Here is a 58,944-nt window from a genome sequence, read left to right on the forward strand (position 1 = left end):
CCGCCCGCAGACCCCACCCGGCCCCTCAACGCCCCGCCCGCCGGCCCCGCACCGCCCAGGGTCACGCGGATGCGGGGCGGGGCCGGGCTGCCTAAGGCGGAAGCGCCTGCGGCGACCACTGGTGCCCGCTGCCCCCGGTCTCCGCCCGGCCACTCCCTGGCTCCGGACTGCCCTCGTCTCGCCGCGCCAGAGGCCGCGGGTCCGGCAGTGTCATGTGACTCCTGCCTGGACCCCATACTGGGCCGGGACCTCTAGACGAGCAGAGCCAGATCCCGAAGCGCGAATCTGAAGGCATCCCAGTCCTTGAGGGTCTCCCGGGAGTTATACCTCAAGCCGTCTTTCTGGGTTGTCAAGTTCCCTGGACCCAGGAACTGGGTGGGAGAAGTATTGGGACTCACACGAGAAGTATTGGGGTCTCAGGAGAGGGTAGCACCTGGGCCTGGGATCTTAGGGGAGGGCAGCCTCTGGATATGGGTCTGGGGTCTCAGGGGAGGGTAGCTCCTGGGTCTGAGCCTGGATTACAGGGAAGGATAGCCTCTGGGTTTGGGCCTGGGGTCTTAGGAGAGGGTGCCCTCTGCGTCTGGGCCTGGATCTCAGGGGAGGGTAGCCTTGGGTTTGGGCCTGGGGGAAGAGCCGGCTGAAGCCAGTATTTCTTCTTTCCCAAGGGTCTCTGTGCCCCTGCCATGGAGGCACTCTGGGCCCTCCTTCTGGCCTTGGCTGTAGGCTTGGCTGCTGCTGGCCCACCTAACGTTGTTCTGATCTTTGCTGATGACCTGGGCTATGGGGACCTGGGATCCTACGGACACCCCAGCTCCACCACTCCCAATCTGGACCAGCTAGCTGCAGGGGGGCTGCGGTTCACAGACTTCTATGTCCCGGTGTCTCTGTGCACACCCTCCCGGTAATCAAGAGGCCCTGACCACTGAGTTGGCCAAATTCCCTTTGGGTTGCAGTGGGGAGGAAGGTCAGTCTCTCCCTGTAGGAAGTGTTTCTCCCTCCCCTCTCTCACTCCCCTCCTGTGTTCATCTCCATCAGGGCTGCCCTCCTCACTGGCCGATTCCCTGTTCGGATGGGCATGTACCCTGGGGTCCTGGAGCCCAGCTCCCGTGGTGGCCTGCCCCTGGAGGAAGTGACCCTGGCTGAGGTCCTGGCTGCCCAAGGCTACCTTACAGGCATGGTCGGCAAGTGGCACCTTGGGGTGGGGCCAAAAGGGGCCTTTCTGCCCCCTCATCAGGGCTTCCATCGGTTCCTGGGCATCCCATACTCCCATGACCAGGTAGGAAGCCCAGGGCCCTCAGCCACTCCCCACTTCCCCCAACCCCCTCACCTCTGACCTTCCCCAGTGGCCTAGACCTCTCACTAGAGCTGTCCCCCAGGGCCCCTGCCAGAACCTGACCTGCTTCCCGCCGTCTACCCCCTGCTATGGCGAGTGTGACCAGGGCCTGGTTCCCATTCCACTGTTGGCCAACCTGTCTGTGGAGGCGCAGCCCCCCTGGCTACCTGGACTGGAGGCCCGCTACGTGGCTTTCTCCCGAGACCTCATGGCTGATGCTCAGCGCCAAGGCCGGCCATTCTTCCTCTACTACGCCTCCCACGTGAGTGACCCTGGCCACACCCTCTGGGCTGCCCACGGCCTTCCCCAGTGCTGACTCTGGTCTCCACCCCCAGCACACCCACTACCCTCAGTTCAGTGGGCACAGCTTCACAGGGCGCTCAGGCCGTGGGACGTTTGGGGATTCCCTGATGGAGCTGGATGCAGCTGTGGGGGCCCTGATGACGGCTGTGGGAGACCTGGGGCTGCTCGGAGAGACGCTGGTCATCTTCACTGCAGACAATGGGTATGCCGGCCGGGCAGGGTGCTCCGCTGCAGGCCGGGCCTCGGGCCCCTTCTACCTCGCTGCTGGCTGAAGGCATCGGGGGATGAGGGGGTCTCAGAGGATGCTAGCCATGTGACAGTGACCCGGGTCTCAGGCTGGGGGCCATGGATGCACAGAGGTGCTGGCCTCAGAAGGCAGGGAGGGGACAAGCACATACTGGCCGTTACTGGACTTGTAACTTAGAAGTGTGGGCTGGTGGTCACCAACAGAAGACCAGAGCCCATGGGCCCCTTGTCACTGCCAACCTTGTGTGTCCCAGGCCTGAGACTATGCGCATGTCCCGTGGCGGCTGCTCCGGCCTCCTGAAATGTGGAAAGGGGACAACTTTCGAAGGTGGTGTCCGAGAGCCTGCATTGGCCTTCTGGCCAGGCCACATCGCTCCTGGTCAGTCCTCAGTCGTCTTCTTGGAGGCCTCTGGCCCCTTCTGCACACCTGTGATGGTGAGCTGAGTAACCAAGCAGCTCTCTGTCCCCAGGTGTGACCCACCAGCTCGCCAGCTCCCTAGACCTGCTGCCCACCCTGGCAGCCCTGACCGGGGCCCCGCTGCCCAACACAACCTTGGATGGTGTTGACCTCAGCCCCCTACTGCTGGGCACAGGCCAGGTAGAGTGAGTGGGCCCCATGCCCACTGGCGTCCTCCCTGACTGTGAGAGCAGTGTCCCTGTGCCGCCTGCCCCTTAGGGAGTGGCACCCAGTGCTGCCGCCTCTCAGCTTCCTGGGTGGTGGGCCAGAAGGGGGTGTCCACCCAGGTTCTACTGAAGGGCTGGCAGCTTTTCGGAGCGCCCTTCCGTGCCATGACCCTGACTCTGCACCTAGAGCCCTCGGCAGTCTGTCTTCTTCTACCCGGCCTACCCCGATGAGGTCCATGGCGTCTTTGCTGTGCGGAGTGGGAAATACAAGGCTCACTTCTTCACCCAGGGTAACTCCCTCTCCTCCTCCCATCCCTGCTGAGCACCCAGTGGCCCCCAGCCTAGCCTCTCTCACTCACCCTGCCCACAGAGCTGACTCCTCCTTCTGTCCTTCCTCCCTCTATTCCTTCCTTCCCCAGGCTCAGCCCACAGCGACACCACAGCAGACCCTGCCTGCCATGCCACCAGCCCCCTGACTGCCCATGAGCCCCCACTGCTTTACGACTTGTCTGAAGACCCTGGTGAGAACTACAACCTCCTGGGGGGTGTGGCCAAGGTCACCCCAGAGGTACTCCTGGCATTGAAGCACCTCCAGCTGCTCAAGGCCCAGTTTGATGAGGCCATGACCTTTGGCCCCAGCCAGATAGCCCAGGGTGAGGACCCTGCCCTGCAGATATGCTGCCGGCCAGGCTGCACCCCTCACCCAGCCTGCTGCCACTGTCCAGAGCCCCAGCCCTGAGAACACAGGCCAGGACAGAGCTGGGGGTGGGGGCCCCGAGGCCAGTCCTGGGCCCCTCACCCTTTCCTGTGTATGTGGAGTTTGTACTTAATGATGTAATAACATCAGCTGAGACTCACAGGTGTGATAATTCGGCTAATAAGTGTGATAACTATGAAGTTGGTGTTATTCTCATTACAGATGAAGAAACGGGCATAGGGAAGGTCAGGGACTGGCCCAGCATCCCTCAGAAGGAGCTTAGGCTGGGAACCCAGGCATCCTGGCTCCAAAGGCTGCCGTATCAGTGCCTGCCTGCAAAGCCCCAAGCACTGGTGCATCCATTCACAGGATCAGTATATGTCAGGAACCAGGAAGTGGGGCGCCATGAGGACATAGTGGCCAGAAGACCCCAAAGGTGAAAGCATCTAGATAAAGTAATTTTCCCCCAAAAGAAGCTTTCTTAGAGGGTTAGGAACTGGTTCCTAGGTTCTCAGCAGAAGTCTGTCAGGAGTCAGGTGGAGATAAGGGGCTGGATGCCCTGCCACCTCCCAGGAAGGCACACCACAGCTCCTGAGTCATCCCAGGGTCCCTCCACCTCTGCAGCTTTGCATCCCATCTGAGTAGGTTTGCCCTCTCCTGGCTCCATTTATCACGAAGCAGACAGAGTAACTTTTTATTTATTTATTTATTTATTTATTTGTGGTACGGAGATTGAACCCACAGGCATTTACTTCCAAGCTACACTCCTAGCTCTGTTATCTTTTTATTTTGAAATATGATCTCTCTAGGTTAATTTAAAGTCTATGGGCTGAGGCTATCCTCGAACCTAGGATCCTCCTGTCAGCCTCCCAAGTACTGGGATTACAGCCTTTTGCCACCATGCCCTACTCCAAAGTGACCTCTTAAAATCAGCCGTCAGAACTGGGCATGGTGGCATATGCTTGTAATATTAGTACTTGGAAGGCTGAGACAGGAGGATCACAGGTTCACAGCCAGCCTTAGCAATGTATTGCGGCTCTCCACAACTTAGTAGACCCTGTTTCAAAATAAATAAAAGAGAGCTGGGGGTGTAGCTCAGAGCTCAGAGATCGAACAGTCCTGGGTTCAATAACCAGTACAAAAAAAAAAAAAAAAAGCCAGCCATTAGGTTGTGTTCCATCATGCTCAGAGTAAAAGCCGCGCTCCTTTCCGTGGTCGCCTTGCCCTCCCGGCCCCTGCATTCCCTGGGCTGGTCTTGGTAGGCTGGCCCAGCTCTTCCCACCTGTTGGAATCCTCTGTGGAGAGGTGTCTTCTGACTGCCGGCCTGCGCTTGTGTACCACAGCATGCTGACATCAGGCCTACATGCATGCCCAGATATGCTTCCTGGTGTTGGCCATGTGTGAGCACTGGTGTGCCAGTACTCCACATGCCAGTGCTGTCTGTTGCTTTCCTTGGTAACACATCCTGCTTCTTTTAGTGGTGGGCAAAGGCCCCTTGGCCTCAAGGGTATAGCCTCTATCTGATCCAAGAGGATAGTGACCAGTCTGAGCCAGTCCAAACCCAGGGATTGTTCCAAAAGTGCCAGTGACCATGAGTGCTGGTAGGGAAGGGTTGAGCAGCTCTCCTGTTAAATTCCTGGCCCTGGATGGATACCATACAATTCCAGGATCTCCAGCTGCCTGCCTACGGAGCACCAGGTGTAAGGAAATGAGCCCTAACAAAGCCGCCACCAGGGGCGGTACTGCAGCTGTAGTGGCTCTGCTGGAATGCGATCTGAAGGGCTCCTGGTGAGCATGTGTGCCTGTGTGATCTTGTGGTGTCAGATGTATGTTGGGGTCCTCCACGTTTCCATACAACTCTCCTATCTCTTCCAGTTGGTTGAGGGGCTACACTGACCATATCCCAATTCCTACTGTCTTGAGTGGCCCTATGGTGCCTTCCCCCCACAGCCACTGATTATTTATATATATATATATATATATATATATATATATTTTGTGTGTGTGTGTGTGTGTGTGTGTGTGTGTGTGTGTGTGTGTGATACTGGGGATGGAACACAGGGGCATTCTACCTCTAAGCTATACCCCCAGCCCTATTTTTTATTATTTATTTTGAAACAGGGTCTCACTGAGTTGCAAAGAGCCTAAGTAGCTGAGGCTGTCTATGAACTGCAATCCTCCTGTCTCAGCCTCCCAAATACCGGGATTACAAGCATGAGCCACCACGCCCAGAAAATATTAATTCCAGGCTTTTTGTGTGTGTGTGTGTGTGGTGCTGGGGATGGAACCCAGGGGCTTTTTACCTCCAGGTTATACTCCCAGACCTATTTTATATTTTATTTGGAAACAGGGTCTCACTAAGTTGCTGAGAGCTTCACTAAGTAGCTGAAGCTGGCTTCAAACCTACGCAATCCTCCTGTCTCAACCTCCCAAGCGTAGGGATTGCAAGCTTGCACCACCATGCCCAGCTCCTAATTTTCATTCCTTATTTTGAAGCAGAGTGTCACTAAATTGTGAAGGCCTCACTAAGTAGCTGAGGCTGGTTGCAAACCTGAGATCCTGCTGTCTCAGCCTCACAAGTACAGGGATTATAAATGTGTGTGCCACCATGCCCAGCTCACTGATGTTATCTTTGTTTATCTTTTTTTTCCCCCCAATACTGTGGCTGGGACTCAGGAGCATTCTATCTCTGAGCTACACTCCCAGCCCTGTTTGTTATTCTTTATTTGGAAATAAGTTGCAGAGGGCCTCAACAAGTAGCAGAGGCTAGCTACAAACCTGCAATCCTCCCATATCAGCCTCCCAAGAGGTTACCCTCCTTGTAACCCCTTGGGGTTACAAGCGTGCACCACCACACCCAGATTGCTGCTGCTGCTGCTGTTGTTGATGATGATGATGTGTGTGTGTATATATATATATATATATTTTTTTTTTTTTTTTGGTGGTACTGGAGATAGAACCCAGGGGCCTTCTACCTCTGGGTTATACTCCCACACCTATGTTATATTTTTATTTGGAAACAGGGTCTCACTAAGTTGCTGAGAGCCTCACTAAGTAGCTGAGGCTGGCTTCACAACTGTGCGATTTTCCTGTCTCAGCCTCCCAGGTACTGGGATTATAAGCATGCGCCACCATGCCCATCCTTCACTGATGTTATTTTAAAGCAGACCTACATGAACTTGTCTGAGTAGAGGGACTGGCCTCAGAAGGTGATGCTTCCGCTCTGGGTGAGGACAGGGAGGAGCCAAATCCTCCAGCAGAACCAAATGAATACCAAAATGTAGGCACAGCCTGCAGCTCCAGCTCCTTCTTCTGGGCTGTCATCAAGGTGTGGTATTTGCCATCCATGTAGTGCTAGGCGAAGTATGGTCAGAGGAGGCCGGCCTTGATCCCACAATGTGGCAGTCCAGCAAAGGAGCGGAACTTGACCCAGGATGTCAGAAATGCAGGATTTCAGTGTGTAGAAATCACTGCCTCTTGTTGGCAGGGATGCCAGGGAGCCTGGGGCACTGAGGTGTTCTCCATACTGGGAGTGGTGCTGTGAATACCGCTGTGGGTAGAGCAATCATACTCCAGGGGTAGGGTGTGCACACCTTACGATGTCACTGTTTTTATACTTTAGTAAAAATAAAAGTCGGATAATTCTCCAAAGAAAGCATAATGGTAAAGTAGGAGTGGTGGGCAGTTGAGGTAGTTGGAGGTACTTCCCTGCCAACGGGTGTCTAGGGTGTTGCGCCCCTCTCCCAGATCCACGGGAGCAGCAGGTCCTCCCTCCCGCTCTGCCTTCTGCTTTGCTGATGGCTTGTTTTTCGTCACTTCAGTTGCTTTAGCACAATGCACCCTGCTGTACAATCACACACATCTGTACAGTCATGCATGCATGCACACATGCACACTCACAGACTTGCTGTGGCCCCCACACTGACCACAACCTCCCCACAGTTCCCTTCTTTTCAAGTGTTGATTTAAGAGCAGCACCCTAATGAGGATTGAGGGAGAGACAGCTCAAATAAGGTTATATTCATCCAAGGGGTGCGAAGGGACAATATAGTGAGGGAAGGGAAGCAGTGTGTGCTTGGGTGTTGGTATCACTATGACTCCCACTGTAATTACATTGCACCAATAAAAGTACAAAAAGGGGGAAAGTAAAGCAGCACCTTTCTCTGGGAGCCAAGATAATCCACTCACCTGGCTGGCAGAGGCCATTCCTAAAAGCCAGAGCCCAGTGCCCTGGGCTAGGAGTTTGGGAATGCACAGAGCAAAACCACATTGGCTCTGTGGTTGCCCTCAGGTGCACTAGAAAGGAAAGAGAGATATCCTATCCAAACAACTGAGGCGGCCCCCCTGCCCTGCAGTTTGCCCTTCTTGTCACACAGTGACCTGTCCCCCAAGTGGCCTGAGGGGGAGTAAAAGGGAATGTTTCAAGGAGTTTTGTTTTTGTTTTGTTTTTTTCCAGTACTGGGGATTGAACCCAGAAACCTTCGAGCTACACCCCCAGCCCAATTTTTTATTTTCGGTGCTGGGGATGGAACCCAGGGGCATTCTACCTCCAAGACACACCCCCACAGCCCAATATTTTTATTCTTTTTTTTTTTTTTTTTTTTTTGTGTGTGTGTGGTATTGGGGTTCCTGGAAGCCCTTCAACCTCTGGGCTACACTCCCAGACCTATTTTATGTTTTTATTTGGAAACAAGGTCTCTTAAGCCAGCGCGCATGGCTGGCTTCGAACCTGTGCGATCCTCCTGTCTCCGCCTCCCAAGCGCAGGGATTACAAGCGTGTGCCACCACGCCCGGCTCATTCTGTATTCTTTATTCACTTTTCCCATTTATCTCTTTTGTTGCATAAACTGATTGTTAACTATTCATGGAACAGTAAACAAATGCCTGTTTAATAAAGAACTTTGACCAAGGCTATAAATGCCAGTTATGTTATTTTCAGTATTGTTGGTTATATTTAAATTTTCCTTATAATAAAGCATACTTTTATAATAAAAAAATAAAAATATGATTAATAAGCTGGGCATGGTGGTACATGCTTGTAATCCCAGCCCTTTGGAGGCTGAGACAGGAGGATCGCGGTTTGTGACCAACCTCAGCTACTTAGTGAGACCCTGTTTCAAAATAAAGAATAGCAGGTCTGGGAGTGTAGCCCGGAAGTAGAAGGGCTTCCAGGAACCCCAGTACCACCAAAAAATAATAATAATAAAATAAAAAGAATACAGAATGATGAACCAGGAATTTTTTTATTTTTTTCTTTATTTAACAGACATAGCTTTTAAAATAAAATCTGAAATAGAAAAGTCTTCAGATAGAGAGTTCCTTTACCTAAAAGAAGGTTTTGCTAAAAAGTTAAACATCATTCTAAAATGTGGCTAAAGTTATAGTTTATATACTTTAACTTTTCATATATACATTACCCAATTATCATTCTAACCATGTTTTCAAATATAAGCAGGAGGAGGACCATAACATGAGGCTCTAATAACATGAGAGCCACAATAATTTTACCCATGTATGTATGTATTCTTTTGATATGTTTCTCAAAATGAAATTGCTTGTGTAAATTGAATAACTTTTTAGAATTAATTCTTCTAAATGTTGATTCCTCTAAATGTTGATTTTATCTAAAAATCACATAAGTATATATTCGTTTGTTGAATGTAATTAACTCCACCTTATGTGGTAGAACAATAACTGTGCTGGTGGTCAATGGAAACCTAGCAAGTTTTCTTCTTCTGTACTTTTAAGCTACTGAGTCAATATTAAAGAAAATGGCAAAACCTAATGATATGCCTTTTATCATTAATATGCCTTTTATCATTATATATGCTTTTTCTTATATAAATGTATTTCTAGCCAGGCGAGGAGGCACACGTTTGTAATCCCCGCAATTGAGAGGCTGAGACAGGAAGATCACACAGGTTCGAAGCCAGCCTCAGCTACTTAGTGAGGCTCTCAGCAACTTAGTGAGACCCTGTCTCCAAATAAAGTACAAAATAGATCTGGAAGGATAGCCCGGAGGTAGAAAGCCTCTGGGTTCCACCCCCAGTAACACACACACACACACACACACACACACACACACACACACACAAATTATTTCTATCACCTTAGAGAAATTTTTAAGGGAAAAAAGAAACCTCATGGGCTGCTGTTCAGTGAGACTAAAGGCTGGCAACCATTATAAGAACAGAAACCTATGGTAACATTGTGTGCAGAGGACCATGTTATGTAGGCCTAATGAAGAACAAACAAGTATCTTGTGAACATGTAAGATAAGAATTCCCAAATATTTTTGGTATAGAGTAGGATTTTTCTTTTTATAAGAAATTAGGCTCTTAGAAGACAAAAAAGAATCAGATTTCCTAAGTTTAAATAGCTTTTCTTAAAAAAACACAAATTTTGTGACATCAAATGTCAAAATCAAGCCAGGTGTGGTGGTAGATGCCTGTAATCCCAGTACTTGAGAGGCTGAGACAGGAAGATCAGGTTCGCAGCCAGCCTCAGCAACATAGTGCGATCCTGTTTCCCAGTGAAAGATAAAATAGGGTTGGGGGTACAACCCAGAGGTAGAAGGTCCCTGGGTTCTACCCCCGTTACTACAAAAAAAAAAAAAAGAGAGGCAAAATCAAAATCAAATTCTTAAAGATAAATATAGGGAGTTGCAAAATGAAAAAAAAAAGCAGATACACGCTTGATGAAAAAATATTTAAAAAGACTCTTTTCCTTATTATCATGACTAAATAGCTGGTCCTGAAAGCCACTGGAATATGTAGTTTACTGACATTATGCCAAAGAAGTGAAAATGTATTTTATTGCAAAAATATAAAAAGTTTTAAAATTGCATATGATGTTTTCTACCATTTCACCAATAGGCCAAGGCCAACATAACTTTCAAGCCAGAAAAACATTAAAATGAAAATGATTAAAACTTTACTATAATGGGTTATAAAAAGGATGTGATGCCATGCTGTGTTGCATGATTCTTTGTCAAGTTCCCTCTTACATGGGTATAGACACTAACTTGATTTCAATCTCCGTAAGTCAAACACATTACCTATGATACATCTCTTAATTATCTTCTTAAACATGGATACTTTCAATATATTACAGTCATCTGAATAAAACTTTCAGTTAGATAATTTGTGGAATAGAAAGTCACTTTATCAATATGTTGATTTTTTAATGAAGTACTCATTAGAAAGTGATGTTAAAGCCTACTGGCTATTAAATCACTACTCTTTACCAATACACTGTAAATGTGAAAAAAGGAAAACCTGAAATCACAGACAATGCCTGGCATGTACACACACATTCTCAGTGGACTACCCAGCACTGTGCAATTTTGTCGCCGCAGGTCTTCATGCTCCATGCTTACGCTTCACGCAGTGGGTTCAACAATATCCATATTTGTTCCAAACAGGGCAACTGGCTGCTCTTCATAGGTGGCGATGTTCCTTTTCATAATTTCCATGCAAGGTCCCAGAAGCCTTTCAAATGCTTGGCATCCATGGCTAAGCACTTGACGTCCCGATGGTGTGCGCAGAAGCTGCTCGAGGCTTGTTGGTTACCAGGGCGAGCTCTCCAAAGTACTGTCCAGGAGATCATCGAGCGATTCCCACTGCACCATTCTCTTCCACTTCTGATTTACCCTTTCTTTTCGTAGTAATTTTCACTTCTCCAGATTCTGCAATGAAAAGAGAACGGGCCAGATCTCCCTGAGCAGTGATCTGTTCCCCATCATTGTGTGCTGTGGTGCCTATCACGTCTACCACTCTGAGGCGTTCAGAAACCTCCAGAGATTTAAGGGATGGCAGTGACTCGATAAGGCTTTCATACACGTTTCTCCTTTTGGCATTGTTTCTCACCATTCTCCTGAATGTCACCCTGTCCAGACCCCACAGAGCACCAGGAGAGGTAGCAGTGGTGGCAGCTGCTCTGGGCGTATTGTACATTATAAGGCCAGTTCACCAACACTCCCACGATTATCATGGTTGCCAACACCTCTTCCAACACCATCACATTTTACATAAATATCAAATATTCCTCTATCAATTACATAAAAGTCACCATCATCACCTTGATGAATTACATGTTCTTCTTTGACCAATTTCTCAAACATAGCATCTAATACTTGAGACATCTGCTCCGGATCCAGGTTCTTAAACAGCAGGATGTCTTTGCAAGCTTCTCGCAATCTATTTCTTTGACCATCAGTTTGGGGATGTATCATCCTGGACCCTGCATCATCTTCTTCTTCATCGGGATTGTAAGCTTCTGCACACACTGAGGCACGCCTTGTGAATCGCTTTATTACTGGAGAGTTGAAGGCCCCGGCGTCCGCGGCCTCCTCCTCCTCCTCGCCGTTCTCGGAGTCGGAGCGCGTGGGGCTCCTCGGAAGTGGACCCCTTGCTGGGGGCGCGGCCCCCCAGTGCTGCCCTCGTGGCCGCAGCCGCCGCCCTCCTGCGGCAGGCACGCGAAGGCAGTCCGCCTCGGGCCGCACGGTGAAGCCCTGCAGCAGCTCATCCTGCCCCGGGCGGCGGCGGCTGAGCGAGCGCGGCCCCGCGAGGGCTGGCAGCATCTCACTAATCATATGTTTAGAGCTACATTTTCTTTTGGTGGTACTGGGGTTCCTGGAAGCCCTTCTACCTCCGGGCTACACTCCCAGACCTATTTTATATTTTTGAAACAGGGTCTCCTAAGCCAGCGAGGCTGGCTCTGAACCTGAGCGACCCTCCTGTCTCTGCCTCCCAAGCGCGGGGATTACAAGCCTGCGCCACCACGCCCGGCATAGAGCTACATTTTTCTTGCAAACTGACAAATGAAAGTTAAAATTCATTCCTGTGATTTTTTTTCTGATTTTTCTGGCCACTCAAATTTTGGTTTTGTTTGTTTATTTTAGTACTGGGGAGTGAATCTAGAGTCATTCTACCTCCAAGCTACACCCAAGCTTATTTGTTCCTTATTTTGAAACAGGGTCTCACTAGATTTCGGAGGGCCTCACTAAGTTGCTAAGGCTGGCAGCGAACCTGTGATCCTTCTGTCTCAACCTCCCAAGTACTGGGATTACAAGCGTGCACTATCACACCCAGCTTATTTATTTTATTTATTTATTTATTTATTTATTTATTTATTTATTTACTTATTTGCAGGTCTGGGGATAGAACCCAGGGGCATTCTACCTCTGAACTACACCCTGCCTTATTTTTTATTCTTTATTTTGAAACAGGGTCTCACTGAGTTGCAGAGGGCCTCACTAAGTACTTGAGGCTGTCCATGAACCACGATCCTCTGGTCTCAGCCTCCTGAATGCTGGGATTACAAGCGTGTTCCACCACTCAAGGCTGATTTTTTTTTTTGTACTGGGGATGAAAGCCTTCTCCGGGCTACACTCCCAGACCTATTTTATATTTTTATTTGGAAACAGGGTCTCTTAAACCAGAGTGGCTGGCTCGAACCTGCGCGATCCTCCTGTCTCCGCCTCCCAAGCGCGGGGATTACAAGCGTGCGCCACCACGCCCGGCTTGATTTTTGTATTGAAACAGGGTCTCACTAGGTTCCTGAGAGTCTCACTAAATTGCGGAAGCTACTCTCGAATTGTGTTCCTCCTGTCTCAGCCTCCAAAGTACTGAGATTCTAGGCATGTGCTACCACATCCAGCTCCCTAGCTTCTATTTTCTACAGCCTTCAAAATTTCTATAATAGGCCAGGCATGTTGGTACACACTTGTAACCCCCGCACTTGGGAGGCTGAGACAGGAGGATTGAGCAGGTTTGAAGCCAGCCTCAGCTACTTAGTGAGGCCCTTTGCAACTCAGTGAGACCCTGTTTCCAAATAAAGAATAATAATAAAAAAAAAGGCTGGGGGTGTTACTCAGAGGTAGAATGCCCCTGGGTTCCATTCCCAATACCGCAAAAAAAAAAAAAAAAAAAAAAAAAAATCTATAATAACCATGTGTTACTCTAGAATTTTAGAAATTCCCTATTCTAGTTTATATGGTGTTTATAAAAATAAAAACTTGCCGGGCGTGGTGGCACACGCTTGTAATCCCTGCACTTGGGAGGCAGAGACAGGAGGATCGCACTGGTTCGGACCCAGCCTCGCTGGCTTAAGAGACCCTGTTTCCAAATAAAAAAATATAAAATAGGTCTGGGAGTGTAACCCGGAGGGAGAAGGGCTTCCAGGAACCCCAGTACCACCAAAAAATAAAAAATAAATAAATAAAAATAAAAACTTGTCAGACATGGTTATGCATGCCTATAATTCCAGATCTTGGGTGTCTGAAACAGGTTTGAGGTTACAGGTTTGACGCCAGCTTCAGCAACTTAGTGAGACCCTGTTTCAAAAAGGGGGGAAGGGGCTGGGGTTGTGGCTCAAAGGCAGAATGTCCTATGTTCAATCCTAGAATCTCACACACAAAAAAATAAACACTCACCAGAGCACTGCCCATGCCATGGCTGATAAACTGATTTAATCCTATGATAATCCTACAAGGTAATTTTATTGCGGTAAAAATAACTTTCTGAGTTTAATATATCTCACTTCTTTATTTTTAGTTTTTCTGTGCATGTTTCTATTTGCACTTGGAGGTCTCTAATATTCAGGATATAATACTAAAAATAATTAAGACAACTTCAGGTTCAAAGCCAGCCTCAGCTACTTAATGAGGTTCTCAGCAACCTAGTAAAATCCTGTTTCCAAATAAAATATAGGTCTGGGAGTGTAGACCAGAGGTAGAAAGCCTCTGGGTTCCATCCCCAATATCACAAAAAAAAATCTTTAAAAATAAAGGAAGCCGGGTGTGGTGGCGCACGCTTGTAATCCCTATGCTTGGGAGGCGGAGACAGGAGGATTGTGCAGGTTCGAAGCCAGCCTTGCTGGCTCAAGAGATCCTGTTTCCAAATAAAATATAAAAAAAAGTTCTGAGAGTGTAGCCCAGAGGTAGAAGGGTTCCATCCCCAGTACCACCAAATTATTATTATTACTATTATAAAAATAAAGGAAAATGCACCAGCCCCAGCTCTAGCCAGGACTGGGCAACTGAATGAGACCAGCTTTGCCTACTACATAGGACACCAACCACTGAAGCCTAAGTTTTGCAGAAAAAGAAGAGTTTACTCACAAGGTGCCAAGGATGAGGGGAGTACCTCCAATCTGCCCCGAGGATAGGACTCAGGGGTATTGCTCATTTTTTTTTTTTTTTTAGTGGTACTGGGGTCCCTGGAAGCCCTTCTACCTTCAGGCTACACTCCCAGACCTATTTAATACTTTTTTATTTGGAAACAGGGTCTCTTAAGCCAGCGCGGCTGGCTTCGAACCTGCGCGATCCTCCTGTCTCCGCCTCCCAAGGGATTCCAAGCGTGCGCCACCACGCCCAGCCTGGTATTGCTCTTCATGCTCTGGCATGAAGGTGAAGGTGTGGGGCTGACTGAGGCATGGGGAAGGGGCTGGAGATGGTGAAGAGGGGCAGTGGGTGCTGAGTGTAGTCGGCTCCTCCCAGGACACAGGTTCGGACCCAGGGTGTCTCGGCCTCTGAAGCCCAGAGGCCCCCTGTGGATCATTGGCACAAGCCCAAGTGAAGGGCCGGGGTGTCACATGGCATGAGCTACCTCCTAGGCCCTGAAAGACAACTTGGGCAACCTTTGGCCACTGTGTGGGAGAAGACTATGTAGCTAAGCGGCCTTAAAGTTGGTGGTAAACACAATAACTAAAAGCATGTGAGTTAAACTGGGTGTGGTGGCGCAGGCTTGTAATCCCCGTGCTTGGGAAGTGGAGACAGGAGGATCGCGCAGGTTCGAAGCCAGCCTTAGCTGGTTTAAGAGACCCTGTTTCCAAATAAAATATAAAATAGGTCTGGGAGTGTAGCCCAGAGATAGAAGGCCCCTGGGTTCCATCCCCAGTACCAAAAAAAAAAAAAAAAAAAAAAAAAAAAAGCATGTGAGTTAAAGGGCTTGCTCGGTTTCCCCTTAGTTTCAACTGTTAACATTTTTCAAGTTTCTTTGCAGTTGGTTTCAGCAGTCTCTAGCATACTGTTTATGATTCTTTGTGTTGTTTTTCTCTTAATAGTGTCAACAAATATTTTCTATATTATTACAAAATGCTAATAAGAGCACTTTTTCACATCTCAATATTTAAGTAAATATAATTTAGTGAACTCTATTGGTCAGTATTTAGATTACTTTTCGGCTTTCATTAGTCTATTTTACCTTTCGCCATGCCAAGGATTGCCTGCCGCATGCAATGAGTGAAGAATGCAGTGAACGTTTTTGTGTATAAAGTTTTGTAGGGTGCTTTACTTGGCTAGACTTCCAAAAGTCAGAAAACTGGAGTTGGAGGTCTTACACAGAGCTCTAGGGCACCGTTACCCAGCAGAGGGAGCAAGAGGCGGGCCCGCTACCTCATTCCAGCCCAGGAATCCTAGCGCCCTCTAGTGACCAGGAGGACACCTCCTCACCACAAGCATGGTAGGCGGCAGGTCCTCTGGCAGAGAGCTCAGGAAACTGGGGAGCAACGGGGTGGAGGGAAGACGGGGCTGGAGCAGAGCTGGTGGGTCAGGCTGAGGTTCAGCAGGGAGCACCTGCAGAGTTCAGGATGCAGTGTTTGCTCGGTGGGCATAGATTAGAGGTGCAGGCTGTAAGGCAGGGGCCGGAGGAGGCTGGGTTTTGCCCAGTTTTTAGGAGAAAACTCAAGGTAGTTTGACCCAGGAGCAAAGGGGTAGGGTCTGGGGTGAGGGGTATACTTTAGGGGGACAGAGAGGGGGTGAAGATGACAGTAGGAAGCAGTCTGGGTGGCCCCAGGCCTTCAGCTCGGGCGACTGGGAGACAGCGTGAAACAACAGAGATGAAGAGGGCGGAGGAAAGCTCTGTGGGTTCAAGGTGGCCCAACACCCTTCACAGGTAGTTCTGCGGAGCATTAGCCAGTGCCAAGTGTGGGAGGGACCTGGAGGTGAGCCAGAGTTGGGAACACACACAGAGCTGCACACTAAGTCTGCAGGAGGTCAGAGCCGTGAGGGAGCCAGGGCCAGACCTAAGACCCTGGCAGGGAGCTGGAGAGGTGGCAGGTGGCAGACGCAGGGGCCCAGCAGGGAAAGGGAACTGCTGGAAGGGCAGGCGAGTCTGCAGAGGGAGGCTGGGCCAGGGAAGCAGGGTTGGAGGGAGGGCAGCTGAGGCCTCACCCCCACACACCCCTGCAGGTTCTAAGTGCACACACAGGGTGCTGTCTGCCTTTTTACAGTGCTACGTAGCTTTTCAGTTTTCTCAGTTTTTCTTCCTTTCCTTGGACACATGGACTGTTCCGGCCTGAGGGGTGAGAATGTGAGGTTCTGGTTCCATGGAGAACCCGGCCTCAGGCATCCACTGCATCACTTTGTGACGTCACGTGACTTTTTCTGTGTTGGCCCACCAAGCGGCAGGAGTAGACGTGTCATGATTTTCACACTTCCCTTTGCCCAACCTTTCAACTAAGCCTTGTCACCCTTCAACTGCTGCCTCTACCCAGCCCCACCCTCCATGCCAACCACCATGTCCCAACCTCCCAGAGCTAGGGGTCACCCAGGAGGCCTGAGGGGACACAGTGGGACCTAGTCATCAGGGGTAGTGAAAGAGTCCTATTCTGGCTTTTTTTTTTTTTTTTTTTTGTACTGGGGACTGAAGCGAGGGGCAGTCTACCTCCAAGCTACATCCCAGCCCCTAGCCATTTTTCATTTTTTTATTTGAAGCAAGGTCTTGCTAAATTGCTGAGGCTGGCCTTGAACCTGCCGCCACCACATCCAGTTTGTGGAAAACTTTTTTTTTTTTTGGGGGGGGTCTGGGGATGGAACCCAGGGGTATTTGACCTCTGAGCTACACCCCCTGCCCTATTTTTTTTTTATCCTTTATTTTGAAACAGGGTCTCACTAAGTTGCAGAAGGCCTCACTAAGTAGCTGAGGCTGTCAGCAATCCTCCGGTCCCAGCCTCCTGAATGCTGGGATTACATACGTGCACCACCAATGCCTGGCTACGGAGAACTCTTTAAGTACCTTCCCCCCCCCCCCCCAGTACTGGGGATGGAACCCAGGGCATTCTATCTCCAAGCTACACTCCCAGCCCTACTTTTTTATTCTTTATTTGGAAACAAGGTCTCACTAAGTTGTGGAGGGCCTCACTAAGTAGTTGAGGCTGGCCATGAACCTGTGATCCTCCTTTCTCAGCCTCCCAAGTACTGGGATTACAAGCGTGTGCCACCATACCCAGCTTTTAAATACTATTTTAAAGATCTAAGTAAGCTGGGCATGGTGGCACACGCTTGTAATCCCAACATTTAGGAGGATCACTGTTCAAGAACAGCCTCAGCTAGTGAGGGCCTTTGCAACTCAGTGAGACCCTGTTTCAAAATAAAGAATAAGCCGGGCATGGTGGCGCACACTTTTAATCCCCGCGCTTGGGAGGCTGAGACAGGAGGATCGCACAGGTTTGAAGCCTCAGCTACTTAGTGAGGCTCTCGGCAACTTAGTGAGACCCTGTCTCCAAATAAAATATAAAAATAGGCCTGGGAGCATAGCCTGGAGGTAGAAAGCCTCTGGGTTCCACCCCCAGTACTACAAAAAATAAAGAATAAAAAAATAGGGCTGGGGTATAGCATGGAGATAGAATGCCCCTGGGTTCCAATCCCAGTACCACAAGATAAATAGTTAAATAAATTAGTTAATGTAATTAAGATCTAAGCAGATTATTTTTCAAGGAGTCTGCACCACTTCCCAGGCCTCACATGGGAGCGGCCACCAGTGCCTTCTCTGGTGACTCAAGTGTATCTGGAAAGTATCTTCATGGGGGCCTGGGATACAATGAGGAGGCCTTGGGGCAACGAAGCAGCCATCTGAGCCTGCACGACTTCGGAAAGTACTAGAGAGTTCTCTGGATTCCCATAACCCCATGTCCCGAGTTGCTACCACCTTAGGTAGCATCTGGGCACTGCTCAGTCTCAGCACCCCCTTAGAAACAGCCAGGATCACACCAAGCAGAGTTTATTGAGGCCATGGGCAAGGCCCACATACACAGCGTGCAACGCACGCAGGGCAGATACACGCTGGGCTGCGGGGGTGTAGCGGCAAAGCAGATGTTGCGAGGGCGACAGGCACCCCCTTCCTAGTGGCACAGGGCTTCAGGGAGCATCTATCCACTCCTAGGCGCCCAGGGCTCTCGGGAGCCCTCCCCACTTCCCCCCAGCTCCCTGGGGGAGGGGGCGTCCCTCTGTCTCTGTGGTCAAGGATGGGATGATCCCTTGAGATTCACTATATAAAAATTAAAATTCCTTTATAAATCACAGGGGAGGTGCAGGAGGGGACCACTGGGGGGCTGACATCACCAGTCTCTAGCCTCGCCTTCAGCACCCCCAAGCTCTGACCCAGAGTAGAGGGCAAAGGGCAAGGTCTGCAGGCACAGAAAGGGGCAGGAGACAGAGGAGGGCAAAGAAGGGAGGCTGAGGGACAGACAGAAGAGGGCATCATAAGGGGTGCATCAGAGGAAAGGTGGGGGCACCAGGGCTCCACTCTCTCCAGCCCCCACAGCCCTGTCCTGGGGATTGAGGATAAGAATTCCCAGCCCAGAGACTCCCACAAATTTAAGGTCCCACATGCCCCCAATCCAGTCCTTGCCAAAGCCTTGGTGACCTTGAGACGCCCCAGCCGTGGCTGCCCTGGGCGGCAGGCAGCAGGAGCCAAGGGCGGTGGCGGCTACTCCAGGTAGATGTCCTCTGTGGGGCAGGCGTATGCCAGGTGCTCCTGGTAGTACTCCAGGAAGGCGCGGCTGGGGAGAGGCACCATCCTCAGCCCCAGCCTCCCCGCTGCCCCAGCATTTAGGTCCATGCCACTGTGCCTTTTCCTGACTCTCCCACCATGCTGCCCTGCCCCCACCCTGGGGCAATGCACCTGTCTCTCCTTCCCACCTGCCTCTCCACCCAGCTGGGACCCCACTCACCCCACGCTCTGCGCCACTGGCCTCATGGACTCCTGGGACACAAAGACATGGCAGGCGAAGCGGCTCAGCAGGGGATGTTTGGTGATGAAGCCAAAATAGCTGCAGGAAGCAGAGTGAAGAGGCCATCAGAGCTCTGACCCAGCTTCCAGCATGCCCTAAAGGTCTGAGAGAAGGGGCAGGAACAGCTTGGGGGAGGCAGGGGACAGGACTGTGGGAGGCACAAGATGTCCAGCTCTGAGGGTGCTTCTTGGGGTCCCTGTTCAAGTACAGTAGTGTGCACCCAAAGGAGCTAGTGTTAATTCCTGATGGCTGGGCAGAGCCTGGCAGCCTCCCAGGCCCAGAGATGGCCCAGGATAAAGGAGCAGGTCCCGCCTAGATCAGGCCTCCAGAATTGGATACCACCCTATCTTTAAAACCCACTTGGGGCCGGGCGTGGTGGCGCACGCTTGTAATCCCTGCGCTTGGGAGGTGGAGACAGGAGGATCACGCTGGTTCGGAGCCAGCCCCGCTGGTTTACTGGTTTAAGAGACCCTGTTTCAAAAAAAAAAAAAAAAAAAAAAGTACAAAATAGGTCTGGGAGTGTAGCCTGGAGGTAGAAGGGCTTCTAGGAACCCCAGTAACACCCCCCCACCCAAAAAAAAAAAAAAAACCCACTTGGGCCAGGCACAGTGGCGCATGCCCGTAATCCCAGTACTTGTGAGGCTGAGACAGGAGAATCACAGGTTTGAAGCCAGTCTCAGCACCTTAGTGAGGCTCTCAGCAACCTAGTGAGACCTAGGTTCCAAATAAGAAATAAAATTGGGCTGGAGGTGTAGCTTGGAGGTAAAATACCTGTGTTCAATCTCCAGTACCACAAAAAATAAAAATAAAAATAAATTAAAAAATAGAACTCACTCATATGCCACCTTTCACTACAACTAGAGAAGCAGCTCCGCCCTTCTGGGCAGGACACTCAGACTTAACTGGTCCCTTTCGCCTCTTCATCCAAGACATTAGTATTGATCCTCTTCAGAAGGTAGGGTTGTCACTCTGACACCCTGACACTCCAGACCCCACCCCACCCAGACACTGGGCCAATATGATCCACTGCCCCGCAGCTTCTGGCTTGTGGTTCCACAGATGCAAACCCATACAATCGCTCCACTGACAGGACAATACAGCCTATTGTCCACGAATATATTACAAGATCCGTCTCAAGTCATTAAAATAATGGCTAATGCTTAAATGATGCTTACTAAGTTTACTAAGAGCTTTATATTATTAAATCAAATAAGCCTTACAAAAGCCCTCTCACAAGAGAGGCTCGTCATCTTGCTCAAGGCACAGAGCCAGTCTGTGTTGGTGCTGGACTGCCACGGTACAGGAGCAGCCTGCGCTCTTCGCCCTACACTTCCCTACCTCATTGGAACAGCACACTCAGTACATTTCTCATCTTCCACATGCTTCCCAATGAGCCAAATTAACCGCTGCCTAAAACAATTTCCCTAGTGCCTCTCGTGTGTGGGACCTGGTCTGGGGTCTGAAGCAACCAGTACCGGATGGTCTAGGCCTGGAAACGGCTCCTCATTTTGACACCAAAGCTCACCTGACATTCTTTCCTCCATAGAATCACTGTAGGTCAGCATCCACCCCAGAATCCTAGGATTGTGGCACCCAGTTTCCCCAGATGAGAAATAAGGTGGTTCTTTTGGTCTCCTAACAGTGCCACCCCAGCCAGCTGTTCTTGAGGCTCCGGGGCTTCTGACAGTTTGGCCTGGGCCCTGGTGCTCTCTTCTGGCTCCCACCCCTCTAAGTAGCATCTCAACCATCTTTCCTCATTGGAGAGGAGAAACTGCACTCATCCTTTTTGCACACAAGTCCCCATGACATTCCTGACACCCATCACCAGCCTCAGCTCTGGCAGTAACACATCTACGCTGCACTCCACCTGCCCTGAGCACCCCTCTTCCTGCTCCTCCAGTCCTTTGAGCCTCTTCTCTCCTTCACCAGGATGCTAGGGCCCCATGGGCAGAGGTCTGTGGCTGGGGAGGAAGCCATCAGCCCCCATGGCCCACTGCTCCCCCACGGCAGTTCTTTTTCCCTTCCCTTCCTCCCCTCACTCTGCCTGGCCATTCTGTCTGCCTTGTGGTCTGTGAGTAGTTGCTCCAAGCCTTCCTCCTGAACTGACGCACTGCGTCTGTGATTGGTTCCTGTGTCTCCTCTGTGTGGGCCCTGTCTGGCCCACACAGTATCCAGTTCCCACCTGGCCAGCTCATTTATTTATTTATTTATTTATTTATTTATTTATTTATTTATTTATTTTTCATATAGTTTTTTTTTTTTTGCAGTACCGGGGGTGGAACCCAGAGGCTTTCTCCCTCTGAGCAACATGCCCAGCCCTATTTTTATTTTATTTATTTATTTTTTTGCGGGTCTTGGGATGGAACCCAGGGGCATTTGACCTCCGAGCTACACCTCCTGACCTATTTTTATTCTTTATTTTGAAACCGGGTCTCACTGAGTTGCAGAGGGCCTCACTAAGTAGCTGAGGCTGTCCGCGAACCGCGATCCTCTGGTCTCAGCCTCCTGAATGCTGGGATTACAAGCGTGCACCACCACACCCGGCTCCTATTTTTTATTTTTTATTTTGAAATAGGGTCTCACTGAGTTGCAGAGGGCCTCACTAAGTAGCTGAGGCTGTCTGCAAACTGCGATCTTCCTGTCTCAGCCTCCCGAATGCTGGGATTACAAGTGTGCTCCATCATGCCCGGCTACCTGCTTGACTTTTAAGCTTTGCCCTCATGAGTCTTGGAAGGACAAAGCTAACCTCACAGTTTTGCCCATGGTGCCCATTCAGACATCTGCCAGACCACCCGCAGCACCCCAGCATCTGTCTCTCCCTATCCAGACCAGCTGGGAGCCTGCTTGATCCACGTCTCCAGAAGTCAGCTCACAATGAAGCATCACATGGTGCAGGTGTGGGGAGTAGAATACGGCAGCCCTCCCCGCAGGACCCTGGGGAGAGGCTAAGACTCTCACCAGCTGTTGCGAGGGTGACAGCCACAGAATGAGATGTTCTTCATCTGGAAGAAATGGCTGCAGCGCTGGAACTAGAGCAGAGATGGGCAGAGGCACCCTAAGTTGGACAGAGGAGGCCTATGGCCACTCCTGCCCCCCGCCTGCTGGACATCCCTCAGGTGGTAGCTTGCCCCCAGGCCAGACCCTCTCACCCTCTGTACCCCAGTCTCCCTCTGGTCCCCAGGGTCCCACACCCCCACCTCAGGCCCTCCTCCACTCAGACTCAGCTTGACCCCCCGCAGAGAGATCTCAAGGTCACAGGAGGCAGGAGGGCGCAGGTGGACAGTCAGTTTCCGGGCAGTGGCAATCTGAGGGAAAGGTTGGAGAAAAAAAGTCTTGAGTGACCTACAAGGGCTTCTCTCTCTTACCCTTGGCAGAGCTATGCTCCTGGGGTTTTTAGATTATCTGAAGAGTCTTGGCACTGAAGACCCCAAAAACAGGATTCTGGAGATAAGAGGGTGGCCTTGGTCTCAGGACAAGCCAGTTGCTGCTCTGTGCCCAGCCTACCTCATCTCCCTGTCCCTCCAGCCAGCTTCTCCTCTTGGCTCAGGCACCGGGAGCCCCCACCCCGGGTTCCTCACAGGTCTGGGTGAACTGACAGGAGCTCCCCAATGCAGGGTGGTCTGTCCTGCTCCCTGCTGCCTTCCCACCTCAGTCTCAAGACTGGCAAGTGGGCAGGCATGCACTAAATGTCCACTCAGGGAATAGGTAAGGAGCAAATGACCCTTGAGGAGGACGGAGCGGTGAGAAGTGGTCTCAGTGTTCAGACAGGGAGAGGAGGAGGACAAAGGTAAAGACCCAGTGAACTGACCGAGACCCAGGGCTATGGGGACAGCTGCCAACTCTGCCTGAGGTCTGTCTGCTAGGCCTCTGAATCAGGGTCAGGAGTGCCCGCACTGAGCTGCCCTGCCCCTTCCTGGAGGAGGCTGGATAGGAGCCCCAAGGGCCCGCGGGCCTTGCCCACACCTGCCGCCACACTCACCTTCTGCATGGCTGCACACAGGATGCCATTGCCCTGGTGACACGGCACCTCCACAGAGCCCAGGAACTGCACATCAAAGCGCTCTACCCAGCAGGGGCTCCGCTTGCTCCCTGGATGTCACACGGGTCAGGTCAGCAGAGACAGTGGGAGAGTCTGGGAATACAAGCCACCGCTCCGGGACCAGGCCTCACCCAGCAGGTCCTTGGCAGGGCCGGGCACTGCGTGGGCATAGAAGGCAGGGAACACTCCACGTTCCCCTGTGCGCATATTGAAGCCCCGGAACCAGAAGTCATCTTCCTCGGCCTCCACCAAAACTGGGTCATCCACATCCAGCTCCAGCTCATCAGGATGGCGAGGGATGAACCTGAGGGCAAGTGAAAGGCCACTGAGGCAGGGCAGGCAGGCCAGGTCTTGCCCAGCGGTGCCTTTGACGTCTGTGGGCTGAAGCCGGGGAGTACCAATGGCCAGCGGAAGCTGTACCTGAAGACAGCCCGGTGAGTCTGCTCTCTCTCTTCCCCATTGACCAGACAGGAAAAAAGGCCAAAGGATTCCGTGCCTGAGACAGACAGAGAAGGCAGAAATGGGGCGAGGCGGACTCGGGGAAGGGGAATACTTGAAGGTCTGGTCTTGAGCAGCAGCCAAGTTCCCTCCCCCAGCAAGCTGTCGTGGGGCGTCCTATCAAGGAGGGAGGAAGAGCCAGCCCGTCAGGGGTTGGGGCAGAACCCCGTCCCTGCTTGAAGGCAGGTCTGAGAAGGACCGATGTCCCAGTTCTGGGATGGAGGACAGTGTCCAGCCTTGACTCCAAGAGCTTCAAGACCCCCAGGCACTCTGGGGGTCCGGATGGGGCCTGGGGCCTAAGAGCCCTACTTCCCCTCTCCCCACCTTCCACTCACTGGAGGACCGAGATGTGCTGTTGACAAAGACGTTGAGGAACTTCTTGGAGAAGGTGAGGTCAGGGCTGTCAGGAGAGGCGTCGCCAGGGACCTGATCGCCTAGCAGTGCAGCCCCCACCTCCTCCTCGCTGGCCTCGCCGCCGCTGTCCTCCTCGCTGACGTTGCCCAGGCCTGCACAGCGCCGTAGGCTCACCAGCTCTAGCTGCGTGTGCTCATCTACCACCAGCGTGTACTTGACCGCGTCGTACACCAGCGAAGCGTCCAGCGGCGCTGCGGAGCCAGGGCCCCTGCCCCCTGGAGGTCCCACGCTGTCCTCGGCATCCTCCTCGTCCTCCTCATCCTCCTCATCCTCTTCCTCAGAGCAGGTGGCTGAGCAGGCGCGGCCTGGGCGGGGGGCGCGGCCAGATGCCGCCCACAGTGGTGTGATGGTGTCGCGGGTTGGGTTGCTGAGGAATAGACAGGGCCCTGGCTGCGCAGGCCCAGGCTGAGGTGCTGTGGGGGCCGGTGGAGGCGGCCCACACAATGTCTCCATGTCCACCAGCTCCACGCCGGGCCCCCCGGCCGCCTCGGGGTAATGGGAGTCCTCGGTGGTCCCGCCGGCCGGTGAGCCGGGCTCCCCAGGCAGGCGCTGTGCAGGAGACAGGCACTGGCCCGGGCAGCGGATGGGCGAGGAGCCCTCCGAGATCATGCGGCTCACCAGGTTGCTGAGCAGCCAGGGCGAGTCCGCGTCCTCACTGAGGTCTGGCTCTGACTCGGAGCCAGACTCATACTCGCTGTTGGTTTCGTCAGGACCCACAGGCAGGAAGGCCGGACGGCGCAGGGGCTCGCACAGGGCCTCTGGCTCTGGCTCTGGCTCCGGCTCCGAAGCGGGTGAGGAAGCCTCCTCTATGGAGTTGGTGAGATGCGAGGAGCGGCCGCTGCTGCTGCCGCCGCCATCGCTGCTCAGCTCCAGCTCTGTCTCAGAGATGGAAGAAATCATGCGCCCCAGGTGGGCGCCACCAGCTTCCTCCAAGTCAGATCCTGGCGAGGAGAGCTCCTGGCTGCTGCGCCGTCCCCCTTGGTCCCCACTTGAGCGGCTTCTCAGGTCTGCCTCGATGCCAGGATCCGAGGATGGAGAAGCCCCGCCGGGTGCAGGGGGATCCGGGGGCCGGTTCCCTTCACAGTCACAACCTGGGCACACTAGAGACTGCGCCTCGCAGAGCCCCTCTCCCACGGGTGGGAGGGGGCCAGGGAGCTCTGCAAGGCAGGGCATGGGGCGTCATCATCACGGGCCAGGCCTCCTTCCAGCCGTCAGCAGCTTTCTCCTCCCCTCCCCCCACCCTGGCAACCCCCCTCACCTCTGAAGGGCTCCTGGGCCTGCACTGTCTCCATCCAGGAGACTGGAGGTGCTGGGGCAAAGCCTCCATTGTTATTCAAGGAGTCCTGGGCAGAGGGACAAGAAAGGGGCACTGAGGAAGGGGTCTACCAGGTGGCAGGGTCCCAGGTGCTGTGAACTAAGGTCCAGCTCTAGGTACTGAGTCAGGACCCTCACCTGGGCTCCCAGTGTAGTCAGGTGGAGTGTGGTAGGCCGGTGCTTGTGGGGCTCCTCCAGGGAAGGGGAGGGGATGAGGGGCTCCCGGGCAGGAGCCTCTGATCCAGGTCCTCCTCCCTCCTTGCCCTTCTCATCTCCTTCCTCCTCTTCATCCTCCTCCTCCTCCTCCTCTTCGTTGTCATCGATCATCTCAAACTCCTGAAAATCATCCTGGAAGGAGCAGATGGGGTGTGGCTGCTCCGAGCGTCCCAGGGAGAGGCTGTCCTGCAGGAAGGAGACAAGGGCTAAGCCAAAGTGCGGAAGGAGGAGGGAAGGCAGGGAGAAGAAGTCATGGAGCTCCCTTCCAGTTCACGAAACCCCCATCCCACCTCCACCAACAGAGCAGTGCTTTTAAGAATCTGCTTAAGATCCACAGAGATTGCTCTATTTCTTGAGAAGGGCCTAAACTTCGGAGACTGAGTGACATGTTCTCAGAGTGGTCCCAACCCACCTTCTAGCCACTTATCAGCCTAAAACCCCATCATATTTAACACTGGACTCTGTTTTCTTCATAGCCTTGTGTATATGTGCTGGGGTAATAAGGATTGAACCCAGGGGCATTCTACCTCCAAGCTATACCCCCAGCCTGATTTTGTCTTTTGTTTTGAAGCAGGATCTTGCTAAATTGCTGAGAATCTCATTGTATTGCTGAGGCTGTCTTCCAATTTGCAACCCTCCTGTCTCAGTCTCCCAAGTACCAGGATGATAGTCATGCAACACCACGCCCAGCTCCTTCAAAGCATTTTAACACACAATTCATAACAGTTTTGGTTTTGTCTCCCCCCTTGGATGGCAAGCCCCACCAGGGCAAGGTCACGTCCACATTGTGCACTGGTACACCCACCCGAGGGAACAGCACCTAGGCCTCAGTGGATATTTAGCAAGAGCAAACAAATGTATAAATGAAGAGATTAAGCCAGGTGTGATGGCGCATGCTTGTAATCCAGCATTTGGGAGGCTGAAACAGGAGGATAGCGGTTGGAGGACGGCCTCAGCTACTACTTAGCAGGCCCTTTGTAACTCTGTGATACTCTGTTTCAAAATAAAGAATAAAAGTAGGGCTGGTGGTGTAGCTCAAAGGCAGAATGCCCTGGCTTCCATCCTTAGTACCACAAAATAAAAAAAATAAAAGGAAGGGATTAAGCCTGGTGGCACATGATTGTAAGCTCAGTACTTGCGAGGCTGAGACAGGAGGATCACATATTCACAGCCAGCCTCAACAACTTAGCAAGGCCTTCTGAAACTTAGTGAAACCCTGTTTCAAAATAAAAAAATAAAATAGGGCTGGAGGTATAGCTCAGAGGTAGAATGCCCCTAGGTTCAATCCCCAGGACCACGGGGGGGGAAAAAAAGGAAAATGGAGGGACAGTCTGCAGTCCAAGGACTCACTAAAACTGAACCAACCCCAGGGCCTCTGGCACTCCTGATCCTCTCCTCCTTCTTACATTCTGCCTGGCTGCTGCTGACCTCAGGGTATGGCTGACATTTCCTCTAGGAGTTCTCTTTTTTGTTTGTTTGTTTGTTTGTTTGTTTGTTTGTTTTTCCAGGTCTGGGGATAGAACCCAGGGGCATCTGACATCCGAGCTACACTCCCTGCCCAGTTTTTTATTCTTTATTTTGAAACCGGGTCTCAGTGAGTTGCGGAGGGTCTCACTAAGTAGCTGAGGCTGTCCATGAACCGTGATCCTCCAGTCTCAGCCTCCCAAATGCTGGGATTACAAGCGTGCGCCACCACGCCCGGCATGGGAGGTCTTTTTGATTCAACCACCTAAATCACCCTTCCCCCTCATTCACCTTGTGTCCAGTGGGAAGCTGGCCTCTACCACTTGGGTGGCCACTGTCTCCTACAGATCCTCCTCCCCAGCCAGGCTGCAAGCCCCCCAAGGGGGGCAGCCTGCTCCACTCCCGGCACCTGGAAGCCCCCCGCTCTTCCCACAGGACATCTGCTTGAGGGAGGCAGATGGAGCCTGTAGCAGTGAAGACAGGGCTAGGAGGGGATAAGGTTGAGATAGCAGCTGGAGGGTTAGAAATTCATAGGAAGGGGTCTGAGGACAGAAGGCATCTGAAGCAAAGACAATCTCCTCTCCCTCCCCAGGGTCGTGCTGGGCCTACAGTGTGTCAGGATTGGTGCCAAAGAAGCCCAAGGCACAGGATACCCCAAAGCCCTAAGGGAACAGGGCGAGATATCATGCTTCTTGCCCTCCCCACCTTCTCGCAGTGGTCCGAGTCGTAGCTCAGGCCCAGGCCACAGTCATCAGTGATCTCAGAAAGGTCTTCATCATCGAATTCTTCCAGGCTTATGTCCTGGGGAGGCCTGGAGAGAAGGCCTAGGTCAGAGAGCCGCCAACCCTGCTGGGAGCTGGTCCTGAGGAAGGCTGAGGGAGCCGCCTAGGCCCCGACTCCCAGGGCCACACCCTGCTGCCACCTAGACCCCAAGTCCTGCTCACCAGTGGACCCCTCCCCCTTTGAGGCCAAGCCACCCCAGGAGCCGCCTAGGCCCCGACTCCCAGGGCCACATCCTGCTGCCACCTAGACCCCAAGTCCTGCTCACCAGTGGACCCCTCCCCCTTTGAGGCCAAGCCACCCCAGGGGCCACCTAGGCCCCGACTCCCAGGGCCACATCCTGCTGCCACCTAGACCCCAAGTCCTGCTCACCAGTGGACCCCTCCCCCTTGGAGGCCAAGCCACCCCAGGGGCCGCCCTTCCCCCGCCCTGCTCTAGGTCCCAGTGGGTCAGTGCCTCGGCCTCCAGAGACAGCCTGAGCCGGTAGGGGGAGGGGAGCTGGAGCTGCTGCAGAGGGAGGGGGTCGAGCCTGCTCTGCGCCTGTGCCTGCCTCTCTGTCTTCCAGGCAGGCCTAGACCTAAAGGTCCAACCACTTCCCACCGCAGGCCCTACCCTCGGGCACCCCCCTTGATTTCAACTCTTTCCAGGCCCCGGCCTCACTGAAGGAGGTCCAGTGTGGCCAAAGGACACGGCTAAGCACCAGCCGCACCAGCCGTACGCCCGACATCCTGCCTACTGGCTGCCCGCAGAGGGTCAGTCCAGGGAGCCGCCCTTGACAGGTCAGCCGCCAGGGCGGGTGCGGCAGCATCCCCTCGGGAGCGGGGCGTGTCGCCGGGTCTGGAGGTAGGGGTCAGAGCCGAGGACCCTAGGCCCACGAGTGGGGGGTGGGCAGCAGCGGTCAGTGGTCTGGCGGCCTGGGTCCCCAGTGGCCGAGGGGGCCTGGGTCCGCGGGGACGTGGGGGAGGGGTGGCGGGGCCGGGCAGGCGGCCTGGGGGCTTCCGAGGGGCTCGCCGCGGGCAGACGAGGGCCCGCGAGGCGCGCAGTGCGTACCTGCAGCCCGGCGGCGACAGCGAGTGGAAGGTGGAGAGAGAAAACATCTCTGCTCGATCCGCCATCTTCCCGGGAAGGCCGGCCGGCTGCGGGGGGGAGGGGTGAGGACCACAGCCCGCGCCCTGGGCCGCTGCGGCCCTCGGCCCGCTCCCACCGCTCACCTCGTGACCCCCCGGCGACGCCGCCCGCCCGCCGCCCGCGCGCACCTGACGCCCTGCAGGACACCGCGGCAGCCGCAGGGCGGAGGGGCGGGCGGGGCCTGCGGGGCGGGCGGGGCCTGCGGGCCGAGGGATGGAGGGAGGGACCGGTGGGGAGGTCGCGGAGGATGGGTGGGTCCACCGCGGAGACTGGGAAGGTTCCCAACCTGGAGGAAGTCAGCCCGAGGCTGGGCGGGGGCTACCGAGGCTGGGGCGCCCGAGGATGCGGTGGAGGGGAGAGCCGAGTGGGGAGGTCGCGGAGGATGGGTGGGTCCGCCCGGAAGGTCGCGAAACTGGAGGAAGTCTGCCCGAGGCTGGGCGGGGTCTCTGAGTCTGGGAGGCGGCGAGGATGCGGTGGAGGGGAGAGACCGGTGGGCAGGTCGCGGAGGATGGGTGGGTCCACCGTGGAGGCAGGCTGGAGGCTGGGCGGGGGCCCCCGAGGCGGGGGCTCGAGGGCGAGTCGGGCTCTCGGATTAGGAGGCGCCGCGTGGCTGGGATGTTTCGAGGCGAGGGGGCAAGTGAGAAGGGATGGGCGGGGCGGGTGGGCTTGTGGGCGGCTCGCCAAGGACGCGGACCCCTGAGCTGCGCGGTGAATACAGTGGCCGAGTTGGGGTCCGTGGCCCAGGTCCCAGCTGACGCGGCCGGGCTGACTGCGCCGCCCCGAGGCCGCGGGAGCTGTCCGCCCCTGGGTGCTGATCAGGGACGGTCGGAGCTGTCCCTCAGTGGGTACTGATCGGGCTGAAGGAGAGTTCTCCCTAAAAGTGCTGACTGCAACGAGGCGGTGACTCTCCTGACCGGTGCTGCGCAGGGCTGACAGGGACATCTGGCCAAGGATGCTGATCGGGTCTGGATTCGGAGTGGGCCAATCAGAGGCTAAAACAGCTTTCAGTACAGAGTACAGACTACACAACCTGGACGGAGGTCTTGATGGGCACTGGGGGACGTACGCTCCGAGACTATGACCCTTCAGCTGAAACTTTCTTGAGACCACCTAGGTCCTGCTCCGTTTGGGAGTCCACATGCTCTGGCATGGTGATGAACTCTGGGGGGAGCAATGGTTGAATCCATGAACTCCAGAGTCAGCTAAAAGGCAGAGAAGGTAGATCAGAGTTGATATGGACAAGTCTGGGGGAAGAATTATGGGGAGCTTTGTGGAGATTTGGCTGGAGTTTCAACAATAAGAATGCCATGAAATTTCCTATCCTCCATGATGAAAGTTGTGTGCCCTGAGATTGATTGATTGATTTTGCAGTACTGGGGATGGAACCTAGGGGAATTCTACATCCAAGATAAACCTCAACCATATATATATATATATATATATATATATATATATATATATATATATATATATATTTTTTTTTTTTTTTTTTTACTTTGCAGTACTGGAGATGAAACCCAGGGACATTTTACCTCTGAGCTACACCCCCAGCCCTGTTTTTTATTCTTTATTTTGAAAAAGGGTCTCACTGAGTTTCGAAGAGCTTCACTAAGTAGCTGAGGCTGTCTGTGAATTGCAATCTTCCTGTTTCAGCCTCCCGAATGCTGGGATTACAAATGTGTGTCACCATGCCCGGCCCAGCCCTAATTTCTTCCCTCCTCCCCTCCTCCCTTCCCCTCTCTCTCTCTCTCTCTCTCTCTCTACCTCTCCCTCTCCCTCTCCCTCTCCCTCTCCCTCTCCTCTTCCTTTCTTTCTTCCTTTCTTTCCAGGTCTGGGATTGGAACCCAGGGGCATTCAACCTCCAAGATACACCCCTGCCCTATCTTTTATTCTTTATTTTGAAACAAGGTCTCACTAAGTTGCAGAGGGCCTCACTAAGTAGCTGAGACTGTCCACGAACCGTGATCCTCTAATCTCAGCCTCCCGAATGCTGGGATTACAAGCATACGCCACCACGCCCGGCTTATTCTTTATTTTGAAATGGGGTCTAGGCTGGGCATGGTGGCGCACGCTTGTAATCCCCGCGCTTGGGAGGCGGAGACAGGAGGATCGCGCAGGTTCGAAGCCAGCCGTGCTGGCGTAAGAGACCCTGTTTCAAAAATATAAAATAGGTCTGGGAGTGTAGCCTGGAGGAAGAAGGGCTTCCAGGAACCCCAGTACCACCAAAAAAAAAAAAAAAAAGAAATGGGGTCTTACTAAGTTGCGGAGGCCTCAGTAAGTAGCTGAGGCTGCCCTCAAACCTGTTGTGATCTTCCTGTCTCAGCCTCCCAAGCGCAGGGATTACAAGTGTGTGCCACCATGCCCGGCTTAATATGTTTGTTTAAGTACATCATGTGCTTTAGAGAGTTTCCATCTTCCCCCTCCCATCGCCTCAGATAGGTCACCTTAACTGCACCTCTATAGGTCTCCTTCTTCAACTAGAGTTCCTGCTGTTATCCATTTCTCCCTAGTTTTTGCATTGGTTTGGTAGTTTGGTTTTCATTTTTTGGGGGTAAATACCCCAACAATACCAGATTTCCTTTTTTTCTTTTCTTTTCTTTCTTTCTTTCTTTCTTTTTTTTTTTTTTTTTTTTGTGGTACTGGGGATGGAACCCAGCAGCATTCAACCTCTGAGCTACACCCCCTTCCCTATTTTTTATTCTTTTATTTTCACTAAGTAGCTGAGGCTGTCTGCAAACTGCAATCCTCAGGTCTCAGCTTCCCAAATGCTGGGATTACAAGTGTGCGCCACCACGCCCGGATCACCAGATTTCCTTTTTGATTGGAGTCTTATCATCAAACTGGTAAACTTGAACATTCATATAAATGGCCCACCCAACACCTTGCCCCAGAGCACAGAGATAGAGGGTCACCAGTTACTACAGGGTCTGAGAGACTGTGGTAGGAGTCTTTACTGGCCACCTATTGTGCGTGTGCGTGTGTGTGTGTGTGTGTGTGTGCGTGTGCGCACGCGTGTGTTACTGGGAATGAAACCCAAGAGCATTCTACCTCTGAGCTATACCCCCAGACCTATTTTATTTTTTTTATTTTGAGACAGGGTCTCACTAAGTTGCAGAGGCTGGTGGCAAACCTGAGATCCTCCTGTCTCTGCCTCCCAAGTACTGGAATTACAAGCATTGCCAACATGCCCAGCCTGGTACTGAAGGTTGAACCCAGGGGCATCCTATCTCCGAGCTACACCCTAGCACATTTTTTTTATTATTATTGTTATTATTTGTGGTACTGGGGGGTGGAATCCAGGGGCTTTTCTACCTCCTGGTTTTACTCCTAGACCTATTTTATACTTTATTTGGAAACAGGGTCTCACTAAGTTGCTGAGAGCCTCACTAAGTAGCTGAGGCTGGCTTCGAACCTGTGCTATCTTCTTGTCTCAGCCTCCTAAGCACGGGGATTACAAGCGTGTGCCACCACACCCAGCTGCTGCTGCTTCTTCTTCTTCTTCTTCTTTATTATTATTATTATTATTATTATTATTATTATTATTATTATTATTATTTTGAGACAGCATTTCACAGGTTGCGGAGGCCCCTAACTTGTGATCCTCCTGTCTCAACCTCCTAAGTACTGGGATTATAGGCATGTGCCACCATACCTAGCTAGAGTTGAAGTTTATGAAGGGATTGTTTCTATCTAGGTTAAAAAAAAAACCCTGAAATCTCTATTACTCTTCCACAAAATTTCATGCCCAAACACTGCATTGCTGAATGCAGGATTGTACATGTCTGGGGTCTTCACACTGCACCCGCATCCCAGCCTCAGAGAAGACAGCATTAACAACACCAGCTCATACAACTGCAAACCTCAGAGAATTTCCCACTTGCTGTGACAAGCACAGAGCATCCAGCAGACGCCATGCTGGAGAGCATTTGGTGTGCATGGACCATGGTGTGTGCACAAATGCTGAATTTTCTTAATCTAGCCTCCATGTCTTTTAACATCTCATTCATGCTTTCCACATCCATGCCTTCTTAAGCAGTATTCCATGTACTTTATTTTTTAGTTCATTAATTCTCTCTTCAGCTATTTATATCTGGTGATAAAACTATATACCAATGTGTGTGTGTGTGCGTGTGCGTGTGCATGTGCGTGTGTGACTGAGAATTGAACCCAGGGACATTCTACCTTCAAGCTGCACTCTCAGGCTTTTTACTTTTTGTTTTGAAACAGGGTCTCACCAGGTTGTTAAAAGTCTTACTACTTGTTGAGGCTGTCCTGGAATTCACGATTCTCCTGTCTCAGCTTCCCAAGTACTGAGATTACAGGTGTACACCACCATGCCTGGCTCAATTATTCCTGATAGTTTCTTGGCATTTGCACCTATTTCCTTTTTCTGTTTTGTGGTTCTGAGAATTGAGCCCTGAGACATTCTACCTCTAGCTACACCCCTGTCCTATTTTATTTTTGTTTTGAAACAGGGTCTCTCTAGGTTGCTGAGAGTTTTGCTAAGTTGCTGAGCCCGTCCTTGAATCTGCGATCCTATTGTCTTAGCCTCCCAAGTGCTGGGATTACAAGCATGCACCACCATGCCTGGCTGTTTTGTTATTTTGGTTTTTGTTTGTGTATTTTACTAGGGATTGAACCTAGGGGGGCATTCTACTTCTAAGCTACATCCCTATTTTTATTTTATTTTTTGAACAGGGTTTCACTAAGTTGCGGAGGGCTTCGTTCATATCTACTCCTCCCTTAAGCCACTGCTCCATCCACGATCTCCAAAGTGATATTCAAGAGAATTGCTTGAAGTCTGCTTCACGGAGGATGTTCCCTCAGCACTGTCCTGTGGAGCCACCCTGAATGACAGCAGTTCGTAACTCATCAAGATGACCCATCTGTGAACCAGACCCATTATTTTTCTGTTAAGAGAGAGGCAAACCAGGTATGTTGATACACGCTTGTAGTCCCAGTACTTGGGGGGCTGAGACAGGAGAACCACAAGTTCCGGGACAGCCCCAGCCACTTAGTGAGGTTCTCAGCAACTTAACAAAACCTTGTTTCAAAATAAAAAAGGGCTGGGGGTGCTGGGTGTGGTGGCGCACGCTTGTAATCTCAGCATTGGGAGGCTGAGACAGGAGGAGGATCGCAGTTTGCGGACAGCCTCAGCTACTACTTAGTGAGGCCCTATGCAACTCAGTGAGACCCTGTTTTAAAATAAAGAATAAAAAAATAGGACTGAGGGTGTAGCTTGGAGATATAATGCCGCTGGTTTCTATCCCCAGTACCAGAGGGGGGAAAAAAAGGGATGGGGTATAGCTTGGAGGTAGAATGCCCCTGGGTTCAAGCCCCAGAACGCCAGAGATAAAACAAAAGAGAGAGAGAGAGAGAGAGAGAGAGAGAGAGAGAGAGAGAACAGGTAGAAGGTGGTACTACCAGCACCTGTTCCAGATGATCACTGCCCTCAGGAAAGCTTGGGCCCAACCCCAAGGGTACCTTTTTTCATTGCACAATGAATTACTACTGACCTACTGACTTGGTGGATCTGACAGTGTAGCCCAGACAGGGAGAGTAAGCCGCATGGCTGTTTGATGCCCCATAGTCAGGCACTCAGCCCCTGCTGGAGTCTGGTAGCATGGCAGGGGCTGCTTTTCCTGGTGAGTGCTCTTGCTCCAAGCCTGAGTATGCACTGCAACTCTCCTGCCGGGGTTCGTCAGAGGTGCCACGTAGGGGCTTATCATCCACAAAAGAGGCCAACCCCTGCCTACTGGCTCTGCTAACTATCAGGGAGCCCATTTCCCAACTCAGGTCTTCAGTAGTCTTCTTTTCTCAGGGCCCCACTCAAAACTGGCAATTGTTCAAGCTACCTCCAAAATAGGTCAGAAGGTATTCCCAAGTATAGTAAATGCAGATTCAAAAATTGAGAGTTAAACAACCTTGAAGCAACAGAATATACATGGCTGTCCTTTCCATATACACACTAACTACTTTTGGTCCTTTTTACCACTGGGAATGGAAAATAATGTTCACTATATCAATAATTTCATTATCAAATGCCAGAAGCACACTAGTCAGTTCCAGTAAAGATTTCACACCTGCCATTGCTGCCGCAGTTGGGCTACTACTTGGCAATGTCTGTGCAGTCCATCATTATTTACTGGAATTGATCTGTATTTTCAGGGGCCACTTGGGTGAATTGAGGGGATGAAATGGGGAGCATCATTTTAAGTCCTTGGAGTGATGCAGTCCCTACAGTTCTGCCTGGAATGCAGTGCTGTTTCTGATTTACTGTTTTAAGAGGATGGTTAGGGTACAGAGTGTCTATTTTGCTCTTCTCCCCTAGGTAAGCAAACTACACTAGGCATGGTTCAAAGAGGTTCTCTTTCCACAACGTCAGGCTTTATTAAATAAGTTTGCCCGCTACGCCACTTTTATAGGTTGAAATTCACGGAATACTCCTCATTCCTTGTTCATCTGGTAGTCCTAGAGTAGGCAATCACAAGTTTTTTATTTTTACTTATTTATTTTTTATTTTTGCAGTACTGGGGATTGAACCCAGGGGCATTCTACCTCTGAGATAAACCCTCAGCCTGATTTTTCATTCTTTATTTTGAAACAAGGTCTCACTAAGTCGCAGAGGGCCTCACTAAGTAGCTGAAGCTGGCTGTGAACCTGCGATTCTCCCGTCTCAGCCTGCCAAGGGATTACAAGTGTGTGCCATCACACCTGGCTTTTTTATTTATTTATTTACATTTATTTTGCAGTACTGGGGATTGAACCCAGGTGCATTCTACCTCTGCGCTACACTCCCAGCCCTATCTTTTTCTTTCTTTCTTTCTTTCTTTCTTTCTTTCTTTCTTTCTTTCTTTCTTTCTTTCTTCTTTCTTTTTTTTAAGTCCTGGGATGGAACCTAGGGGTATTCTACCTCTGAGCTACATCCCCAGCCTTACTTTTTTATTCTTTATTTTGAAATAGGGTATCACTGAGTTGAAAAAGGGTCTCACTAAATGGCTGAGGCTGTCCATGAACCTGGATCCTCCTGTCTCAGCCTCCCAAATGCTGGGATTACAAACATGCGCCACCATGCCAGCTTTATTCTTTATTTTGAAACAGGGTCTCACTGAGTTGCTGAGGCTGGCCACGAACCAGTGATCCTCCTGTCTCAGCCTCCCAAGTGCTGCTTTGCCACCATGTACCACCATGCCTGGCAAGTTGTTTTTGGTTTTTTTTTTTCCATTGTGGTACTGGAGATTGAACCCAGAGGCATTCTGCCTCTGAGCTACATACCTCCAGCCCTATTTTATTTTTGTTTGAAACAAGGCCTAAGTTGCAGAGGGCCTGGCTAAATTGCGGAGGCTGGCAGCAAACCTTCAATCTTAATTCTCAGACTCTCAAGCCTGGTACAAGTTTGTGGGTGTTTTTGTGCACGTGTGTGCGTGTGTGCGTGTGTGTGTGTGTGTTACTGGGGATTGAACTCAGGGACATTCTACCATCGAGCTACCCCCCCAGCCCTATTTTTATGTTTATTTATTTATTTATTTATTGCAGTACCAGGGATTGAACCCAAGGACATTCTACCTCTGAGTTACACACCCAGTCCCATTTTTTATTCTTTATTTTGAAACAGGGTCTTACTAAGTTGCATAGTGCCTCACTAAGTAGCTGGGGCTGGCTCTGAACCGACAATCCTCCTGTCTCAGCTTCCCAAGTACTGGGATTACAAGTGTGCACCACCATACTCAGCTAAGTTCTTTTATTACTTTCTAATCTTCTAATATCTATAATGCTTAAGTCACATTTCATACTTCACACACATATACATACACATACACACACTACTATAGGTGCCCTGGAGCTAGTTCAGATCCTGTATCTAGCCTTGAAATTTCTGGATAGTCCCTTTTTCATAGTAAATTAGCTACTTACTTGGCTCTAGGTACCTTTGGAGAGAGAACACTTTTATATATATTTTTGTTGGCTTTTTCATATATATATATATACTTATAGTGGCATTGTAGGATCCTTCATCAAAGGAATAAGGCCTCCCTTTCAAATGGGCTCTGGATCTCAGAACTGACTTATTTTTGTGATTTAAGTAGATTTAAGTAAATTTAAGTAGTGAGGGATCATAATTTTTTGCTGCAGCAACTGACATTAGCTTTCCCATTACCAATTCTTAGTTTTTTTCTGGCTTCGATTAGCTAGTTAGCTGCCCATGCCTTTCATCCCAAAGAGGACCGAGGCCCAACACTCGTAGCAAGCAGGCCTCAGTGGATCAAGCCTCCTGGTTGCCATCCCTGCACGCACTTATAGTGAGATGTCCTCCTGGGAAGTGAGTCTGAGCACTCCTAACTACCCAGGTGGGCTGAGGAGACCTTGGAAAACGCCAGATGTCTGCTCCATGGCTTGATGCTGCAATTGGTTCTAGGGCTGGAGGCAAGAAAGGTAGTGGAGGGGCGAGATAACAACAGTCCCAAACCGCAGAGCAAAGGTCTCCTTCAGAGGTGTTCCTACGGCTAATGGAGGCTGCGCGGCGACAAGCACCTCGCGCTTTCATTTACTCACTTTACGAGGCCCCTATCCTGGGCCCCCACTCTCTACCTCCTTGACCTAAGTATCTCCCGCATCCCAGGTGTCACCCACACTGCCCGGAAAAGGAGCCCTCCAGGTCTCAGATCATCCCACCCTTCCGCGGACCAGGCTGCGCAGCCCGCAGCGAGCCCATCAGCTTAGGACGCTCCTGACTGGCCCAGCCATCCGCCAGGTTCCAGGCCGCCGTCCACACAGCGGCCTGCCTCTGGGGCGGCCCCGCCCACAGGGCGTGCCGGGGAGCGGCCCGCCCAGAGACAAAGGCCATTGGTCTCTGCCCCGGGCAGGGGCGGGGCACGGCGGGGACTGCCCGCAGAGCCGCCACCCGCGGGAGCGGCCGGAGGACAGGGACGCGCAGCCCACCGGAAGCGAGGCCGAGCGCGGCCGGAAGGAGCCGAGCCGGTTCAAAGGGAGCTGAGCGCGGCTAGGCGTTGGGCCCGCAGGAGCCCGCGCCATGGCGGCCGAGGGGACCGCAGTGGCCGGAGGCGGGGTCGGCGGCGGCCACCTGGCCAAGGACAGTTGGCGGCAGTCTAAGTGCCCAGACGCGGCCCCGGCCCGGCGGCGCGCCTCGTCGCTGTCTCGGGACGCCGAGCGGCGAGCCTACCAGTGGTGCCGGGAGTACCTGGGCGGGGCCTGGCGCCGAGTGCGGCCGGAGGAGCTGAGGGTTTGCCCCGTGAGGTGGGAGGCCCGGGGTCAGCCTCTGTGCGCGGGCTGGGGCCGGGCGGGGCCTGGAGACGCAGACACCCCCTGCCCCAGCGAACCCTCGGCGCCCGCACCGGGGCGGGGCGGGGCGGGGTCTCGGGATGGGCTGGACTTGGCTGCCGCCCAGCTGAAGGCCGCGCTTGGGGGCGGGCCCCTCGGGTTCCGTGTGGGCGGTTGGTTGGGGAGATGGGGTCCTGAGGTGGGCGGACTTGGGGGGACGGGTCCCGTGTGGACTGGGCTTGTGGAGGCGGGGTCCCGTAGTGGGCTGGGTTTGGAGAGATGGGGTCCTGAGAGGGCCGGGTTTGGGGAGGGCTCGAGGGGGAGGGGTCGGCGCGGGCGACCTCAGGCCAAGCGCGCCTTTGTGGGTCTGTAGCGGAGGCCTCAGCAACCTACTCTTCCGCTGCTCGCTTCCGGATCACCTGCCCAGCGTGGGAGAGGAGCCCCGGGAGGTGCTGCTACGGCTGTATGGGGCCATCCTCCAGGTGAGGGGAAGTGAGGGCCCCAGGGGCCAGTGATTCTAGGACCTGTCTCTTAAGTGATGCAGCTAATGCCCCCATTGCACGTTGAGGACAGCGAGACCCAGGGCCCAAGTGACTTGTACCTTATGCTAGAGCTTGTGCTCCAGAGCCTCCCGATAGAAGGACCCGAAGTCCCAGCTCTGGTGGATACAGAAAAAAAATTCTCCTGTTTACACTAGTGCTTCCTTGCCTCTGGTCTGCCTGATATCAGCCTCCTTGCTCCCCATCTTCCTTCAGGGTGTGGACTCCTTGGTCCTAGAAAGCGTGATGTTTGCCATCCTTGCAGAGCGCTCGCTGGGACCCCAGCTCTATGGTGTCTTTCCAGAAGGCCGGCTGGAACAGTACCTCCCAGTATGACCCAAGCCCTCTTTTCTGCAAGTCCCCTCAGTCCCTCTCCCTCCCCATTATCTGCCTTGACATCCCAGGTAGGGAATTTTCCCCAAGACTTTGGCCTCCCCCCATATCCGTTCCCCTTCCCCTTCCCCTTCCTGCCCCAGCCCCCTCACCACCCTGATAGGTTCCTGGGTGCAGAGCCGGCCATTGAAAACTCGAGAGCTTCGAGACCCAATGTTATCAGCAGCCATTGCCACGAAGATGGCCCAGTTCCATGGCATGGAGATGCCTTTCACCAAGGAACCCCGTTGGCTCTTTGGGACCATGGAACGGTGAGTTAGGCGGAGGACCCACACACCTGAACTGAACCCTGCTCTGTCCAGCCCTCAGTTCAGGTAGGTTAGGTGTCCAGGGTCTAGCATGGGCTCTCACACTTCCCAGCCAAGTCACACAGTGACATAGTTGGTCCTGAGGGTAGTAGAGAAAGGGATAGGGACAGATAGAGTGTATCCTGTTTTTTGGCCTCCAGGTATCTAAAGCAGATCCAGGACTTGCCTCCCACTGGCCCCCTCCAGATGAACCTCCTGGAAATGTATAACCTGAAGGATGAGATGGGCAGCCTCAGGTGAGGGCATGGGTGTAGGGGTGATGGAGATGGTACAGAGAAACCAGCAGGGTCCTCCCCAGGATTGGCTGAGGCCTAGGGTCAGGGCTCAGCCAATGAGGATGGCTCTGTCACCCCTAATCAGGACCCATGTTCCTCTCTCCCTGCAGGAAGTTGCTAGACTCTACCCCATCACCAGTGGTCTTCTGCCACAATGACATCCAAGAAGGTAGGAAAAGGTATTTGAATCTCCCAATCCAGGGTGGAAGGGCGAGAGGACTCTGAAGTGACTAGAACCCTGTGCTATTCCCCCAGGGAACATCTTACTGCTATCAGAGCCAGAAAATGCTGACAGCCTCATGCTGGTTGATTTCGAGTACAGCAGTTATAACTACAGGTGAGGATGGGAGGGTAACCTCCTGTGGTCCTGTACCAGATCTTTGCCCAGGGGATTTGGGGACTGAATGTCTGCCTTGTTCCCTAGGGGTTTTGACATTGGGAACCATTTTTGTGAGTGGGTTTATGATTACACTCATGAAGAGTGGCCTTTCTATAAAGCACGACCCACAGACTACCCCACCCAGGCACAGCAGGTATGTGAGCTGGAGGCTGGGAAGCAGGACCCATCCTGTGGGGAGGAGGGAGGTCAAACCTGGAAGGACATTGCCAGAATGTTAACTGGGAAATACTCTACTCTCCCCAGTTCCCAACTCTTTTCTATTTGATTTCAGCTCCATTTTATTCGCCATTACCTGGCAGAGATAAAGAAAGGTGAAACACTATCCAAAGAGGAACAGAAAAAACTGGAAGAAGATTTGCTGGTAGAGGTCAGCCGGTAAGGAAAGAGGGGCAGGGTGGAGTAGGGCAAGACTCAGGAAAGGAGGATTGCAGGTGCCAGTGCATAGTGGGTTCAGATGGAGGATAAATTCTGAGGCTGGCAGGAATGAACAGACATGCTCTTAAATGCCCCTACTTTCCTGTCCCTCCACCCCAGGTATGTTCTAGCATCCCATTTTTTCTGGGGTCTGTGGTCCATCCTACAAGCATCCATGTCCACCATAGAATTTGGGTACTTGGTAAGTAATTGAAGGGGTATGCATGTTAGGTGGGGCTAGGGAGCATCAGGGACTCGGGGTGGCTGTGGGCATGTTAGGGTGCTCACTGTGTGTGGTGGGTTTCCTTCCCCAGGAGTACGCCCAGTCTCGGTTCCAGTTCTACTTCCAGCAGAAGGGGCAACTGAGCAGCTTCCACCTGTCGCCCTGATTGCCTGACCCTACTCCCTGGATTTCTGGAGCCTCCAGGGCGGGACCTTGGAGGGAGGGGCAGAGCGAAGAAGGCCTTGGACACTGGGCTGTGCCCCCAAGTGAAACTGGTTGAGGAAGCTGACCTCTCCCCGAGTTTTAGTAGGTCCCCCAAGGGGACAGGCAGGAGCCCTTGAGCTGTGTACCTTAATAAATGAGTTCTTTCACAACCTGTCTTGGCTTGGCTCAGAAGCAGCAGAAATACCAAACCAAGTACATACAGACTGCCCAAGTGACCACACTGCTCAGTGCTCTGGGCTAAAAGGTAGTTGAGGGTCCACTCTGCTCATTGGGGTCCCCTGTCCCTCAATTGTCCCCTGGCTCCAGCTTAGAAATAATACTGGAGGGGTTTGGCCTGAGGGTACTGAGGGCCCGGGGAGCTGGCCTGGAGGAGGGAGCAGGCTGCACAGCGGACACATTTGATGACCTTTTCCCTACATTCAGCTATTTTTAGCTCTAATGCCACCATCCTCATGTGAGACCCTTTGGCCCCCCGGGGCTCCCAGACCTTCAGCACCATTCAGCTTGTGAGAAGCCTGCCCCCAACCCCTGTTCCCGCTGTGAAGAAGAGTGGGTGGTTCTTGTTCCACATGTTTTCTCGACCCCAATTTGGGAGTGAGTGTCAGGTTCCTGGTGAGGGCGGGGCATGAGTGGCCAGTTCTGAAGGACGCGGGGACAACGGCCAGAGTAGCCAGCCCCATACACTGACGGGAGCAAGCCTGAGCTGTGAGTAGGAACCAGCCAGGGGTGGCCCGGGTCCCGCGCCCCACCCGCCCCAACCCACCCCAGGCAGCTCAGGAGTGAGATGTGCTGGGGTCCTGCTGCAGTCCGGCTGGGGGCATCTGGGCCCTGCCTCTGCCCAGGCCAGCAGCTTTCCCGGGCACCTCTCCCTGACCCCGAGGCTGGTCTTCTCTGTCCTTGGGGTTCCGGGAGCTTTCAAGGCCCGACCCCTTTCCAACTCCTGTGCCATCCTGGCTGGGCCAGCCCGGAACGTGGGCGCGAGCATTCCGCGGCGGTTGGCAGGGCTGGGCCAGGCGGGGCTCAGCGTTTGGGGCGCAGGCCGAAGCTGCGAGTGGGGGTGGCGGGGGTGGGGGGGCACGAGCTGGTGGGCGGGGCTACAGCAGGGTGGGGGGGAGGGGGCGCGGCCCGGGCGGGGCAGGCCTGAGCTCTCCGCCACCCTCCGACCCCGCTCCCAGGTGCTGACCAACCCCCAGGATGGCGGAAGCGCACCAGGCCGTGGCCTTCCAATTCACTGTGACCCCAGACGGGGTTGACTTCCGGCTCAGTCGGGAGGCCCTAAAACACATCTACCTGTCCGGAATCAACTCCTGGAAGAAACGCCTGATCCGTATCAAGGTGGGCAAAGGAGGTTCTGGCCTCTCTCCCAGCAGGTTAGGGAGAGGTGTCAGCTGTTGCTCCGCTGTCACCACTTTGGCCGGTAGGGCTGCTGGGTGTGGCTCCAGCACTGCAGAAACCTGAATGGTGACCAAGATGTGGTGGACACTGTGAGTGGGTGCTGCAGGTGTGAGCCTGCAGAGGAAGAGCTTAAAGAATAGTGGGATGAGGCAAAGACCTGGAGCTCCTGTCCAGGACCTCACTGGTGTCTGAGTCCTTCATCTTCCTGCTCCACAAAGATGCCTGTTTCTGCCCCACAGAACGGCATCCTCAGGGGTGTGTACCCTGGCAGCCCCACCAGCTGGCTGGTTGTCGTCATGGCAACAGTGGGTTCCTCCTACTGCAAGGTGGACATCTCAATGGGGCTGGTTTGTTGTATCCAGAAATACCTCCCCGAGAGGTAAGAAGCCAGGAGGGCCCAAATGTCGGGAGGGCTGCCCCGGCCAGCTCTCAAAGCCAGGGTTTCTGAGCTGAGCAAATACAGGACAGCGGCTATTGCTGACCACAGGGACAGCCTTCTCGCAGGGCCACCATAACCTCAGTGCCAGGGCAACTTGTGTCTGATGCACTCAAACCTGAGTGTGCCCAGAGAGGTGCTTGCCCCACGTGCTGCCCCTGAGACAGTTCACAACCATCAGCTGCAGTCAGAACTCTGGAGGCTGGCCTCAAGGGGTCCCCTGCAGCCCTCCCCTCTTATCCAATAGATGTGGCCCCTACCAGACCCCGCAGACCCGGACGCTTCTCAGCATGGCTATCTTCTCCACTGGAGTCTGGGTGACGGGCATCTTCTTATTTCGCCAAACCCTAAAGCTGCTTCTTTCCTACCACGGGTGGATGTTTGAGATGCATGGCAAGACCAGCCACTTCACCAAGTTCTGGGCTGTGAGCAAAACGGTTGGGGGTTCAGGCATTTGACTTGAGATCCTGGGGGCCTCTTTTGGGCTGCTGAGCAGGAGGGGAGGGGCAGACTGGTGCCTGGTTTGTCCTAACGGCTGGGCTGGTTTTGAGGTTCGGTCCTTTGCTGGTTTGTATCCATTTCTTCCTATGACTCCTGCCCCAACATTGTGTTCTACCTCTAGATTTGTGTCCGCCTTTTGTCCAGCCGGCGGCCCATGCTCTACAGTTTCCAGACATCTCTGCCCAAGCTCCCTGTGCCCAGTGTGCCAGCCACAATTCAGCGGGTAAGGGCCTGGTTCCCAGTGGGCACAGGAGGATAGATTCAGAGGAGTTATCCAAACATAAAGGACCATTCCCTGTAAATAGTGCCCTTGCGAGTAATGGGCTGGGGTAAGGAAAGAGGTGGGAAAAGGGTTAAGATGGAGGCAGCCATCAGTGTCTGGACCCCATCATAATGATAACTTTGTTGGATAGTACCTGGAGTCTGTGCGTCCTTTGTTGGATGATGAAGAATATTACCGCATGGAAACACTGGCCAAAGAATTCCAGGACAAGATTGCCCCCAGACTGCAGAAATACCTGGTACTCAAGTCATGGTGGGCAACTAACTATGTAAGTTTGCCCTCTGGGGCTTGTCCTCACGCATACCTCCTGTCTGCTCCCTCTGGCTGCCCCAGTTCTAACCTCCCACCATCCTCTAGGTGAGTGACTGGTGGGAAGAGTACATCTACCTCCGAGGCCGGAGCCCCCTCATGGTGAACAGCAACTATTACGTCATGGTAAGAACTGGAGCCCCCAGGTCCCTGTGTAGTTTCAGCTCTGCCCCAGCTCTAGGGCAAGGACCTAGAGGACAGCTGAGCCCTGGTGGCAGTTGCCATGGATGTGGGTTGTCAAGTAAGGCTGGAGAAAAAGGGAAGCGAGAGTCGGGCATGGTGGTGCACACTTGTAATCCCAGTCCTTGGGGGGCTGAGACAGGAGGATTGTAGTTTGCAGCCAGCCTCAGCTACCTTGTGAGGCCCTCTGCAACTTAGTGAGACCCTGTTTCAAAATAAAGAATTAAAAATAGAGCTGAGGGCATAGCTCAGAGGTAGAATGCCCCTGGGTTCCAACCCCAGTAGCACAAAAGAAAGTAAAAAAGGGAAGTGAAAGGAGAGATCCTAGAAAAGAAGTCTAGAGGCAGCCTAGGGATCCTGGGGATCCAAGGACAAGGAGAATTCCAGACCCCATGGTCTGTTGCTGCGTGGATAGTCTCAGGCTCACTATGCCTGCCCAGCTCAGAATCGGGCACTTCCGCTTCTGGTCCTCTCCAGGGCCGCCCAGCCATAGGCTCCCAGCTGTCCTGACCCCATTTCCAGGAAGCTTCCTAAAATGCCTTCTTTTTGATCTTCTGTGGAGCCAGACCATGAGATGAGAGCAAGGCTGCGTCTCTCAGTGCTCAGAAAGTTACTGTCTGCCCCTCACATGGCTGGCTTCTCCTGACTGTCCCCAGCACACACCCTTGGTCTCCCCACTCCCAGCACACCCAGCCTCTCTCCTTTGCCACTGCCCAAAGCACACTCAATCGAGTAGCCTCTGGGACGCTCTTCCTCCACAGACTGTCCTTCCAGAAACTTTCACACAACCTTTCCAAACCAGAGCTTTTACAGAATCCCTTCTTCAAAAGAAGCAAAATATGAACAAATAAATTAGGAACAAATTTTAAAAAGCAGCTCCAGTTGAAGCTGGAGCAAAGGAATAAAAGGGAAAGAAGGAAAAGGGAGTCACTCATCTCTGGAAATTCACCTTGACAGAGTGCAGAGTGGACTTGGAGGGGAGATGCAACACCTCAGGCCCCTGGATGAGTTGGTTCTTGGGCCAGTGAGACCCAGGTGACACCTAGACAGAGGCCCAGGCCCTGCAGGCTCTATTTTGTTTGTAGGACCTTGTACTCGTCAAGAACACAGATGTGCAGGCAGCCCGCTTGGGGAACGCTGTCCATGCCATGATCATGTATCGCCGCAAATTGGACCGTGAAGAAATCAAGCCTGTGAGTCATATCAGGATTGAGGGTGGGCAGGGAGGAGGCCTGGTCTGAGTGTGCTGGGCCTTTTTCCCAGGTGATGGCGATGGGCATCGTGCCCATGTGTTCCTACCAGATGGAGAGGATGTTCAACACCACGCGAATCCCGGGCAAAGAAACAGGTACCAGGCCACAGCTCAGCATACATCAGGACCAAGCCTGTACCCTTCCAGCTGTAGGCCCACCATGGCTAGGTGCATTACTGCCTGCTCACCAAGCTTATCTAGGTTCTCAGGGTCTTCTGTGTGAAGTCATAAGTTTGTGACAGATGCTAGACATCTATTATTTGCAGGCATGATGCTAGTATTGGAACCACAGAGGGCCAGAACAGAGCTTTTTCCCTCCAGGGCCTCACTATTCATGGGGGAGGAGGGTAGCTCTGTGGGTCAACAGTAATAGGCGTGGTGGCGCATGCCTATAATCCCAGTGCTTGGGAGGCTGAGACAGGAAAATTGTAGCTTAGAGACCAGACTCAGCAATTTAGCAAAACCCTCAGCAACTTAGCAAGATTTTGTTTCAGAAAAATAATAAATAACATCCAGGTGTAGTGGCACATGCTTATAATCCCAACACTTGGGAAGCTGAAACAGGAGGATTGCACAGGTTCGAAGCCAGCCTCAGCTACTTAGTGAGGCTCTCAGCGACTTAGTGAGACCCTGTTTCCAAATAAAGTATAAAAAACAGGTCTGGGAGTATAGCCCGGAGGTAGGAACACCCCTGGGTTCCACCCCAATATCACACACAAAAAAAAAGAAAAATAATAGTGAGCATAGTGGTACACACTTGTAATCTTGGTATTTGAGAGGCTGAGACAGGAAGATTGCAGGTTTGGGCCCAGCCTCAACTACTTAATGAGGTCCTCTGCAACTTAGTGACATCAAGTTTGAAAAATAAAGAATAAAAAATAGGGCTGGGGTGTAGCTTGGAGGTACAGTGCCCCTGGGTTCAATCCCCAATACCACACACACAAAAATAATAATAAGTAAAGCTGGGCGTGGTGATGCATGCTTGTAATCCCAGTACTTGGGAGGCTGAGACAGGAGGATTGTAGATCTGCAGCTAGCCTTAGCAACTTAGTGAGGCCCTACACAACTTAATGAAATCCTGTTTCAAAATAAAAGAATAAAATAGAGCTGGGGGTATAGCTCAGAGGTAGAATGTCCCTGGGTTCCATCCCTAGTACAACAACAACAACAACAACAACAAAATAATAATAACAATAACAATAATAATAATAATAATATAGGGCTGGGGTATAGCTTGGAAGTAGATTGCCCTGGGTTCAATCTCTAGCACACACACACACGCACACACATGCAGTAGGAGTGCTGTCGCAGCAGTGGAGGTGGGAGAAGCACACATCCCTTGTGGAGCCTGTGGGGAGGGTCCCCTGGAGTCTGGCAGAGGCAGTGGTCTTGAAGTCCTGACGCTGGCACCTCAGGCAGTTTGCCTAATTTCATAGTGCTTGGTTTCCTCTTCTGTGAAAGGCCTCACGGGCTTGTTGTGAGAAGTAGTGGAAGCACCCACCATAGGGCCTGGTTCCGCACATGGAGATCCACCCCTGGGGAAGGCAGGCCCAGGGCAGAGGTCGGGAGAAGCAGAGTCTGCAGGGGCCGAGGGAGTGGGAGGCAGGCCCTTCCTGGGCCGCGTGTGCGGGAGCGGGGTGCAAGGCCCGCCTCAGCTGCCCACCGGTCTGCCACAGATGTGCTGCAGCACCTCTCAGAGAGCAGGCATGTCGCTGTCTACCACAAGGGCCGCTTCTTCAAGGTGTGGCTCTATGAGAACAATCGTCTGCTCAAGCCTCGGGACCTGGAAATGCAGTTCCAGAGGATCCTGGACGACCCTTCCCCACCTCAGCCTGGGGAGGAGAGGCTGGCGGCCCTCACTGCAGGGGGAAGGTATCTGGGTCTGTGGGGAGGGGTTGTCCTGGCCCATGAGGAAAGGAGTGTGGCCCTGCCTGCCACCTCAGGACTGAGGGCTGGAGCAGCCGGGGTGGGCACATAGAGCCTGCACAGTGAGGGGCACTGGAGGTCATGGCAGTGGACAGCAGGCACAACCCACTCTCAGTACTTGTTGGCTAGCTGGGAGCACATGGAAGATGGACTGTCGTCCAGGACAGCAGGCCCCCCCATTACCATTTCTCCAGGCCCAGCCGGGTCCTGGGGTCTCCTGGTCCAAAGTCCACATTGGCTCCACTGCTCACCTGCCCTTATGCCTCCAGGATGGAGTGGGCACAGGCCCGCCAAGCCTTCTTCAGCTCTGGCAAGAACAAGGCTGCTCTGGAGGCCATCGAGCGTGCTGCATTCTTCATAGCCCTGGATGAAGAGTCCCACCGCTACAACCCTGATGACGAGGCCAGCCTCAGCCTCTATGGCAAGGCCCTACTGCATGGCAACTGCTACAACAGGTACGTGGCCTGGCCCCAGGGCCAGAGGCCAGGGTTAGGGTTGGGGCAGGGAGCTAGGGTTAGGTAGAGTTAGGGTTAGGGACAGAGGTTATTGTTAGGATTGTAGTCAGGGTGATTGTTGGAAGTTTTTGTTTTTTCTTTTTGTTTGTTTGTTTTTTGCAGTACTGGGGATGGAACCCAGGGGCATTCTACCTCCTAGCGACACCCCCAGCCCTATTTTTTATTCTTTATTTTGAAACAGGATCTCACTAAGTTGCAAAGGGCCTCACTAAATAGCTGAGGCTGGTCTCGAACCGCAGTCCTCCTGTCTCAGCTTCCGAAATGCTGGGATTACAAATGTACTCCATCACACCTAGCTATTGGAAGTTTTTCGAGGTTCAGGTTAGGGTTAGATTTGGGGCTAGGATTATCGGTTGTAATTGGACAGTTAGTGTTAGTGGGTTGATGTTGTGGTTTGTGGTCATGTGACCCAGACACTGGGTCATCGCCATCCCTGCATTACTACTCCTGCAGGTGGTTCGACAAGTCTTTCACTCTTATTTCCTTCAAGAATGGCATGTTGGGCCTCAACACAGAACACGCGTGGGCAGATGCTCCCATTATTGGGCATCTCTGGGAGGTAATGGGGCTCGAGAGGGAACCTTCAGGGAGGCACTGGCGATGAGGCTTGTTTCCCAGCTTGACATTCTCCCTGCAGTTTGTCTTGGGTACTGATACCTTCCACCTGGGGTACACAGAGACTGGGCACTGCGTGGGCAAACCAAATACTATGCTGCTGCCTCCTCAGCGTCTGCAGTGGGACATTCCTGAGCAGGTGTGTAGGCCAAGCCAGGGTGAGCAAGTGTAGACAATGAGCCTGAGTCACCCCGCCTTTCCCTTTGCCCACCACATGGCCTGGCCCTCAGAGGGGAGGGACAGAGCTTCTCAGGATGCCACGGAGACCTTGGGGCCGTTGCTGGTAGCTGAGGGTTGAGGTGCGAGGCTCTTACCCGCAGAGCACCTGTCATGCCTCCTCATGCTGCAACCCTCAGGTTGTCCTGTGTGTCCCTGCTCCTGGAGTGGTGGGCTGGCCTTGCCTTTTACCCATGACCCTAACTTCATGCCTCCTAGACAAGACCAGGAGCCCTGTTTGGAAGGCTCTGCCCCAGCTGGCTTTTTCCCATGTCTTGGCAGTGCCAGGCTGTCATCGAGAGTTCCTACCAGGTGGCCAAGGCACTGGCAGATGACGTGGAGCTGTACTGCTTCCAGTTCTTGCCCTTTGGCAAAGGGGTCATCAAGAAGTGTCGCACTAGCCCCGACGCCTTCGTGCAGATTGCCCTGCAGCTGGCTCACTTCCGGGTAGGAGCTCCTTGGGCTGCCGAGTGGGCAGGGCAGCACAGGGTCCACCTGATGGATTCACCCCTCTGTGTGTAACAGGACAGGGGCAAGTTCTGCCTGACCTATGAAGCCTCTATGACCAGAATGTTCCGGGAGGGACGGACTGAGACTGTCCGCTCATGTACCAGCGAGTCTGCGGCCTTTGTGCAGGCCATGATGGAAGGTTCCCACATGGTGAGCCCCCCACCCCTGCTTCTCTCCCACCCTGGCCCTCTGTCCACCTCAACGGTCAGGGGCACTCTTCACTACTCTGCTTCTTCCCCCTAGAAAGCAGACCTCCAAGATCTCTTCCGGAAGGCTTCTGACAAGCACCAGAATATGTACCGCCTGGCTATGACGGGGGCTGGGATTGACAGGCACCTCTTCTGCCTTTATGTAGTCTCCAAGTACCTGGGGGTCAGCTCTCCTTTCCTGGCGGAGGTCAGTGTTGTTGGGGCATGTCCTCCACCCCATGTTCAGGTCCTGGAGTTCAGCCTTGTGATGGGCTCTGTGTGACCAACTTCCTCCAAGTTGCTCTGGAGAGAAGGGGCCAGCTTTGCCACCCCACAACCAACCCAGGCCTGCACTGTGGGACTGAATGGGAACAGGGTTCTCCTGGTGGTGCCTATGCTCCTGTAAGGAGAGGCAGACAAATGTGTGACCTGTCAGCTGGTGACAGTGCTAAGGAGAAAATAAAAGAAGCCGAGGCGGGGGCGGGAGGAGAGAGGGAGGCACAGGCAGGTCAAAGTGGTGCACAGAGACCTTGGGAGAGAGCCAGGTGGCAGGGAGCCCTGCACACGTGTGCACTCCTTCGCCCTCAGCAGCCCTGCCTGTCGCAGAGTGGGTCTCCCCACCAGTTGGAGAGGTGACCTGAGTGCCAGAGCCTGGCTGGTGTTGCCTTCCTGTTCCAGGTGCTCTCGGAACCCTGGCGCCTCTCCACCAGCCAGATCCCTCAGTCCCAGATCCGCATGTTTGACCCCAACCAGTACCCCAACCACCTGGGTGCTGGAGGTGGCTTTGGCCCTGTGAGTATCCCTGAAAAGGGTGGTTGGGCAGCAGGAGGGCTGGCATTTCCATGGGGAATACAGGGCCTCAACCAGGTCAGACCAGGGCAAGGAGACCCTTGATGGAGGAGAATTCGAACCCGCATGGAAACGATGGCAGCTATCAACCTAGCAGATGGGCTGGGACCCAGCAGTCCCAAGTACCTTCCCACTGGAGAATGCCCATGGCCAGGGCTGCTTTCCAGAGGACAAAGCAACACATTGAGTCCTTTGTTTGTTTTTGTTTTTGTACTAGGGATTGGATCCAGTGGCATACTACCTCTAAGTTATGCCCCATAACCCATTTTTTTTTTATCTTAAAACAGGATTTTGCTAAATTGCTGAGGCTATCCCCAAACCTGTAATCCTCATATCTCAGCCTGTTAAGTCTGGGATTACAGATAAATACCAACTCTCCTGGCCACATTGGGTCCTTCTGAAATAAGTTGAACCAGAGTCCAGTGTTTTGTTTTTCTCTTTTTTTTTTTTTTTTTTTTTGTGGTACTGGAGATAGAATTCAGGGGTATTTTACCTCCAAGCTACACTCCAGCCCAATTAGACAGTGTCTCACTGAGTTGCAGAGGGCCTCACTAAGTAGCTAAGGCTGGCCACAAACCCAGATCCTCCTGTCTCAGCCTCCCAAATGCTGGGATTACAAGCCTGCGTCACCACGCCCGGCTCCAGCTTTTTCTTTCTGAGACACTCATATGGGCTAGTTGGTCAGAAGGCTACAAGACACCCACCTCCCTGCCCCAGAGAAAGAGGGGGTGGTCTAGAGCATGAGCTTCCTGAGGGCAACAGGAGTCCTGGATGCCTGGGAGGATCCAGAAGTACAGGGCCAGCATTCTTTGCTCTTCATACTATTTCCTGGAGTGGAGTAGGAAGACCTTAGGAAGAATCTAGGGATGAGGCCTCTTCTTGTGAGTCTTATGAGAAGAACAGCAACAGCAGCAGCTTGGCTTTCAGGTCTTCAAGGTCAGTTTACACCTTTTCCTTCACCTCTTGTCCTCAGGTGGCAGACGATGGCTATGGGGTTTCCTACATGATCGCAGGTGAAAACACTATCTTCTTTCACGTCTCCACCAAGTTCTCAAGTTCAGAGACGGTGAGTCTCCCCTCTCCTGCTCAGACCTGATGGAGAACCCTCCATCTCTGGATGGGGAAGAGTCCCTGTCCGTGGGCATAGAGGGGTGGGAGCTCACCAGAAGGTGGATCTGAGCCCTCAGTTCCCACAGAATGCCCAGCGCTTTGGAAACCATATCCGCCAAGCCCTGTTGGACATCGCTGATCTTTTCCAAATTCCCAAGGCTGACAGATGAGGGCTGAAGAAATGACAGCTGCCCTTTCGTCCCCATGTTGAGGAGGAAGGGACCTGTGGCCGGTTCGCAGGCAAGAGGGGTGGCCGTGCACAGGTGCCCAGCTCTTAGGACGGTGCTGGCAGCAGGTGCTCCCAGGAATATGCTACTCCCTGAGGGCCCAGGTGGTGGAGGTGGGGTTGCAGCAGGGAGGGAATTCTGATCTTTTTCTTGGTAGATACTAATAAAAATAAGGCTGTGTAATTCTCTTTCGGCCCTTAGGTGCCTGTGTTTTGTTTGGGAACTAGAAGGCCCTCCCTCTGTCCTAGATCAGGCCAGAAAGGTGGAGGGCTGGGGCTGGGGGACTCTTCATGAGGGGTTTGTGGCCTGCTTTGAAGTGTGTGTCTGAAGTGATGCAGGCTTTGGGACTGCTGTCCATACTCTCACGTGAGCTTGAAATAAATTCTTGCTTTAGCACCTTTGCCTGTTCCCCAAGGACACTTCTGTTTTTCTGTCTGCCAGAGGTGGGGTCCACCCACCTGCTCCATGCACAGGTGTGTCCTCGTTCCCCGCTGGGCTGCAGCTCAACCTGCTGAGGCCTGGCACCCTTCTAGGCACAGAAATGGGCTGCAGTTCCACACCTGAGGTGCCAGGTGATAGTGTCTGCGAGAGGGCACACAGGATGCATTGGAGCAACACGTCCCCTCAGCAGCTTGGCTTTTCTATTAAAATAACATTGAGTAAGCCGGGCATGGTGGGCACGCTTGTCATCCCAGCATTCGGGAGGCTGAGACCTGGAGGATTGCGGTTCGCGGACAGCCTCAGCTACTTAGTAGGCCCTCTGCAACTCAGTGAGACGTGGTTTCAAAATAAAGAATAAAAAATAGGGCAGGGGGTGTAGCTCAGAGGTCGAATGCCCCTAGGTTCCATCCCCAGACCTGCAAAAATATATATACAAATAAATAACATTGAGTAAATAAAAAATAATCTTTATAAAAAGTGTAAGTAGGAGCCGGGCGTGGTGGCGCACGCTTGTAATCCCAGCATTTGGGAGGCTGAGACCAGAGGATCGCAGTTCGCGGACGGCCTCAGCTACTTAGGCCCTCTGCAACTCAGTGAGACGTGGTTTCAAAATAAAGAATAAAAAATAGGGCAGGGGGTGTAGCCCGGAGGTCGAATGCCCCTGGGTTCCATCCCCAGACCTGCACACACACAAAAAAAGTGTAAGTAGGCACTCAGTTACTATTGCTGTATACTTGAATGAATCTGAATCCTGATCTCAGCACTTCTACATACTAAGAACCCAGAAGTAAACGAAGAAATGGGTGGCAATATCAGCTGCTGGGAAAGGGCAGGCCTTTGTGAATAGGGCCACTGACTATAAACTACAATGAGAGGAGGGAAAGGCTGCATCCCTCAGGTACCACACTCACTGCCAGAGCAATCCTGGCTGGAGACAGCAAGGGTCAGGAGGAAGGGAGGCACCTGTTGCCACGGAGTCAGCACTGGAGGCCTGTGGCAGGTGTGAGGTAAGGAAGAAGAGCAGGTGATATAAGGTATCTTAATTTTAAGGGCCTCAAGCCAACATGGTGGCGCATGCTTGTAATCCCAGTACTTGGGAGGCTGAGATAGGAGGATCACAGGTTCGAGGCCAGCCTCAGCTACTTAGGCCCTCCACAACTAGTAAAACCCTGTTTCAAAATAAAGAATGAAAAATAGGGCTAGGGGTGTAGCTTGGAGGTAGAATGCCCCTGGGTTCAATACTCAGTACCACACACACACACAAAAAAAAATTAAGGGTATCATTTTGGAAAACCAGGATGACAGGACAAAGTAGGGTGTAATAAGGGGGAAAGCAGGAAGCTTGCCAGGAGGCAGTGCTTGTGGTGGCAGAGATAGAGACAGTGTCACAGGGTTAGAGAGCTAGGGAGCTGAATGTGTTAAAGGTGGGACTGATAAGCCTGATAAGGAGCACCAAAGACAAGTGGAATCTGAGTGCAGTGTGCACACCTGTGATGCCAGTACTTGGGAGGCTGAGACAGGAGATCACAGGTTCAAGGCCAGCCTCAGCAATAAATTGTTGTGAGGCCCACAACAACTGAGACCCTGCTTCAAAAGGAAAAAAGGGGGTGAGGGTTTAGCTCAGAGGTAGAATGCCCTTGGGTTCAATCAAAAAAGAAAATAACGAACTTTTTATTGTAGGTGATTGGATGACTGAGATTTTTTAATGTTAGATATGACTAACCTATAAGATATATCTATGAGCTGGTGTGGGGCACATACTTGTAATTCCAGTACTTGGGAGGCTGAGACAGGAGGATCACATATTCACAGACAGACTCAGCTGTTTAGTGAGACCCTTTGCAATTTAGTGAGACCTTGTTTCAAAATAGAGAATAAAAAATAGGGCTAGGGGTTTAGCTCAGAGATAGAAATGTCCCTGGGGTCAATCTCCAGTACTGTACACACACACACAAAAAAAGAAAATAATATATCCATGAAAATACCTCATGAACCCTTGAAAATACAGATTAAAAAGTAAGATCCAAGCTGGGCGTGGTGGCGCATGCTTGTAATCCCAGCACTTGGGAGGCTGAGACAGGAGGATTGCAGGTTTGCAGCCAGCCTTAGCTACTTAGTGAGGCCCTCTGCAACTTAGTCCCTGTTTCAAAATAAAGAATAAAAAAAAAAAAACTGGACTAGGGGTGTAGCTCAGAGGTGGAATGCCCCTGGGTTCCATCCCCAGTGCCGCAAATAAAATAAAAAGAAATGAAACCTAAACAACCCAGGCTCCTTATAACAGTAATAAATCAAACCCTTGAGAGCACATGAAAAGATTTCCAAGACAGAGATTCCTTTTTTTTTTTCTTGTACTGAGGATTGAACCCAATGGCATTTTACCACCGAGCTTACAGTTCTAGTCGTCTTTCTTTCTTTCATTATTTATTTGTGGTATTGGGGATAGTACCCAGGGGCATTCTACCTCTGAGCTACACCTCCTGCCCTATTTTTTTTAATGGTACTGAGGGTGGAACCCAGGGGATTTTCTACCTCCGGGTTATACTCCCAGGCCTATTTTATACTTTATTTGGAAACAGGGTCTCACTAAGTTGCTGAGGCTGTCTGCAAACCACACTTCTCTGGTCTCAGCCTCCCGAATGCTGGGATTGCAAGCGTGCTCCACCATGCCGGGCTCCCAGCCCTTTTTTTTTTTTTCTTTTTTTTTTTTTTTTCCAGGTCTGGAGATGGAACCCAGGGGCATTTGAGCTCCAAGCTACAGACCCTGCCCTATTTTTTTTTCTTCTTTATTTTGAAACAGGGTCTCACTGAGTTGCAGAGGGCCTCACTAAGTAGCTGAGGCTGTCCACGAACCATGATCTTCTAGCCTCAGCCTCCCGAATGCTGGGATTATAAGGGTATGCCACCACGCCCGGCTCCCAACCCTATTTTTGGTTCTTTACTTTGAAACAGGATCTCACAGAGTAGCAAAGGGCCTTATTAAGTAGCTGAGGCTGTCAGTGAACTGTGATCCTCCTGTCTTAGCCTCCTGAATGCTGGGATTGCAAGCATGCGTCACCACGCCCAGCTTTTATTTCTTATTTTTAAATAAGATTTGCTATGTTGTTGAGGGTTTCTCTAAGTTGCTGAGGCAGGCCTCAAATCTGTGATTCTCTTGCCTCAGCCTCCACAGTACTGGGATTTCAGGCATGCACCACCATGCCTGGCTTCCTACTTCTTTTGAGTCTCCATACCTTATAAAAGTACAACTGTACTCACAAAATGTTACATTCCGTATGAGAGCTTTCTTGGATTTCTACAATATTTTCAGACCTGCCTCTAACATTACCTGTGTAACCTCCCCTGGGAAAGTAGCTGAGTTTCCATGGGTTTCTGGAGACATCAACTCACCCAATCTCTTAAGAATAGTGAATAGAAGCCGGGCGTGGTGGTGCACACTTGTAATCCCTGCACTTGGGAGGCTGAGACAGGAGGATCGCACGGGTTCGAAGCCAGCCTCAGCTACTTGGTGAGGCTCCCAGCAACTTAGTAAGACCCTGTTCCCAAATAAAATATAAAATAGGTCTGGGGTATATAGCCCGGAGGTAGAAAGCCTCTGGGTTCCACCCCCAGTACCACAAAAAAAGAAAAAGAAAAAAAAAGAATAGTGAATAGAGTTTCCAGCTTTTAATTAATGTTGAAATTCAGTCATTAAAGTTATTTTTTTAACCAGGTTTGTTCCTGGTTTAAAAAAAAGGAGTAGCTATAGTCCTAAACCAGGGTATAAACCTCTGGTGAAAACCCATATGACCCAAATAAGCTTCTGCATGCCCCATGGTTTACAAATCTGCATTAATTAAGACTAGCAACCTCAATGGCTTAGCCCAATAGAATAGAAATTAACCCTGGCTCAGATCAAACTCAGTTGGCTGAGGTGGGGGCTTTGCTCCATACTTATTTGTGGCTGCAGAGATCCTGCCTTCCGCATCAACACTAAGCAAGGACATAGAAGAGAAATAAAGGGCCACTTGTGGGAGGCTTCGATGGACCTAGCCTGGGAGTGATGTAGAGCACTTCCACCGACATCCCCTGGCCAAGACTCACATTGCAAGAGAACCTAGACGGTATAGTCTGCTCTGTGCTCAAGCTGTAATGGAAACGCTTGGTGACAGCTGGTCTCAGATGCACAAGGACTGACCAGGTTTATATCTTCTGGGCTTCCTGAGAGCCCAAACCTTCATGGCCTGGGCTCTGTAGGACTTTTCAGATAGTACATCGCCATCTGCCAGGCAGGGTAATGAAGGCCACTCACTCCATCCAAACTGATCTTCCCTGAGTTTCTATTTCCCAGAGAAGGTAGGTTTCATCCACTTCTTTGCCTTTGCTCCCTGGGCTGTTTCTGATCTTCCTTGAGGCTGATAGGACTTCATTACCCATTAGACTTAACCCTGACTCGTTATAATAGAAATCAGCGATGGGTTGTTTAAGCAAATGGAAGAATGACAAAGTATAAAGGGCAGGTTACAGGTATACAAGTATGAAAGGACAGCCAGAAAATGAGGATAAGAGAGCTTAGGGAGGGGGTGTGGCCCAGGTAAGCGTCTCCTCCCTGAAAAAGTGAGTATTCAGTCTGTGTTCAGAACTTCCTGGCTCAACTCCAGCTTTTATTATTATTATTATTTTTGCCAAGTGGAAGTTTTTGTGGTTTATTTAAGCATACATGCAAAATGTGCTTGTGAGCCATCTATTCTTTTCTCTGTTTTTATTCTTTTCTTTTTTTTTTTTTTTTTTTGTACTGGGTATGGAACCCAGAGGCATTCTACCTTAGTGTTATACCCCCAGCCTTTTTTTTTTTTTTTTTTTTTTTTTTTTTTTTTGCGGTGCTAGGGATGGAAGCCAGGGCCATTCTACCTCACACCCCTAACCCTATTTTTTTAGTCTTTATTTTGAAACAGGGCCTCACTATATAGCTGAGGCTGTCAGTGAACCTTGATCCTCTTGTCTCAAGCTCCCAAGTACTGGGATTACAGGTGTGTGCCACCACGCCTGGCTCCATATATTAATTTTCCTTGCTGCACAGCCTGTCATTGGGGTTGGTGATTCTAATGGCAAGCTGGGCCACGATGGCTTTGTGGTTCTTGGAGGAAACAATGAGCAGTCTCACCACAGTAAGATTTGCTGCACATTAGGAGCACTTTCAGCTCCTTGATGTTGTGGACTGGCAACTTCCAGAAGCCACTAGGCAGCGTATGCTTTGCTTTCTTGTTGCTCCCATTGCCCGTGTTGAGCATCAAGATCTTGCCCTTCAATCTTCTCCACACCTGTTGTCAATACCTATGGCTTTCCGCCAGTTACATTTAATTTTGACACATCCGTCTGACTGATGCCAGATGAACTTCTTGGTCCACTTTTTGAGGATCTTGGGCTTCACAAGAGGTTTGAGGGCAGCCATAATGTGAATAAAAGATAGCTGCCACTTCCCTAGGCATGCAGGGAGAAGAGCTCCAGCTTTTTTTCTTCCTCTGCAATCAGAATGATAAAGATCAGAATCCCTGAGAGAAGATGTGTGGGTCCCAGATTTGGCAGTATTAAACACAAGGTGCTCAAAACCAAGGCTAACCACCTTCCAAAACAGAGTCTCCACTCCTGGCCGTCTCATCTCCCAGCACCGACTCGGTTCTTTCTCCCTCACCTCCCCGTCGTTAAGCCAATCTACCTTCTAAACAACTTTTGGCTCTGTGCGCTTCCCTCCACCATAAGCACGCCTCCCCTCGTCCTCACCTCCCTCATTACTTACCCAAACAACGGCAAGAGCCCGCTCCATTTCCATCCTGCCAGCCCTTTTCACCTCTGCCCACCGCGCTTCAAAGGCGTCCATCACCTTCCGACCAAAGTCTGGGCTTGAACTGCCCACTGTTTTGCCTCCTCCCAACCAAAGCCCCCCGGCCCCTAAGCGCTGAGCAGCTCCGTGACTTCTACATCCACTGCCCAAAGCCAGGAGCGCCAGGCCGACCCGGCAGGGACCCAGGCTCAGTCAGCTGCACCCCCGCCTCTCTCGCTGAGCCTCAGTCCTCCGGCCTTGCCCTCCCCTCCGAGCTGAGCGACCACCTCGGTAGCCACGAGGACTGGACGTTCCAGGCGTCCTGCGGCTCCCCTCGCAGGAGTCTGCGAGCGCCTTCTACGCCCAGGGCGACCTGGACTCCGCGGGCCCGCGGCATCGCGCCCGGAGGGCCGGCGGCCTCCGACGCTCGGGCGGGGCTCCAGAGGCCACGCCCTTCCTCCGGAGACAGCCAATCGGGGCAGGCCCGGCGCCGGGGCGGGGCCAGCGGTGAAAGGGCGGGCGGCGTTGCCAGGATCCGCCTGCTGCCGCGCGCCGCCGCCCGGCGCTCCTCCGACCCGCGCCCGCCTGGGGAGGTGAGCGCGCCCGGCGCCCCGCCGGCCTCTGGCCTCGCCCTCCCCTCGGGGTCCCCGCCCGCCCGGCCTTCCGCAGGCTCCCACTCCGGCCCCTCACCTCGGCCTCCCACCCCCAAGCCCTCATCCCCGTCTCCCACCTCGCACCCTTCTGTCCCCTCCCCACTCCTTTCGCCTGGGTTTTCCGTCCTAAACTAGGTCTCTCCCACCCCACGCCTCTCGCCTCGGTCTACTAGCCCACGCCCTCACGTCAGTTTTTGTCCCACACATTTACTTGCCTGAGACTAGTTCCTGAACCATTTCGTTATTCTTTCTCCTTATTCTTCAGCCTTTTCTGTTCTGGCAGTTCTTTTCACACAGCCTAGAAACAAGAATTAAAAAAAAAAAAAATCCAACTGGATAGGGTGACACACACCTGTGATTCCACTACTTGGGAGGCTGAGACAGGAGAATCATAGGTGTGAGTTCAGCCTCAGCA

At 52.3% G+C, this 58,944-nt stretch overlaps 4 protein-coding genes and 2 pseudogenes across 6 annotated transcripts; 3 read left to right on the plus strand and 3 right to left on the minus strand.

Moving 5' to 3' along the window:
• Window positions 1–683: 683 nt before the first annotated feature.
• Window positions 684–3,245, plus strand: ARSA (arylsulfatase A; the record flags this gene model as incomplete). The annotated part of the gene is made up of 8 exons (XM_080705212.1): window positions 684–901; window positions 1,036–1,276; window positions 1,377–1,595; window positions 1,669–1,838; window positions 2,137–2,261; window positions 2,353–2,480; window positions 2,694–2,796; window positions 2,926–3,245. The coding sequence occupies 8 exons, from the start codon at window positions 684–686 to the stop codon at window positions 3,243–3,245; spliced, it is 1,524 nt and encodes a 507-aa protein (XP_080561338.1).
• Window positions 3,246–10,584: 7,339 nt separating this feature from the next.
• On the minus strand, window positions 10,585–11,346 carry LOC308270628 (cAMP-dependent protein kinase type II-beta regulatory subunit-like; annotated as a pseudogene). The gene has a single exon. The product of its transcript is annotated as a cAMP-dependent protein kinase type II-beta regulatory subunit-like (transcript).
• A 7,567-nt stretch (window positions 11,347–18,913) lies between these two features.
• On the minus strand, window positions 18,914–29,057 carry MAPK8IP2 (mitogen-activated protein kinase 8 interacting protein 2; the record flags this gene model as incomplete). Its single annotated transcript, XM_080706624.1, has 12 exons — window positions 18,914–18,986; window positions 19,158–19,256; window positions 22,176–22,246; window positions 22,415–22,522; window positions 23,197–23,306; window positions 23,388–23,560; window positions 23,677–23,752; window positions 24,090–25,325; window positions 25,427–25,511; window positions 25,621–25,884; window positions 27,868–27,973; window positions 28,993–29,057. 12 exons carry the CDS (start codon window positions 29,055–29,057, stop codon window positions 18,914–18,916), a joined length of 2,466 nt encoding a protein of 821 aa, XP_080562750.1.
• Window positions 29,058–38,077: 9,020 nt separating this feature from the next.
• On the plus strand, window positions 38,078–41,067 carry CHKB (choline kinase beta; the record flags this gene model as incomplete). Its single annotated transcript, XM_080706641.1, has 11 exons — window positions 38,078–38,325; window positions 38,723–38,831; window positions 39,105–39,218; window positions 39,399–39,532; window positions 39,730–39,825; window positions 39,975–40,033; window positions 40,120–40,201; window positions 40,289–40,397; window positions 40,536–40,639; window positions 40,799–40,880; window positions 40,993–41,067. The coding sequence occupies exons 1-11, from the start codon at window positions 38,102–38,104 to the stop codon at window positions 41,065–41,067; spliced, it is 1,188 nt and encodes a 395-aa protein (XP_080562767.1). The 5' UTR covers window positions 38,078–38,101.
• Window positions 41,068–42,314: 1,247 nt separating this feature from the next.
• CPT1B (carnitine palmitoyltransferase 1B) lies at window positions 42,315–51,581 on the plus strand (the record flags this gene model as incomplete). Its single annotated transcript, XM_080706630.1, has 18 exons — window positions 42,315–42,461; window positions 42,761–42,900; window positions 43,205–43,382; window positions 43,580–43,681; window positions 43,872–44,009; window positions 44,099–44,176; window positions 45,316–45,423; window positions 45,494–45,578; window positions 47,159–47,354; window positions 47,678–47,863; window positions 48,377–48,482; window positions 48,561–48,677; window positions 49,037–49,201; window positions 49,280–49,414; window positions 49,508–49,660; window positions 50,131–50,244; window positions 51,275–51,367; window positions 51,498–51,581. The coding sequence occupies exons 1-18, from the start codon at window positions 42,321–42,323 to the stop codon at window positions 51,579–51,581; spliced, it is 2,319 nt and encodes a 772-aa protein (XP_080562756.1). The 5' UTR covers window positions 42,315–42,320.
• A 5,533-nt stretch (window positions 51,582–57,114) lies between these two features.
• On the minus strand, window positions 57,115–57,507 carry LOC308270633 (large ribosomal subunit protein eL32-like; annotated as a pseudogene). The gene has a single exon. The product of its transcript is annotated as a large ribosomal subunit protein eL32-like (transcript).
• Window positions 57,508–58,944: the final 1,437 nt, after the last annotated feature.

Source organism: Muscardinus avellanarius (assembly GCF_963383645.1).
Source record: "Muscardinus avellanarius genome assembly, chromosome: 11".
Taxonomy (NCBI): Eukaryota; Metazoa; Chordata; class Mammalia; order Rodentia; family Gliridae; genus Muscardinus; species Muscardinus avellanarius.